Raw genomic sequence first — 60,000 nt, forward strand, 5'->3', positions numbered from 1 at the left:
GAGTGAAAGTACAAATACTACTGGTCAAACATTACTCCATTACAAGTAAAAGTTGTAAAGACAGATTTTTACTTAAGTAAATGTACAGAAGTACTTGTTTTTAAAAGTACTTAAGTATCAAAAGTAAATGTCAACACATTGTTTTATTATTGTTGCATTGTTGTATGCAATACTTACAGTATCTTTTGTAGCAACCTAGTGAATATACTGACCAGTTTGTAGTATCTGTGGAATTAAGAGCTTTTAGAATGTTACAAAACCTATTGAAATTAAACAACTGAATTGACAAAAAAGACGGGTATAATCATTTTCATTTTTAATGTAACACTCCTACCACCCCCCAACAAAAAGTACAGGTACATCTCAAAAAATTAGAATATCATGAAAAAGGTCAATATTTTTTATCACTCAGTTCAGAAAGTGAAACCCGTATATTATATAGATTCATCACACAGAGTGAAATATTTCAAGCCTTTATTTCTTGAAATTGTGATGATTACGGCTTACAGATAAGGAAAACCCAAAATTCTGTGTCTCAGAAAATTAGAATATTACATAAGATCAATAAAAAAGGATCTTTCAAAGAGAAATGTCAGACTTCTGAAAAGTATGTTCGTTTCTATGCACTCAATACTTGGTTGCGCCTCCTTTTGCATCAATGCGGCGTGGCATGGAGGCAATCAGCCTGTGGCACTGCTCAGGTGTAATGGAAGCCCGGGTTGCTTTGATAGCAGCCTTCAGGTCATCTGCATTGTTGGGTCTGGTGTCTCTCATCTTCCTCTTGACAATACCCCATAGATTCTCTATGGGGTTCAGGTCAGGTGAGTTTGCTGGCCAATCAAGCACAGTAACACCATGGTCATTGAACCAGCTTATGGTACCTTTAGCAGTGTGGGCAGGTGCCAAGTCCTGCTGGAAAATGAAATCAGCATCTCCATAAAGCTTGTCAGCAGAAGGAAGCATGAAGTGCTCTAAGATTTCCTGGTAAAACAGAAAACACAGTGGACCAACACCAGCAGATGACATGGCAGCCCAAATCATCACTGACTGTGGACACTTCACACTGGACTTCAAGCAACATGGATTCTGTGCCTCTCCACTCTTCCTCCAGACTCTGGGACCTTGATTTCCAAATGAAATGCAAAACTTACTTTCATCTGAAAAGAGGACTTTGGACCACTGAGCAACAGTCCAGTTCTTTTTCTCCACAGCCCAGGTAAGATGCTTCTGACGTTGTCTCTGGTTCAGGAGTGGCTTGACACGAGGAATGCGACATTTGAAGGCCATGTCTAGGATTCGTCTGAAGCTCCCCCAAATTCTTGAATGGATTTTGCCTGACAATCCTCTCAAAGCTGCGGTTATCCCTTTTGCTGGTGCACCTTCTCCTACCACACTTTTTCCTTCCACTCAACTTTCTATGAATATGCTTGGATACAGCACTCTGTGAACAACCAGCTTCTTTAGCAATGACCTTTTGTGGCGTACCGTCCTTGTGGAGGGTGTCATTGACTGTCTTCTGGACAACTGTCAAGTCTTACTGACCCAGACTGAGAGACCATTTAAAAGCTCAGGAAACCTTTGCAGGTGTTTTGAGGTAATTAGCTGATTAGGGTGTGACACCATGACTTTCCAGTATTGAACTTTTTCACATTATTCTAATTTTCTGAGACACAGAATTTTGGGTTTTCCTTATCTGTAAGCCATAATCATCACAATTTCAAGAAATAAAGGCTTGTAATATTTCACTCTATGTGTAATGAATCTATATAATATATGGGTTTCACTTTCTGAACTGAGCGACAAAAAATATTGACCTTTTTCATTATATTCTAAATTTTGAGATGTACCTGTACACATCTATGTGTATCCACTCATGCACATTTCAATCAAATGGTCTGTAAATGAAGACTGGTCAGAAAAAAAAATCTAACCTGCTTTAAAACCCAGCTACACAACTGTAGCTGTACAATCACCCAACAGCAACACTGCTTTAACAAAGAGTTATATATATTTCCACAATTCATTTACACCGTTTTAATATGCATTAACACTATTGTCCAGGCTCCTCCCTCCTGTGTGCAATGCGTTGTGGGCAATATTACCCGTTAGAGTGTGCATTGTTCTGCACTTTGAATTTCTAGCAGAAGTAGTAGACCATCCAGGAATTTTTGGAATACTCTTTTCAGTATACTATGATTTGGGGCATACTAATTCTATTTTTGAATACTATTTAGGACACATAGTATGAGAATTTGGACACAGCATACGTTTTTGTGTGTTAACTAACATCATTACCAATGCGTTGGTGGTGTATAATATACAAAGCATATATTCGTCCATTTTGTCAGCAATTGAGCAATTGAGTTAAAAAAATTATGGAAAACCACTGAACTTTACAACACGTGACGCTACAAGAGTGAAAAAAAATCATCCTATGATTAATGTAACTACTTTCTACTCAATGACCTTGACAGAAATGTAGTGGAGTAAAAGTAGAGTATTTGTCTTTCAAATGTAGTGAAGTTAAAGTAAAAAGTATCCTTGGACTTAATGCTATGGATTGACCTACAGGCTTGAGCCCCTTTAAGTTGTCGTGCCAGAAGCCTATCCGGCCTATCCCCCATTTCAAAACATCTCTGTCTCATTCTCAAAAATAATTTGTTTATTTGACCACCAAGAATACAGTTATACTCATATTTAAGTTTCACTATCTTATTGTAATCTTCAGGTGATTTTGATACCTGGAATGCCAATGCAAGAACATGCCCTGCATCTCTAAAAGTCGTTTCTCTCTTTCCTTCTTGGCATTAGATTCGTAAGATATAATGTGCTCTCGCATGACCACCTTTAAAGTCTCCCAAAGTACAGAATCTGACACCTCCCCATTATCATTAAACTCTAAAAATTCTTTTAACTTGGTGGTAATATAGCCTACAAATTTACTGTCAGCGAGCAGAAATGGATTGAAACGCCAGGAATAAGACTGCCTTGGGAGAGAGAGATCGATAGACATAGTGAGGGGACTGTGATCAGAGATTAATATGCTATAATATTTGGTTTTAATAACACGAGAAATTAACTGAGAGTCATCTATAAAGTAATCTATTCTACTGTAAGATTTGTGAACGTGTGAATAATAGGAATAATCCCTGTCAACAGGGTGCTGAACTCTCCAAATATCCACCAGATTTCTGCCCTTGAGCAAATTGTTTAAGATCAGTACTGATGCAATTCCTGGTGGGGGGCGTTTGGATAATCTATCTAAATAAGGGTCTAAGTAACAATTCAAGTCACCCCCGATTATTATATTAGAATTATTCCCATCAGGAAGTAAATCAAAAACTTTCTTATAAAAATTAGGGTCATCAGTATTTGGACCGTAGACATTCAGAAAAGTCAATGGCAAAGAGTTTATGGACCCAGAAACTATAATATATCTGCCGTGGGGGTCTGTGGCCATAGAAGAAAAATGGAATGGAATATTTTTCCGAAAGAGCATGGCCACACCCCAAGCATGAGAAGTGAATGGTGCTTGATAAACATGTGATATCCAGCTACACCTTAACTTACATTGCTCGGTTGCTTTAACATGAGTCTCCTGTAGAAATATCACATCCAGTGATAAGGATTTAAGATGTCTGAATACCTATTCTCTTTTTATAGCATTTCCTAGACCCTTAACATTCCAAAAGACCAATGTCACATTTCTTCCTGCAGTTAACATTCTACCAGACGACCTCTGCACCACCATAAGACAAAAGAGAAGTCATTAGAATTTAGCACACACCTTTGGCAAGTAATTGCAGCAACAGTACATTGTAGAAACTGAACCAAAAAAAAAAAAAAGTACAAGTAAACAAAAGAAACATAATAAAAACAGCAAACAAGTCTGATACAACAAGAACAACAACCCACCCTCCACTGTGCCTTCCCAAACCAGACACAAAGTTCCCAGTTCCATCTGAAGAAGAGCTGCCGGGCAGTTCTCAAAAAATCAACTACTCAAGGGGAAAGAACCCTCCCCGAGGTCTCAAATATATGTACATAAGTCATGAAACCGCTGTATCATTTTCATTAAGTCTCATTACGTTGTACATTGATAACTCCTGCACATAAGAGTCGGAGACTAGCTAGGTTTACACTACAGTGGCGCAGGAAAATATAATTCAAGCATAAATCTAGTCCCGTGAATTCTCACCACACCTTTCCATGAACCGTGCTGCGTCCATCGGATCCTCGAAAACTGTAGGTGCCCTTGCTGCCTGATGTTGAATTTGCAGCCTAGCCGGGTATCGCCCAGTAAACTTGTTTCCTTTTTTGCGCAGGTTTTGCATCACATTCCGAAAGGCGTTCCGCTGAGACATCACCTCGCTAGTATAGTCCGGAAAAATCAGGACCCTTTTCCTCTTGTAGTCCAACAGTTGCAATCTCCTACGGCGCAGAATCAGCTCCTTCTCTTGAAAATGATGGATATGCGTTATGATTGTGCACGGCTTTTCGCCCACGGCTGGTTTTGGCTGAAGAGAACGATGCGCTCGATCCACTTTAACCGGATGAGGGAAATGCTCTTCCTCAAGCAATTGGGGAATCAGCCTTGAAACAAATTCACTGGGTTTACCCTCCTCTTCCTCTTCTTGTATCCTCACGATCTTAATATTGTGTCTTCTAGACCAAGCCTCTAGATCCAGGACTTTAGCATGGAGATGACTGTTTTGTTTAGACAGCTCTGAATACTTAGTTTCCAACTTCTGTATCCTTGCCTCAAAGTCACTGGTCGTCAACTCTTGATTGGCCATCCAGGCTTGTAGTTCAGCCTGAGAAGTCACAAGCTTCTGAAAGTTGAGTTCACATCAAAGTGGGCGTTCACTCCCTGTAAAATTGAGTTGGACATCTCCCTACATATTTCCCGACGCACAGCAAGAGCAGTGTCTGGAAATTTCTTAGCATTGCTAGGTGGGCTATTAGCTTTAGCTCCAGTGACTTGATCATCGGCATTTTTAACTTTGTTAGGGGCACTCGGCTTCGGCATTATCGGGTCTTAGTGAGAATTTATGCCAAATGAAACGAGTAGACACACTTTAAAAGCGAGGAACCAAATAAAACACGGTAAAATAACAACTTTATCGAGACCACGGAGAAGAGCGCAAGCCAAACATGTCTATACCTCACACATGCTCCCTGAAGTGAGGTTTAAAAGTAATCAATACCAGCTTTGGAGAGATAAGATCATGACAAATGTTAATATCCACTGTTCTAATGTTGTAATAGTTAGTAGTATGAGCTAGCAACATAGCCTAATCCTTATAACACTACCTGATGATGGAACTCATGACGGTAGCAGCAGAAAGAATTCAGATGTCAATAGAAGTCACATTTAAATTATATCTATGTACATCTATCCAACTTTCCATAACCTCTAAAACATTAACAAGCCTGCAAAATGGCAAAATGAACAGTAACATGGTCTGTGCTACACTGAGAGATGAATATACTTCCTCAGGGATCACACTTTTCTGGTCCATTTCAGAATAGATACCAACATTCAAAAAGTTTCAGATTTAAGTCTATCACAACAAAACAATTTAGAATTATATTTAGACATTGCATTTGTGGATTCCTAATTTGTCCCAAATGTAATCAAACAGGATTCCAAGAACTTTGACGTACATCGATTATCATACCATACCGACAGCTCATCTCCGGCTTTGAGAGTTTGACAGCAGCAGTAGATAATACTTCCTCAACATTAAAAAGTCACCTGATTCTTTCTGTATCACTGCACGCAAAATTCACGAACCAAAGAGACCAGAGTGAAAAGTAATAAACTGCATTTGCTCTCATTTCTCAGTGCTTACATCTACACCATATTACTTATATCTTCTCTTATTACATTAATCATATTTGTTTGGCTTTCTCTTTGTCTCGCATTTTGTTGCATGCCAGGCTAAGATTAGAGCTCAACCTCACTAATGCCCACACCCACATTCCAAAATGTTTCTGAGAAATGTCTCCTTTCTCAGAAGAGTGCCGGATGTGATAGCAGCAATAGGAGAGCAAATCTGTAGAAAATGGTGGAATAATTCCGTCAATAATCCTGTAATAGTGCTGAAATACTGCTGTATTAAAGCTGTAATAATAATGTCAATAAGGGTGTAATAACAGTGTAATTTATAACATTAACGTTATTTGTAGCAGTAATAACAAACAATGAATTTTACAAAGATTGCGAAGGCAACAATAGTTGTTGTATGCTAGTGCACCCTACTTTATATCTGTTTCTGTGTGTGTATGTTCATTACACACACACTCATTTAACTTCTCTCCAAAGTAAAATGGTCCTGTGACTGGCTCCACGTAATATTTGAGCAACTACTGTTGTTTTCATAAAAACCACATACAGTTAGCTAAGATTCATTCACTTTATCCACTTTATTCTTGCTAGTGTTACAGTGAGTAACATGTTTTTGGTAGAAAGCTCACTCAGACCCAGAGAGAATATGCACAATTCCACAAAGACATAAACCTGAGCTCAGGATCGAATCTGAGCGCTAAGCGCTGTTATAGTACAAATATCTACTGTCATTTCATTAGTCTTATTTGTTTTGCTTTCTCTTTGTCTCGCATATTGATGCATGCCAGGCTAAGATCACAGCTTAACCTCACTAATGCCCACACCCACATTCCAAAATGTTGTGAAAAGTTTCCAAGAAATGTTATAACAGTCAATAATCCTATAATAGTGCTGAAATACTATGTGATGTATTAATGTTGTAATAATGATGACAATAAGCGTGTAATAATTATCTTATTTACCATATAGTAATGCTCTATTAATTGTCTTATAATGCTGTAGAAATGATCAATAATGACATAAGAATGTTATAACACATGACTCAAAGACAGACTGAGAAACATTTGATGATGTCCTAGAGGAGCAGCGCATGAATTGATGCTAGGGCTGCAACTGTAATAACACAATTTCTCCTTTGGTTAGTTTGACCTGTATGAGCTGAATGGGTTCTATGGGGTGGATTTCTGCGATGTAAATTCAACAAACACCACATATACTGTATATTTACTATATTAGCAAAAGAATGTGCTTGATGATCAAACTATTATAAGAACCTGCTTTACTCTTCTGGGAAAGCTTTAACAACATTTTAGAATTTGGGTGTGGGCATTGCTGAGTTTAAGCACTGTTGTCACACCTAGTGCTCATCAAAATGAAAGTGAAGCAAATAAGACAAATGTAAGGAGAATAGATATAAGAAATATAGTGTAGCCGTAAGTACTGTAAAAAGAGTAGATGTCTTTTGTTACTTTCACCCTGGTCTCTTTGATTCAAGCTAAATCCATATTAATGTGGAAAAACTTAGAAAATGCATATTTATCTCTATGCTTTGGCTATCCATCCACACCAAAATGGCACGTTTCTCTACTGATTTAGAAAAAATAAAACGCTCTCCCATGTGAATCAATGTTCCATAGTGTTGTTAAATATTAAAGCCACTTTCTACAACGTTCAGATTGTTAATGTTCACATCATTCTTAATGTTCACTTGCATTGACATTGCAACATCAGTTCATCAGAAAGTAAATAAATGCCTGATGGTAATGATGCAGGCCAAAGCTTCTTAGGTTTTTAGACTTAGAAGAGTATGAACAAGCAATTTATGTAAAATGTTTGAAAACGCCAGCGTAGACAGAAAGCATTTTAAAGCAAAAATCTACCCGGTTATTGTGAACAAAGCCTCAGGTGTGTAGTAAAGAACAGAACAGAATCAGGTGATATTTCAGTATTGAGGAAGTATTCTCCACTTCTGCTGTCAACCTCTCACAGCAAAAGATGAACTGTTGGTATGGTAATAAGTGATGAAAGATCTTGGAATTGTAGTTTAACTACATCACAGATAACATGGGATCCACAAATGCATTTACATTTACATTCATGACATTTGGAGGACACCATTATTTATAGCCACTTATAGAAGTGCTTTGAAGACCCTATCAAAAAACCTCATGCTGATACTGATCATACTGGTTTATGAGTTCAGGGGCTAAGAGTAACATCAGTCTAAAAACATGGTGGAGATGGATAGTACAATGTTTAAAACACACGCACACTAATAAACAAAGTGTTCATTTCACTACTTGGTGAAGAGCTAGGTCTTCAGTCATTGTTTGATGAAGACATTATGTGCAAATGTCATTCAAATTCATATCTCTTAATACAGAATTAAAATGAAAATGTAGTATGACTGGTCAGCGTTTTCTTCTGATCTTATGTTGTTAGCAACTAAAAGTAAAACTTGACACTGTTGTGTGATAAATACATAAATAAATATGGAGGAAGCATTCTCTAATGCTGCTAGAGATGATTACTGCAGCTGGAGATGAGCCATTGGTGGTGGTTGTTGTTGTTTGGTATGACGTGATGTACGTCAAAGTTCTTGGAATCCAGTTTCACTTCATGGGGAATAAAAAGGAACGGACAACTGTAGACGGCATTTCTTAAAGATACTTAAGAAATATAATATCTATATAATATATTTTAGAAGAGGGCTGGGACAGAAGAAGTACAGGGAAATGTCTATTCCAGATAACCCTGAAGGAGAGAAAGAAATTTCTGAAGACACTATGAAAATCAGTAGTAGTAGTACTGTAGTACTGATGGACTTGGATACAGAAACACCAATGCATATCCCATTGGCTTCGTGTCCCAGCCCTCAAGAAAGGGGAGTGGGATTTATGGTGAGATTCCATTCTTTACTTTTCAGACAGCATGTGTGTGTGTGTGTGTGTGTGTGTGCAAGTTCATGGTATAACAAGAGTAAATGTGTGATAAGGACAGAATTGAAATTGAAAGTTAAAACAATCAAGTAAAGATAGCGAGAAACAGGAGGGGAGAGAGAAGGAGAGAAGGAATGAAGGGGGCTTAAGAAACAATTTTTCAGCTAAGCTGTAAAAGAAATGTTTTGTTCTGTTTCTTTTTTTAATCAGAATTCTATGAAACGGTGTTCCACTTCTTTCCCACCAGAGGGCGGTCCAACATCACCGTAAGCTCAACAATGTCATATATATATATATATAACATTATTGTTATTACATAAGAATAAACAACAATCCTGCCTACATCTAACTGTCTAACTTTAATTATTTCTTTTCGCATGTTTATCTTAGTATCTCAAAGTAATTGCAAATGAATCTAAATTCATTCTGTGTGTGTGTGTGTGTGTGTGTGTCTGTTTGTGATGATGATTTTGTGATTGTTCCTCAGTAAAAAAGAAAAAAACAGCAATGAAAGTTGTGAGATAAAGTGAGTATTATAATGATAAAAATCCAAATTACATAGAATAACCAAAATATTATAAATGATATTGATGATTATTTCAATATATTACATGAGGCTCTAGTTCTGATCTGTCTGTCTATTTATTAAGAATAAAACCTTTTGTTTTCTTACAGAACTGCTCCATCAACAAACCCAGAAAGGACAGAAGGCCAGAAGAATAAAGTTGAATGGAATTTCATCAATGTAAATAATTATACAGACTGTATTAAGATGTCTGATAAAGAGGTTTTAGATCATATTAAACAGAATATTAAGAAAACATCAAATTATCAAAAAAAAAAATTTAAAAAATTGTTTTTGCAAATGCTCAAAAAAGAAAAAAGAAAAAAAAGCCTTTTTATGGGAAAAAAATATAGGCAACGAGCATTTGCTATTTTAAAATTGAATAATAAGTCAAATAATAAAGAAAAAACAGAAGTAATACCTCCGTTTTATCCAAAGAGAAAAAGACATAGTGAGGACTTCATTATTGAAGAAATTAAAGAAAGGAATGATATTTCTGAAGTTTGGATATACACAACGAATAGTCCTTGTTTAGGTAGAAAACCTAATCCTCCCTGTATGTCTAAATTAATTAATTTTGCAAAAAGTCATCTGATTAAAATCTATATTGGCTTCTCAAATTATTATATCTTTAACAAAAACATGTATCGTTTTATTCAAAATCAGGAAGATGATGAAACGAGAAACTGGAATTCTGACCATAAATTTCAGGTTCAGTTCAATGTAAGAGAATTCAAATATAATTGTGAAGAAAATAAGAAAATAAAAGACAATAACTTAATTACAGCAGCCTATAATATTATAATGAACATTCTTTCTAAATATTCAGGCTTAGAAAAGACGTATAAAGATTGGCATCAGACAGGATCAGAAACATTAGCAGAGCTTGAGTCCACACTGAGAGAAGAGATGAAGAAAAGGAGAGAGATGAAAATAAAAGACAATTGCCTGACTGCAACCTGTAAAATTATAATGAATATACCTTCTAAATATTTAGGATTAGAAAAGATGTATAAAGATTGGCATCAGACAGGATCAGAAATATTAGCAGAGCTTGAGTCCAAACTGAGAGAAGAGATGAAGGAAAGGAGAGAGATGATGGAGAGCTCTGATGAAGAGTTCAGCGAGATTACAGATGAGTGTAAGAAATGGTGGACTCTAAGCATAGATGAAAATCTCAACAGACATGTAGTTCCATCCATTTTAGAGAAAATCCATGACTTTTGTCCTAATCTGGAGTTTTTCCAGGTTGATTTGGAGGATTGCTTGAATTTGGCTAATGAGGAATAATTGGAATACAATTGGAATAAATCTCCCTAATGCTAACTTGTCCCTTTGTGATTTATTGTTTCTTTAATATTTCCTGTTTCTAGTTCTTAACACACACACACACACACACACACACAAGTTATATATATATATATATATATAAACACACACACAGTTTTGGTAGCATAAACCAAAGTTTCCAAAGTTCCAGAATCATGAATCATGACTTTGATAGAGAAAAAAAGAGTGCTTTCTTTTGAGCTATGATAAATATTCTTCAAACTCTGTTTTTAATTTTTTATCACAGGTAGGAATACGTTTGCTTCACCAGTCTGAATAAAAAGAATGCATTTGATAAGTCCAACAATAGATGGTGTAATTTTAAAAAGTCATTTGAGGCACAAGCTTCGACCGATATTAAAATCATATAATTACATTGTCCTAAAATTCCTTTATGACATTGCCACTGAAAATAATACAAGAAGGATGCTTAAACAGGGAAATGACATTTAATTGTGTAATCTCAGAGACCTTAAATGTACTTGAATTTCAATCTAAATTCATTCATCAGAAAAGATCTCTGCAGCTATGTATGAATCATAAATGCACACAACTGTACAATAAATCTAGGTTAGAAATCAATCATGTTCATGGAACTGACTGCATGTTTTCCACTCTGAACATTAGTTAACTAATTTATATCAGTAATTTTTGTAACAGATTAAATGACCTTAAAAGGCAAGAGAAAAGAAAACTGTGTGATAGTTAATGTGCATGGGGAGTTATAGTTAATGGGGAAATCCGAGTTCTCAGGATTTTCAATATGCCAACAGACCAAAGCAGGAGTTTTTTGGATTCCACAAGGGAAAGTCTTTAGAAGCCAGCCATATTGTCTGTCCCAGGTGAATTGTGGGGTTCCAGGGCTCATTGCCAGACCCAGTGACACTGGTGTATTATTTTGCTGGGACCCCCACCTCCTACTACTGTTCAGCAAACATGGGAGGTGTGAAGTGTGAAACTGGCATTCAAACAGCAAAATGCCCTAAAATGAGTGCATCAGTGTACTTCACAGAGCGGCAAGAGGGCGGAGTCTGTGCTACAAGTTCATATTTCCAAAGTAATAAGATCCTAGAATTTAGTGTTACACTCAGGACTGTTGTGAAACCACTGACAAAATGAAAGTATATTTTGCTTTCAATTTAAAATGAAAACCAAAATTAAAAGTTCATTGGAATAACATTTAGACATTATATTTTGGTGCACCTTCTGTCCCAGATGTAGTCGAACAGGATGCCAAGGATGCCATCTTTGACACAACATCTTACAACATCAGGAGGATTTGACACACCTCTTACAACATGTTGGAAAATGGTTCCTGAGAAATGAAACTCCTCTTTTGTTTTAGGAACTAAAAGCGAAACTTAATAAATCATTGCCATTGTATGAGAAATGCCACACACATGTTGAGACTCCACACACATTACCTGCACCTGACTATAAAAGTGACCATTATTATTATTATTATTATTATTATTATTATTATTATTATTATTATTATTATTATTATTATTATTATGGCCACTGTTACAAATATTAAAAATACTAGTAATTTTGTCAATGTATTTTAATTTTTATTTTAATTTGTATTATTTTTGTTATTATTTATCTGTTCAACTATTTTCTACTGAGTCAAAGGGAACCTGAATTTCAGAAGAATCAAGTATTGTAATAATTATCAATTTTTATTATAGTGAAGAATTCATGGAAGCAGATGGTATAGAATTCAAATGTGGTTTATTCACAAATAGTGCAAACAGTCCAAAACGGCAGGCAAAAATCACAATGAAAAAAACAGGCAGAAGATGTGTGTGTGTGTGTGTTATTTGAAAGTATAATTATTTTTTGTTGCTGTGTTGTGTGATCATGCTGTAGTTCTGCTCCAGCTACGTATCCAGGTAGAATAAAACCTTTCATTTTCTTACAGGAATGCATCAAATGAGAAGGAGGAAGAAAATAACTGACATCTGAATTAGTGTCAGTTTCTTCCTCCATAATTTAGATAATCCTTTTTAGAATATATTTCGGATCTTTTGGAACTACACACTCTCTTATGTACCACTCTCTATGGTACTGCCTGTTATTGCAGTGCAATTCATTCAGTTGGTGTATCGTTTTAGCTTAACGCTGTTGTGAGATATGCAGTTGCTGTATATGGATTATATGCCGTATATGGAGTTCTTAACCATCCTGGTACATCCAGCATCCAGCAGCCAGTTTATGGTAGGTAATACAGCAAGGTCATAACAAGTGCAAACCTTGTAAAGGCCTATGTAAAGGGTTAATGGGGCCACTTGGTTTTCAACAGTAAAAATCACAAATTGTACCTGTTCTCAAAAGGGAAAACCAGCAACTATCAAGAATGCATGATTATATGGTGTCATGGCTGTGCAGTCACAAAATGTCGATATAATGACAGTCAATGGGGCAAATACATCCAGGAACAGTAAATGATTCAGAAAAATGTAAAATCTGATGCTGCACAAAAACTAACAATGCATCAGAGTCAATGTTGTTACTAATCTTTGACATTTCCAAGACATTTTATATTGAAAATCAGTCATTTTTTACCCCAAATCAGTGACATCACTTATGAAATTTACAATTAAAGAGTTAAAATCCTGGATTATTGAAAAATATTTAGTAGTTTTGATCAGGACTGAAGTTGATTAACAGATTTAAGTGAAACAAAGTTGAAAAAAAATATTTATCTGATATATTTTTACAGCAGATTAATTTAGTGGATGTTTTCATCCAGAACATAAAATAAGGGTAGTGAATTGACCTATTGAAATATGTGTATTATTGACCATTTAATCATATTTCCAAATGTTATGTCAAATTAAGGTTCGTCACCAAAGATCATTCCATTTACTGAAATACACTGAAAGTTATGGCCAAATTAGGAGTGAAAATTATACTTCATCACTAAACTATTATTAACCCTGTACTGCACAGCGTTGCCCCCAGGCAACAAAAACTTTTCTTAAGCCCTAAAAAACAAAAACATACAGCAAAACATACCTTCATTTCTACAGAAACAAGATGTTAAAAATATGGAATGTGTTTGTTAAATTAGGTTGATTTCAAATTAAAATATGTTTAAATATGGGCTGAATCTGATAATTAATGTGCTATATCCAATAAAAATGATTATAGGCTGTAAATGTTTCAGTGTTTGTGGTTGTTTTGTGGTTTTGTGTTTGTTTATGTTGTGTTTATTTGTGTCTGATATTGCCCCGGTTTATTTTTTGTCGCTGCAACTTGTACTTTACTGAAGGCTTCACAGAAATTTAAGTGCTTTGGAGATGGTTGCAAACATATTTTGTAGATATCTATCGTTTAATGCCCATTAAAGCCTGAGTTCATTTAAGGAAATGTTAGGTGAAATGCTCTATTATCTTTTAAAGTACTAGTTGAGGTTGTTTCCCACCCGGTGAATTGAGAAGAATCACAATCAGTGGCGGCTCTTAACTGACAATCTGCTGAGTGCTAATGAGACTCGTTGAGAATGCTCCAATCACACGAGGCCAAATATATAAAAACAAAATTGATTCGCTAACAAAACTGGGCAGGTTCAAGGACAATTTGAAACAAGCCAATCAGAGCTCAGCCTCAAGTCATGTGCTTTTCAAAATTTCACGGACCAACACACACTCGTTTGTCCGGTGTCCCGCACACACACATGAGGATGAGAGGTTTGGGTATGGTCGCTAACTCTGGACTGAGATTGCTGTGTAGAGTGATTAACGGTGGGGGTAACGTCAGTTTGGCAGGCCTTTTTAGTGGTGGACAAAACTTGGAGCCGTATTAAGGGTCGTTGAAACCAACTATAGGTGTATGGGTACCTCAAGGAGGGGAGAGTTGGGCCCTCAGTCAGAGGTCAGAAGAGATAGAGCTGTGAGTACGTGAGAGAACGCGATTAAAACTGCAGGCTAGTGCAAATGTAAAGGAAAATAAAGCAATAAATTAAACCAAAGCAATTAAAGATGGAGCAGAGGCCCCGAGGCTCAACCATGCTGTCTTCAGAGATCAGAGTGAACTGCTAAATGGAAAAAGCTAGAAAGTGCCACTGATAAGAGCACAGATGTCCATTATTTTTATATGACTGATCTCGAAAGTCCAATTGTAATGGAATGTGTGAGAGTTATAAATTAAGAGATAATGGTGTGCAGAACCCGAAATTCCAAGAAAAAGATAGGTGGGATTTTCTCAGTAAAGAGGGTTTGGTTTGAATATTACGAAAAGATAAGAGAAAAGAATAAAAGGTTATGTTTTGTGATGATTATTTCAGAGGTTGTTGGGATGTTCATTCATGAGTAGCTCAATTCTTGTAACCAGCGCTGATTACAAATAAAACCTTGTATCTGCATTCATCCAGTCTGCATGATTCGTCTTCTTTAGTTAGAGTCCTGTTTAACTGAGCTGTCGGGTCAATGTGGAGTTTGGAGTCAGATTTTAGCAAACCTTATTCAGTGGACCTTATTCACTTAGTAATTAAACATAAAAAGATGTTGACAGTAAAATCTAGGCAAACCAACTGTAATGCATTATGTGTTGTACTGTATTTTTTACAGTAAAATTCTGGCAACCACAGCTGCCAGTAATTTACTGTAAATTTGAACTTTACAGTAAAATACCATAATATGATACATGGTTGTGTTGTGGTTTTTATCTGAGAAAGACTGTAATTAGGTTTACAGTATATTTGTTATTTTACAGTAGTTTCCCGTAAACAGGTTTACATTCTGTCTGTTTTTTAACAGTCATTTGTTGTAAATAAAGAACCGTTCTCAACTGTGAAATTTACGGTTGCTAATAAAGCATACCGTAAAATGGTGAACAGTGTCACCATACAATTTACGGTAAAATTCTGGCAGCTGGGTTGCCAAAAATCTACAGATTTTTTTTTTTTTACAGTGTAGGACTGTTTGTTTATATGTCTGTTCTTTTCTTATGTTGTTTCTTATATAAAGCTGCTTTGAGACAATGCTCTTTGTTAAAAGTGCTATACAAATAAAACTGAATTGAAAATTGAACTTGCTGAAGCCAAAAGACCCAAAGAATTAGGATTTGGATGCAGAAAACATCAATATAGCAAGTGTGGGTAGGAGTAGGTCCTAAATGTTGTAACTGTGGAGATAAGCATAGATATAAGCATATAAGGATCCATACACATGAGGTTTATTAAAAGAAAAAAGTCAGAATAGTTAAAACACAAACCTGAAATGTGGTCAAGTGTGTAGTCAAAAAAAGGCAGAGACGCAAAAACATACTGTTAGATCAGAATTAACATCTAAACCATAGAGGCGACGCAAAGGGATTTCTTACATAAATAAAAACAAGGCGAGGCAAAACGATCCTAAACTAAATTTTATTCTGAAAGTCACAAGGATGCAATCAAACTGTACAGCTTTACAAAAATACAGATATAGATATATAACACTGTAGAATATTAATGAGGAAATCCAACATCTAGTTCAACAAGACACTCAGATCTGTACATTTTCTAACATGATAACATATGCAGTGAGGTGGCTAACAGGTGAGTAAGCCATGCTATTGAAGGTCAACAGGGCTGGAAAGTGATGAATTCCAAAGAGTCTTGTTTCTGTAATCCCACAGTTTTTGCTCAAAATTGTGCGTTATCAAATTAAAGCTTAGAATAGGTGTAGGTTTAACATTTATGTGTTGTAACTGTGCTTATTTCCTTCAAGTGTACTTGTAACATTGTTCAAAGTTATCCATGTCGATGGTGATGGTGTGTGTGTGTGTGTGTGTGTGTGTGGTCAGTGGAGGACTGGGACAATAATTCAGGCCTGGAATTTGACTCCATCCCTTTGCTGCTGCCGTCACCGCCACCCTATTCATTTAATCCACAAGACTGCTAATCTTAGGCTACCCCTATTAGAACAGGTAGAATACCAGACGAATTATAAATGAATAAACAGGCCTAAATGAACCCTCAACAACTCACTAGAAATACACCATCTATACTACCACAACACAGACAGAAATATAATTGGCTTACATTAAAAAAAAAAGGGATAATACGAGATACACATTCAAATGTTGAAATATATATTTCATGTATTTCCAGTGATCAAGTACAGTATATCAAAAATATCAGAAACACAAACACAAACTTAACAAATGCTATGACAGTGTAAGTAACAGATAACAATGTTCACTCAATGGCATAAGAACAGACCAGTAAGAGTAAACAGTAAGTAATTACACCACTTACACTAGTACTATCTATTCTATCTACTTTTTATTCTTTTTATTTCTTATAAAAACATGCTGCATGTACTGCGTTAGAAATCGGTCTGTGGGGAGATCACTTGACGTTTTCATGAACCAAGTCGCACATTAGTAAAGCTCCGCACATGTAGCCCTTTTTTACTGTTGTTCGTCTTCTTTTTGTACATTGGGGTAGTTTTTTTCTGTTCGCCATTGGTTTGTAGATGTCACACAATCGGAAACTCGCTTATCCTTCACCGTCATCCTCGCCAACTAAGAAGAAATCTAAACCAGCAATCGCGGCAGGCCGAGCGGATATGGAGGACAACATGGCGGCCACTATAAAGCGGTTTGAGGATATTCTAAAAACTGAATTAGCAGCAATGCACACTGAATTTGTCTCTCACATGACTATAATCCAGAATATGTGCTCTAAAGTTGAGTTTTTAACCAGGGAACAGAGGGAACAAAAGAGAGTAATCAACGAACACACTAGCCGTCTGGATGCCCTCGAGCAACAATTGACTGATCTTCAAGACCGCAGCAGACGTAATAATCTCCGGCTACTGGGATTACCTGAAGGGGCAGAAAAAGATGACCCAATTGGCTTTCTGAGGCGGTCACTGCCGATCTGGATCCCATCACTTGCGGGTAAAGATATCGAGATCAAACGTGCACACCGTGTTTACTCCAGAGCTTCAACTGATCATTCTGAACCGCGAGTGTATCTCCTCAAGCTGTTACGCTATAACGACAGGAATTTGATTTTAAATGAAGCAAGACATCACGGCCCCGTAACAACGAGTGACGGCGCGATGCTGAGCTTCTTCCCCGACTTCTCTCCTGTGACGGCAAAGAAGCGGAGCTCCTTCGGTACAATACGGAGGGAATTGAAAGAGGCAGGCCTGCAGACCTTTCTTCAGTATCCAGCTACGCTGAGGATCGTCATGAAACACGGCGAGACCAAATTAATGCATTCCCCGGATGAAGCGCGTCAATTCCTAAGCTCGATCCCCGGTCCTCACTCTCCTAGGATGGACGTGGCACAAAGGCTAGATAATACTGAGTGACTCCACTCCTAATTTGCTCATCCTGATCTCAATACGACAATCTTCTACTGGCTGTTTCTCCATGTAAGGAAATTTGGTATCACTAATGTACAGTTTCCAATATACACGACTTAACTATTTATGGTCACTTCCTCATTATGAAGAGTATATACACTTTATTTAAAACTTCTTATTTTTGTTTTTGTACCCCACTTTTTTACTCGGGCGAATTTGAGGTTATTCTGTTTTCTCATAATAGGGTTAATGGCGGTGTTTTAGAGTTTCATACGGGCTGTCATGTTACTGTCACTGATTGAGACAAGGGAAGGTGGCAGCCTGGGGTTTGTTTCCACCCCAGTTTGTAAAAGTTCTATGGGGTGGGTTTACGGTGGGTTGTTGGGTTTTTCAGTAAGGGAGGGTTGGGTTAAAGGTAGACTTATAAGAATTCATTTGCAGTGGTATTACTTTGTCCCATTGGTTCGGTTCACTTATTTGTTTGATAGTTATGACTGAAATGAAGATACTGAGTTGTACTGTTAATGGTTTAAATGGCCCCCATAAGGAAGATTGACATTGCTTTAATCCAGGAAGCTCATTTGCAGAAGGATGATGTTCACAGATGCAATAATAAATACTACGAGGTGGTTTCTTTTGCTGCGACTGACAATAAATCTAAAGGTGTTTTGATAATCGTTAGAAGACATTTGAATATTTCCAGACATTTCTTCTAGACAGAAGTGGTGATAATGCTGGAAGAATAGCTTATATGAAGTCCATGGTTGGGAATAGGAAGTTAGCATTTCTCTCAGTTTACGCACCATGTAGCCCAGATCCAACTTTCTTCTCCGAATTATCTACCTATTTCACTGATCTAGCAGACTTTGAGGTAGTAATGGGTGCAGTTATGAATGCTGTAATGTCCAATGACCTTGATAGATCCGGTGACAATTTTTCTTACTCCCAGATTTTTCTTACACACTGAACACCTTAACCAATGCATAACCTCTTTTTCACTAGTAGATCTATGGCGATTATTCAACCCCTCCCAAAAAACATATACTTTTTTCTCAGCTAGACACAAATCATATTCACGGATTGACTACATTTTTGCTTCCTCTTCCTTAACTTCAATGATATGTGAAGTTGACATCTCTCCTCTATCGCTCTCGGACCATAGCACTAATTTCTTGAAACTTTCAATTATCCAGCGTCCTTCACGAGCACCCAGATGGCGCTTTAATACCAATCTATTAAAAGATGAGTCTTTTTGTGATCAATTCAGAAGTAAACTACGTGAATTTATCGCCATCAATAAAGGCTCGGTAGACGACCCACGGATATTGTGGGAGGCGACAAAGGGCTTTATCAGGAATTTTTCAATTTCATATGCTTCCCATTGCCAGAAAATTCATCGAAAGAAAATTTTTGACCTGGAATCCAATCTCCGATCATTAGAACAGACAAACCAGCACACTTTTTCGGAGTGTACGGCAGTTAAAATTGAAACTATTAGGAAAGAACTTAATTTATTATATAGAGGCAGAGCCAAATTTCTTATTCAAAGATCCAGACAAAATTATTACTTTCAAGGTAGCAGACCTAGCCATTTACTAGCTCTAAGACTACGTAATAGTGAAAAATTTGCTAATATTACAGCGGTGAAATCTCATACCGATGAGGTTCTGACTGACCAGAAGAGCATAAATAACACTTTTCGCTCTTTTTATTGTGAACTATACAGCTCCAACTCTAAATGTGAACCCACATCCTACACTTCCTTTTTATCTTCTCTTAATCTTCCACATCTGTCAGATTCAGATTCAGAGTTTTTAGCTAGACCTTTATCACTTATTGAACTAGAGTCTTCGATCAAAGTTATGAGCAAAGGGAAATCCCCAGGCCTAGATAGCATACCAGTTGAGTTTTATTTGACCTTCCGGTCCGATTTGGGGCCACTTATGTTACTTATGATGCAATATTCGATAGATCAAGGATCCTTTCCACAAAACATGAATATGGCCATTATATCTCTTCTGTTAAAAAAAGATAAAGAATCTACTTTATGTTCTAGTTACCACCCACTCTCTCTATTAGGTACAGATGTTAAAATTTATGCAAAGGTTTTATCCTGCCACTTAGAAGGCTTTATGTCTAAACTTGTCAATTGTGACCAAACAGGGTTTATTAAATCTCGCTCTGCTTCAGACAATCTGCGTAGACTTCTTCACATAACCTCCTCATCCGAACAGTCGATTTCTCCCTCTGCTATTCTCTCTTTAGATGCAATGAAAGCTTTTGATCATTTGGAGTGGAACTATTTATGGGCAGTGCTAGATCACTTAGGATTTAGCTCTAACTTTATAAACATGATTAAAATTCTTTATGTTAATCCCTCAGCCACCATTCTTACTGGCCAGATAAGTTCACAATCATTCCTAATTGGAAGAGGCGCCCGTCAGGGCTGCCCTCTTTCACCTCTACTGTTTGCCTTGTCTCTAGAACCTCTTGCTCAAGCTGTGCGTCAGTCAGAACTTATACTTCCTATATTGGTTAGGAACACTCCACATCATATATCTTTATTTGCAGATGACATATTGCTATTTTTAGACAATCCAGTTCTATCAGTCCCCCACGTTTTAAATTTATTTAATCAGTTCAGTAATCTATCAGGGTACAAAATTAATTGGACAAAGTCATGTCTGCTTCCTCTCAATTCTCGGGTTGGACCTGCAGCATTCTCTGGTTCTATTCCGGTGGTGCATTCCTTTACATACTTAGGTGTAGATATCTATCCGTCCCTGCGAGATATTGTCTCAAAAAATTTGAATAACAACCTGACTAGAATCACCTCAGATCTCGCAAATTGGACGCATCTTCCTACTTCTTTCCATGCAAGGATATCTGTTATTAAAATGAACATCCTTCCTCGTGTAAATTTTTATTCCTCCATGATTCCTTTACCCCCACCTGCTGGCTATTGGAAAAAACTTAACTCAGTAGTCTCCCACTATATTTGGAATGGTAAACGCCCCAGAATCAAATTATCCACTCTACAGCGCAGCAGATCAGATGGGGGCTGGTCCTTTCCAAATTTTAAATTATACGCTGACTCCTTCACTCTCCATGCACTCTCAGCCTGGTTTAAGCCAAATGTGTCAACTTCATGGTGGACTATTGAAGAATCTCTTGTTCTCCCTCACAATATAGAGCATTTGGTTTTTGCTGGTGTCTCTCTTAGACAATGTAAACTACGCTTTGGCCCCATCATAACACATTTTATCTCCACTTGAAGAACGGTGACCAGGAAGATAGACCCAAACGTGAAGTGGCATCGCCATTCACCTTTGTTTCATAATAATAATTTCTTATCAGGTAAAAACCCATTTTACTGTCCACAATGGATTAAATGCAAAGTGAATTCCTTTGGTGACATTTTTGATGACAAAGGTTTGAAATCGTTTCAAGATATTAAGGCCCTCTTTAATCTACCAGGAACCTCCTTTTTCATGTACCTTTGCATTAGGTCAGCGCTTCGCGCATATGGAGTTCCCTGGGATGCACAATTACCTGTACATCCTTTGCGGAAAGTTTTTCTCTCCACTGATAATTCTGTTATTTCTGCCTCAGTTATTTACTCTTTTCTCCTCCAAACTCATCCAAACCATTACCCATAACAACCATCTGGTTTAAGGATATCAGTTATGATACACAAACTTTATCCTCTGATCAAATTTGGATAACAATCACATCATCCTCAAAAAACCCCAATCATCAGATGACCCACTGGAAATTACTACATAGACTCTATTTGTCCCCTGTAAAACTCTTTTATATGCATGTGTTATCCTCCCCAAATTGCAATTTATGTCCACAGAGGGCACTTGGTACCTATTTACATTTTTTTTGGGAATGTTCTACACTTTCTCTCTTCTGGTCTCAGCTTGCTCATGACATATATTTTTTAGTAGAAAAGGATGTGGTTTTGACTCCAGACCTTTTTTTCTTAAATAACTTTTCTGACCTGGCTCTGTCTCCACAACAAAGATACTTACTTTTAGCTGCTTTTACTGCTGCTAAGAAAATGTTAGTCAGTCGCTGGGCTCCTCCCCATTTAATGTCCAGACGTATATGGGGCCTATCTCTGCTTGACATTGTCTCTATGGAACTATCAACAGCCCGCATTCATGGAGCAAAGACAAAAACTCTGAAGATCTGGAGGGCTATTTTGGAAACTGTTAAATCCTTTGTTTCCTCTCTTTGATGTATAATTTTCTTTGTATTTATGTATATATTATTATTATTTCTACTACTGTTCATTTATTTTTCTTTTCTTTCTATCTTTGTGATTAAGCATTATAGTTTGTACCTTTTTCCACTGCAATCTCTTACGCTTTCTTAGTACAGTTTGAGTCTACCGGGAGGGTGGGGTTTATGGCTACAGACTAAATTGATGTGTTGTTTTTTGTGTTATACTGAACTATTTTCCTTAATAAAACAATTGTTCACAAAAAAGAAATCGGTCTGTAATTTGATCATTCATTAGGGTCTAGTTTCGGTTTCTTAAGAAGAGGCTTAATAACAGCCAACTTGAGAGGTTTAGGGACGTGATCTAAATATAGCCAGGTATTAATAACGAATTAATAATGTTGAGAAGAGGCTCTCCAGTTGTATGTATCATGTCTTTCAGCAATCTAACTGGAATTGGATCTAACAAACACGTTGTTGATTTAGCCGTGGTCATAAGTTTATCTAGCTCTTCCTGTCCTATACCTGTAAAGCATTGTAGCTCTAGATGTGGAGCTTTAGGCGGGACTGGATCACAGGATGGTGTCAAAGGTTCAACATCCAATATTTTGTTTCTGATACTATCAATTTTTTCGGTGAAGAAATTCATAAAGTCCTCACTACTAAACTGTGATGGAGTACTCTTTTCAGATATCTGATGTTTTGCTACTCTAGCCACTGTACTAAATAAGAATCTGGAATTGTTTTGGGACCTGTCCAGGGTGTACCCCTGCCTTTCACCCTATGTGCGCTGGGATAGGCTCCAACAGGTTTATTGGTTTATTTCTATCAGTTTGCTCAGATGCTCAGCCCTAGCAGCTTTCAGAGTCAGTCTATAGCTGGACACACTGTCTTTATACGCAATTCTAAAAACTTCTAATGTAGTTTTTCTCCACTCTCGGTCGAGGTTACGAGTTGCTCTCTTGATGGCGTGAGAATGACTATTACACCATGGTGCAGGTGTTTTATCTCCTTTTGTAGTCGGATGGGGGCAACAGTGTCTAGTGTGCTGATGAAAATAGGGCCTATGCTGTTACTTACTTCATCTAGATCATCTGCATTTAGGGGTTTAGTAAAAAGTTGAGACAGATCTAGCAGATTACTTGTGAATCTGTCTTTAGTGGTCGGAATAATGGTTCTACGAAATCGATAACGTGGAGAGACATTGCTAATATGTTCTACAGGTAGAGTGTACACTAAAAGCTGATGGTCTGTGATATCATCACTTTGAGGTAGAATATTTATATCAGTGACATCTGCTCCATGTGATATAACTAAATCTAGTATATGATTAAAACGATGAGTTGGTCTAGTAATGTTTTGTTTGACCCCAAAGGAATTTAGCAAATCCATAAATGCGAGTCCCAAAGCATCATTATTGTCGTCTACATGAATATTAAAATCTCCAACAATCAACAATTTATCAGAATTAATCAATGGGTCTGAGAGTAGATGTGCAAACTCTTTTAGAAAATCAACGTCTATACACGGTGGCCACAGCAAGATATAGCAGGGATTTTTTAAGTATTTTTTGTGAGTGCCACTTTAAGGACAAGCACTTCGAATTAGTTAAACCTGGGACAATGGAGCAGTCCCATGGTCATTGAGGGGGCAGTACAGTGGCTCGTTCTTTGCTAAAAAAACTGCCCTGTGATTGTCATAGACCCCAGGAATGAGTGTAGGCTGGTTGAGGGCTGGGCTCTCCACAGAATGGTTAAGCATGGACGGGTGGTGTGAACATTGAGGCAGTGATTCAAGCAATATGGGAACCATTGAGTCAGTTCTTTGTCCCAACAAGAGAACATAGGGTTGTGTACCTGGAGCCATGGAAAACCTAAGATAACTGGGTTGGTGGGTGAGGAGGTGAAATAAAAGGAGAGTTTCTCCATGTGGAAGAGTCCCACTTGAATGGTGACAGGGATGGTATGACAGGTGATGTAGCCCTCTCCGATGGGTTGGTTGTCGACTGCCGTGATGTGGAGAGGGGTGGTGCAGGGTGATGTAGGTAGCTGCAATTCTTCCACGAGTTGATGATCGATAAGATTGACAGCGGCTCCGGAGACAGCTAGGGCTACAAAACAACAGGTAACAACAACAGTTACACTACACAAACGAGAGATCCAGCCCACCTTAGAGCCTTGATGTGAGGGTTTCTCAGGACAGGCAGCACATTGGTGATCAGTTTTACCGCAGCAGAAGCATAGTTGGAGTTGGGTACAGCGCTGGCGTTCTTCTAGAGAGACATGGGCATAAAATAGGTAATGTGAACATTTCCTGTTTATAATTACAAAATAAATATTATATTAATATGACTTGAGCATAAACCCTTTCTATCAGTATGCTGGTGTTCTAGTGCACCAGTGGAATGGAAATGGACATGCTGCATATTTTCCTTCAGTATAAACTAACATTTTCTGGTTGTGAAAATCAGTCTGATATAAAACGAGTGAGGACATTCAGTGGGCTTTTAGTGTGAGACGAGTGTGTTTATATTATATTGCCACTAGTAGGCTATGTAAGAACAGAAATTCTTATGAACCACTAAAAACTCTTAAAGTCCTGAGTGTCTACATTCATATGAGCTTCATATTAACCACCAGGTTGGAGTGTGACATGACAAAGACATTCAACCCCTGATTTTATAGCCAAGATCATTATAGGCATGATTGTGACACTCAGGGAGCTAGTGACCAGAAGAGGAGATGGACTTTGGGTCAGGAAGCTGATCTACACGGCCTGTGTTAAGCATGAAATGCATTAAATGAAATGAACATCAGGGTAAAGGAACACAAGTGGAAGTTATATACAGGTATAACATGTAATTACATATATACGAAACTTTTTTGATTTTTAATAATGTAAAAATCTTATTCTTAGTAAATGTTTCCTGACCTAATGAACTAATCGAGTTTTTTTTTTTTTTTAATCGAGACTCCAATTCTCTTTTATTAGTTAAACACTTTAAACAGAGTTAAAAATAAGTCGTTTAACCTCTACAGTGGTTTTTTTTTTCAGATAGCAAAGTGCAGTAATCCATTCAGATGATAAGATTTGAAATGGGTCAGGTCGAGCACGAAGAGGATGTCAGCATTTATTTCTTTACATTCACAGGTTTTTTTTTTTGGGTTTTTTTAGAATACTAAGAATTTTCATGTGTAAACACTCGTACAAACAATTTACACATGAATCCAGTCATCTCCAACTTGATAAATGAGGCTCAATACACATTAAAAAAACAACAAACATGATTCGGTGTCTTCCATAGAAAAACGAAATAAATAACTGAAACATGATACAATTATTATTTAAAATTGCAGAATTATTAAATTCAATTTTCTATTCATGAAAACATGAAACTAAGTAGAGAGAAAGAAAGAAAGAAAGAAAGAAAGAAAGAAAGAAAGAAAGAAAGAAAGAAAGAAAGAAAGAGGATTTGAGCAAACAAAAACAGAATTAATTTTTAAAATGTATGTTTATTTTCTATATATAATAAATGTCTCATGAGTCTAATTATAATGTTAATAGTAAACATACATATTATAAGTTTATTATAAGAAACTAAAGATTTCTATTTGAGTATTGAGTTTTAAATGGTAGTTTTCTAGATGAATGTTTTATCCACTCTGGCATTAATATCTGCTCAGTAGAGTGGTGTAGAATGATGATGTAGAAATGAACACTAAATGAATGCTAGGAGTGATTATGCTCTTGATTCTGTTCTTGGGATGTTTTTCTCTACAGTTTTCTGTGGACAATCTTCATATGAAGCATCGGGTCAGTCACTTTGTGCTTGATGAGACACGGTATAACCAATTCTAGTGTTTAAGGGGGGGGTGAGCTGGAACTGGAGGGGGGGTTGAGATGGAGGGGGGGTGATGGGGGGGATGAGCTGGAACTGGAGGGGGGGTTGAGATGGAGGGGGGGGGCGATGGGGGGTGAGTTGGAACCGAAATCAGAATCAAATCATACGTCATTAAGAACAGACGCCTCGGTTGTCATGGCAAAGATTAAACACAACATCGACTAACAGCGACGAAGCAAGACGCAAGTTTGAGTGCGAAAACCAAAAGATCATTTTATTTAAAAAAACCGCGAGAAAGCGATAATTTTGTTAAAAAACAGCAACAAATAGATCATTTTGTCACAAAACCAGCGACAAGAGATCATTTTGTTAAAAAAACAGCGACAAATAGATCATTTTGTTAAAAAAACAGCGACAAATAGATCATTTTGTTAAAAAAACAGCGACAAATAGATCATTTTGTTAAAAAAAACAGCGACAAATAGATCATTTTGTTAAAAAAACAGCGACAAATAGATCATTTTGTCAGAAAACCGGCGAGCAAGAGAAACTTCAACTTCTGCTTGTGTAAAAAGGTATTTTAACAACAACTGGTCTTTTAAATAAAACAGAACATTAGCGTTTTCTTAATGTTCTTGACTGTTTTCAGGAAATTAACTTCACCCCTTTTAATATTCATAAATAACGAGACTCGCTTACGGAAAGCTAATTGTCGTTACTTTGTTAGCTCATTAGCTCCGTTAACACTCCTGTAGTTCATGTACGTTTATAAATGAGTGTAATGTTAGCACTCGGTAATGTTAGCCTAGCTAAACCCTGTGGAGATTTATAAGTCAGTATAATGAGTTATAAACCGTTTTATGATTAAAAATGGTAATGCGCTGTCTAAGAGACGATGCTTGTCACCACAACTGTGCCGTGAGAAAACTTTATTTACTTACTGCTTTTGCTTCAGCTATCGCTTTAGATCGCTAATCCTCCGTGAGGCTCACGGGCGAGTCGGTTCATTGAATCGATTCTTTTATGAACTAATTGAAGGAGTCGACTCCATCGTGAACTACACGTCACTTTTGCACAAACACTTGAATAAATAGTGTAGAAAAAATAGTTAATTGAACTGTGCACTTTTTTCCGGCAGATGCCGGAAATGACCAGTCCTATGGAAGGTCAGGACAGAAGTGCTGGCTTCATGAGTGGTAATGTTTTTTTATTATTATTATTATCATTATTAAAAACTATTACATGGGTAAAATATGAATTTATTATGTATAGGGCTGAACTTTTTCTGATTCGGGACAGGGCCTGAGGTGTTATTAATTACATGTTGGGTCTGTTTTTTTTTTTTCAGCTGGAGTGTTTTATCCAACCTTACATCCTCTGTATGAAGGTCATCATCTTCTGCAGAAAAGGGAGCGCAAACTGGTAATGAATCAAATAAAGTTCTGCTAGAATAGCAGACATCTGGCTGGTTTTATTACAGTCATTCTGTGCTCACGAATCAAGCATTTATCCTAATTCCTTACAGATTATAATCACGGACCCAGATGACTGCGATCGAGACATGATGGCCGAGCTCTATGGAGTAAAAATGTCGGCTTTACTGACGACACCTCCTAAAAGGCCTGAATGCAGCATCGCTGTGAAGGATCCTGTACCCCCGAGAACCACACCCCCAAAGGAGGCGGAGCCGAACACTGCCCCTGCTTCAGAGGTGAATACTGAGCTGGACAATTTCACAGTGTACTACAAAAATACTACTACACAGGAAGAAAGAAACAAATCCAGCTGATTTAGTGGTGTTGTGTGTAATATTACTTTATTTCAGTTTAGATACATTATGATGAACATTACATTGATCCAGTGTGTGTTTTCCCTCAGACCCGATCACAGAAAAAGACCAGGGAACCGGTCAGATTCTTCATTCCCCTGACGGAAGAAGAAAAAGAGGAGGCCAAGAAAGCCAACATCGTTTTTGGTGCTTTGTTGTCCGACCACCTGACACTTACAGGGGGTGACATTGTGGAGGCTCCTGTCCATCTACAAGCCACATCCCCAAAGGAGGCGGAGCCGAACATTGCCCCTGCTTCAGAGGTGAATACTGAGCTGGACAATTTCACAGTGTACTCCAGCTGATTTAGTGGTGTTGTGTGTAATATTACTTTATTTCAGTTTAGATACATTATGATGAACATTACATTGATCCAGTGTGTGTTTTCCCTCAGACCCGATCACAGAAAAAGACCAGGGAACCGGTCAGATTCTTCATGACAGAAGAAGAAAAAGAGGAGGCAAAGAAAGCCAACATCGTTTTTGGTGATGTCTTGTCTGACCACCTGGAACTTACAGGGGGTGACATTGTGGAGGCTCCTGTCCATCTACAAGCCACATCCCCAAAGGAGGGGGAGCCGAACATTGCCCCTGCTTCAGAGGTGAATACTGAGCTGGACAATTTCACAGTGTACTCCAGCTGATTTAGTGGTGTTGTGTGTAATATTACTTTATTTCAGTTTAGATACATTATGATGAACATTACATTGATCCAGTGTGTGTTTTCCCTCAGACCCGATCACAGAAAAAGACCAGGGAACCGGTCAGATTCTTCATGACAGAAGAAGAAAAAGAGGAGGCAAAGAAAGCCAACATCATTTTTGGTGATGTCTTGTCTGACCACCTGGAACTTACAGGGGGTGACATTGTGGAGGCTCCTGCCCCTCTACAAACCACACCCCCAAAGGAGGTGGAGCCGAACACTGCCGCTGCTTCAGAGGTGAATACTGAGCTGGACAATTTCACAGTGTACTCCAGCTGATTTAGTGGTGTTGTGTGTTATATTATTTCAGTTTAGATACATTATGATGAACATTACATTGATCCAGTGTGTGTTTTCCCTCAGACCCGATCACAGAAAAAGACCAGGGAACCGGTCAGATTCTTCATTCCCCTGACGGAAGAAGAAAAAGAGGAGGCAAAGAAAGCAAACATCGTTTTTGGTGATGTCTTGTCTGACCACCTGGAACTTACAGGGGGTGACATTGTGGAGGCTCCTGCCCCTGTACAAACCACACCCCCAAAGGAGGCGGAGCCAAACACTGCCCCTGCTTCAGAGGTGAATACTGAGCTGGACAATTTCACAGTGTACTCCAGCTGTTTTAGTGGTGTTGTGTGTAATATTACTTTATTTCAGTTTAGATACATTATGATGAACATTACATTGATCCAGTGTGTGTTTTCCCTCAGACCCGATCACAGAAAAAGTCCAGGGAGCCGGTCAGATTCTCCATGACAGAAGAAGAAAAAGAGAAGGCAAAGAAAGCCAACATCATTTTTGGTGATGTCTTGTCTGACCACCTGGAACTTACAGGGGGTGACATTGTGGAGGCTCCTGCCCCTCTACAAACCACACCCCCAAAGGAGGCGGAGCCGAACAACACTCTTGAGCTTGCTCCTGTTGAGGTCCAGCCCTCAGAGCTTCATCCCGCTGCCACTCCTAGTAACCAAAAAGAGAGGAAGAAGTACGATCGGGAATTCCTGCTGCGTTTACGGTTCGTCAGTGCCAGCATGCGCAGACCCGAGGGTTTTCCAGACATCCCCGGCGTCGTTCTAGACAAGGTAAACATGACCGTTAGTGACATGACGCTCTGTAGGAGCACAGTGATTTACTCAGTATGAAGTGTCAGGCTAATATATCACTTTTTATTGCCCTGGAGCACGTCGAGGACCTGTAAGTCTCACAAAAGGAACTTCAAAACACCAGATAGTTTTATTAATTGTAACATTAAAGTCTTGAGTATCTGAGAGTTGATCAGTCTTTTATTTGGTGCATTAATTAAAAGTATAAGCCAAGCAGTTGACGAAGTCACAGCCTTTCAGTTTTAAATAAACCTTTCAATTGTTTTTGTCGTCTCTCAGCAGTGTGATCTTAAAAAGCCAAACAAGATCATCACCCGCGTGTCTCTGAACGATGACGTGCAACTGGACAAGGCTGAGAAAGCCTGGAAGCCGGCGGCGAAGAAGTCCCGCAGCAACAAGGATGACCAGGAAATGGTCAAGACCCAGGAGCTCTTCAAGAGAGTGCGCAGTATCTTGAATAAACTGACGCCGGAGATGTTCCAGCAGCTCATGAAACGGTTCATGGAGCTGACCATCGACACGGAGGAGAGACTTAAAGGCGTCGTGGACCTCATCTTCGAAAAAGCCATTTCTGAACCCAACTTCTCAGTCACTTATGCCAACATGTGCCGCTGCTTTGTGGGGGTGAGTCGCCACACCCAGCCTCTCGGTCCACATTTATCGGTCATGTCAAAACCTACACTTTATTCTACACATACACAAGAGCTGTTCATCTATCTATCTATACATACACAAGAGCTGTTCATCTATCTATCTATACATACACAAGAGCTATTCATCTATCTATCTATACATACACAAGAGCTGTTCATCTATCTATCTGTCTATACACATACACAAGAGCTGTTCATCTATCTATCTATACACATACACAAGAGCTGTTCATCTATCTGTCTATACACATACACAAGAGCTGTTCATCTATCTATCTATACACATACACAAGAGCTGTTCATCTATCTGTCTATACACATACACAAGAGCTGTTCATCTATCTATCTATACACATACACAAGAGCTATTCATCTATCTATCTATACACATACACAAGAGCTGTTCATCTATCTATCTATACACATACACAAGAGCTGTTCATCTATCTATCTATACATACACAAGAGCTGTTCATCTATCTATCTATACACATACACAAGAGCTGTTCATCTATCTATCTATACACATACACAAGAGCTATTCATCTATCTATCTATACACATACACAAGAGCTGTTCATCTATCTATCTATACACATACACAAGAGCTGTTCATCTATCTATCTATACACATACACAAGAGCTGTTCATCTATCTATCTATACACATACACAAGAGCTGTTCATCTATCTATCTGTACACATACACAAGAGCTGTTCATCTATCTATCTATACATACACAAGAGCTGTTCATCTATCTGTCTATACACATACACAAGAGCTGTTCATCTATCTATCTATACATACACAAGAGCTGTTCATCTATCTATCTATACACATACACAAGAGCTATTCATCTATCTATCTATACACATACACAAGAGCTGTTCATCTATCTATCTATACACATACACAAGAGCTGTTCATCTATCTATCTATACACATACACAAGAGCTGTTCATCTATCTATCTATACACATACACAAGAGCTGTTCATCTATCTATCTATACACATACACAAGAGCTGTTCATCTATCTATCTATACATACACAAGAGCTGTTCATCTATCTATCTGTACACATACACAAGAGCTGTTCATCTATCTGTCTATACACATACACAAGAGCTGTTCATCTATCTATCTATACATACACAAGAGCTGTTCATCTATCTATCTATACATACACAAGAGCTGTTCATCTATCTATCTGTACACATACACAAGAGCTGTTCATCTATCTGTCTATACACATATACAAGAGCTGTTCATCTATCTATCTGTACACATACACAAGAGCTGTTCATCTATCTATCTGTACACATACACAAGAGCTGTTCATCTATCTATCTGTACACATACACAAGAGCTGTTCATCTATCTATCTATACACATACACAAGAGCTGTTCATCTATCTATCTATACACATACACAAGAGCTGTTCATCTATCTATCTATACACATACACAAGAGCTGTTCATCTATCTATCTATACACATACACAAGAGCTGTTCATGTCTTCCAGAAATTTCTACCCATATGGGGAAAACAGCAAAACTAAAGCTACATGCAAAAGGGCTGTGTTGATTTTTATGCAGGTTACTTGATAGGATGCTGTCATCGATATACCGAAGTGTCTTTTGGCTTAAAATGACATTTACGTTTGGTGACAGTAAAAAAGCACATAATCGTCTGGTTTTTAAATCATCTTTTTTTCTCCTTTGTCCAGCTGAAAGTGCCCACCTCTGACAACTCTGGAGCCACTGTGAGTTTCCACAGACTGCTGCTGAATCGCTGCCAGAAAGAGTTTGAGAAGGACAAAGGCGATGACGAGATCTTTCAGCAGAAGCAGAAGGAGCTGGATGCTGCCACAGAGGTGCTGCACACACACCATCTCTCTATCTCACACACTCGCGCACGTCTTTTAACTACGCAATGTGGATTTATAGGAACTCTTCAGATCTTTTATATGTAAAGCATGTTTAAGACCATGGAGAAAATAAGCTGTGTATGTAAATCTTACACTGATAATGTCGTAACCAGCGTGACCACCGTGACTAAGCGCTGATGTTTTCCTGCAGGAGGAAGTTGAGCAGCGGCTAAATGAAGCCCGCCGCCGTTCCCTCGGCAACATCAAATTCATCGGAGAGCTGTTTAAGCTGAAGATGGTGAAGGAGCAGATCATGCACGTCTGCATCGTCAAGCTGCTGAAGAACCATGAGGAGAGCCTCGAGGTTCTCTGCAGACTCCTGTCCACCATCGGCAAGAACCTGGACCTCGAGGAGTCAAAGGTAACTAGTGCTCACACACACACACACACACACACACACAAACCCTGCTGAATTCTCTTTAGTCAGGTTAACTTCAGCACTGCTGCAGTGTGTTAATTGTGTGTGTGTGTGTGTGTGTGTGTGTGTGTGTGTTTTATAGCCCTGTATGGATCAGTACTTCCAACAAATGGAGCAGATAGTAAAGGAGAGAAAAACATCTTCAAGGATCCGCTTCATGCTGCAGGACGTGTTGGACCTGAGAAAAGTACATTTCATTTTCTTTATTTGACTTTAGACATTTTAAAAGAGACTCTCTCTCACTTCATCACTTTACCTTTAATTGTCCTACTTTTTTAAGCACTTTTGTTGTTCAAACACATTTATTTTGTTGATCATGCTCAGAGCAGCACTTTCCCCACTTGCCATATTTTTAACCTGGTGTTTTGAAGAGCTTTTTCTTTAGTGTTTCTATAAAAGATTAGGGCTGTTTTGTGTTGTGTCATAAGAAAGGGTGTAATAATTCACGTTATACTGGGTGTAAAAACATGGTGTAAACAGTAGAGGAGGCACTGAATCCGCATGCAGGATCGTTATCAGACCAGATCCAAGCCAGATAATGGTGGATCAGATATCCGAGTGAGCCAGAAGGATTTGAGTTTGTTCACATTCTTCTGCCTCTGATCCTCCTGCTCTTTTCCGTGTGTACAGAATAACTGGGTTCCCCGGCGAGGTGACCAGGGCCCTAAAACCATTGACCAGATCCATAAAGATGCAGAACTGGAGGAACAAAGAGAGCTGATTAAAGTGCAGCAGCTGCTTCAGTCCAAGAAAAACTCGTGTCAAGAAAGACGAGGCAAAATGAATCACCCTCAGGACGAGGGCTGGAACGCGGTACCCAACAGGACCATGAAGCAGCCCATCGACACGCCCCGCCTCACCGAGGTACTGAACACCTGAGTGCAAAACAACAAAACCATCAATTTATGATGAGTTTGTTTGAGAAATTGAAATGAACGTAATGCTCATAGACCATAAAGTGGGTTAAGGTCAGTTTGGTGTGTGTGTGTGTGTGTGTGTGTGTGTGTATTTATTTCTTTATTTATTTTATTGTCACAGCCTGATGCAGGACAGTCGGCCATGTGCACCCTGAACCGATTCTCAGTCCTTCATCAGTCAGGACCTTCATCCACATCCTGCTCATCCTCATTGGACTCTAAGTGCAGAGTTCCCCAGGACCAGGGGCTGGACAGAAAAGGTATCTGCAAACCGGCCCTGAGTGAGGAGGAGGTGGAGAAGAAAACCACCGCCATCATCGAGGAGTACCTGCACATCAACGACCTGAAGGTGAAAATGACTGCAAGTGAAATTCTGTACTGCAGTCGCTTTAAAGCCAGAAGTGTTATGTTCAAACTCTTTCTCTCTCTGTCCTGTAGGAGGCAGTGCAGTGTGTAGAGGAGCTGAACAGTGCGTCTGTGCTCTTCGTCTTCGTACGTAACGCCGTGGAGTTGACGCTCGAACGCAGCACCGTCGCCCGAGAGCGCCTGGGCCTTCTGCTGCATGAATTGATCAGCACCAGGATTTTACCTCCTGAGCAGTACTTCAGAGGGTGAGTGTTCCTCAGAGCAGCAGGAGAACGCTGTTGGTTCCACAGACATTAATCACAAACCCCTGCTATTTTACATTACTGATAAATGTCCCAATAGACTTTGTCTGTTTTTTTTTTATATCATCATGATACGTGTCCTTATATTCTTCACTCTCGTCACCCTGCTCGGATTATGACCTCAGTTTTGTGCAACGTGTCCGGGCCACTATATGCGATATACGAATGTGTTTGACCGTTGCGTGCGCATCTTTTGCAGCCCCTCGCGCGTCTTATGTTAAAATGATTTCAACTTTTCCAAGCAGTGCAGCTCATCAATGTCACAACATGTAGGTTATTGTCCTTCTGCAATGCAGAACTATGGCACAAAAAATAAATACTTTATCGATCGAGTTATTTGTCTTTTGAGAGGCAAACTTTTATTTAGAGGCTAAAAATCTTATGGTGGACTCTTTGAACCGTCTATAAAATTGTGTGTGTGTCTTTTCAGGCTTCGGGAGATTCTGGAGGTGGCTGATGACATGGCCATCGACATTCCTCACATCTGGCAGTATCTGACAGAGATCATCACACCCATGCTGCATGATGGAGGAATCCCCATGGGGCCGCTCTTCAGGTACACTTCTTACTGTAACGGTGTTTATCGAGCAGCAAAACCTTCATTTCACAGCGTGATAGGGATAAGCACATTCTGGAAATAGGAACCCGATTTAGGTGAAAAAAGATACAATAATACACGAATTTCAGTCTGTGTTTTGAAAAACGGGGCGGTTACAGTTCGTACATCACGACTAATCATAGCTCTGTTAGAGAAGGAAGCAGCGCGTACGTGAGACCTGCGTGAGTTTAAACTGCTCACATAAGTTACACTGAAGAAGCGTTCACTAGACGCCACATCAGACACAAAACCTAGATGTCCTCAGAAACCCCTCACTGTTCCCAAATATTGAATAATCTTCAAAATCCAGAAGAGTGCAACTGGAAGCAGAGCTTTCAGAAGGTTTGGAGGTTAAGATTCAGGCAGTAATAACACTGTATACTGGTTTAGGGTTGTGCAGAAGTCTGTGATTTGATGAACTGTTCTTCTGTCAGAGACACAGTCACATGCTGCTGTACTGCTTCCACTATTTCTAACAGATAATGTAATATTTGTAGGTAATTAACATAAACTCTCACTGTGTGTGTGTGTAGAGAGCTGACGAAGCCATTGCTGCCAATAGGAAAAGCTGCTGTGCTGCTGGTTCACATCCTCAACCGACTGGTACGTGTCTCTCTCTCTCTCTCTCTCTCTCTCTCTCTCTCTCTTTCTCTCTCTCTCTCTCTCTCTGTTTGAGATCTGAAATATCTGAGCAGTTACTACCTCATATGAAATGATCAGTTCTGCTACTGCCCTGGTTACTGCTGACTCTACACTCTAAAGTAACATGTGAGGCGTCTAGAACGTCAATGTAAATGTTTATAATTTTTCCTCCTTTTATTTTTAGGGTCACAATAAAGCTGGTGCTTTGTGGATTGATGCTGAACTCAACTGGAAGGACTTCCTACCTGAGGATGAGGATGTCAACAAGTTTGTGGCAGAGCAGGTAACAAGACTGCTTTTATATACCTCTGTGTGTGTGTGTGTGTGTGTGTTATTCCCCACACACAGCTGAACACTGCACTCAGCACGGTGTAACTCTCACGAAGAAAGAAATTCGACTCCTCTGCAGCAAGTCAAATTCTGTGTGTGTTGGTTTGCTTTGTTTTGTCGGTCTTAAAAAGAGAAAATAATCTCTGTACAAATTGTATTTAACTTGTGTCTATAATTACCTACTGATTTTTATTTAGAGCTTCCCTCAGACAATGGTCTGTTTTTACACTGAACCCCCAAAATAATAAATAGTTTCTTCATCCAACCAAAATTTCCATCTGATTCCGAATGCTCTTTGTTTGTAGAAAGTGGAGTTTACGTTGGGGAGGAGCCCAGAAAGAAGGAGCTAAAGAAAGAAGGAGAAGCTGGAAAAGCTGAGAAAGAAGGAGCTGAGAGCCAAGGAGCTGAGCAATAATATTTAATCAGTTATCTGACAATAAAAGAATCATTGAAAGAAACATTAGTGACATTGTGTGTAGAAATGTATGGCCATGGGCTTGTTTTTGCTCCATAGACTTGATTTAGAAGTTGAATCACTCATAAAACCTGTCATGTGATAACAGTTCTTAGTATGTGAAGAGATAAACTTCATTTCCCACAATGCACTATGGCCTACAAGCATGGCTGCACCAGACTCCAACATCCACTACAACACAGCCTCCTTCATTTTGATCATTTTCACCTAAGGACTTTCACATCATCTTTTCAAGGCACTCCCCTCCTGCAGAAGACTGTGGTCCATCAAGACAAAACCTCATGGCATAAAAACTTTCTTTTTTGATCAGCAACTGGCCTCATCAACAACATGCAGGACGCACCATGGTCTCTGCCTCCTTGGACGCACAAACCCCCTTTGTTTTGTTTGTACATGTCACATTAACACACTCGACTCAGACAGCCATACTGCACCTGCACCTTATTTTACCTTCCTACCTCAAACTGAGTTTTGCATTGGTCCACTAATGTACAGTGAATGTCCACTTAATGTTTCTATCTGCACTGACCGTAGCACTGCTAATTTATTGCTTGCACTGGTTCACTTTTTATACAATATAATACTGCCCTGTTACACACTTCATTTCTTCTTGCTAAAGATTTGCTTAGACTTTTCTTGATATTTTTTATATTTAGATTTTTATTGTTGTGCACCAATACACCAAGGCAAATTCCTTGTACATGTAAAACCAACAGGACTTGACAATAAAGCTGATTCTGATTCACATGTTTTTCTAAAGGGACAAGCACATAGGCTGCTGCTATGACAATGAATGACTATTGGGACATGGACATGATTGTGCCCCATCATTGACTACACTGCAATCTTTGGGCACATGCTGTACTGGGGATTTCTATCACACTTGCTTTTTTGTGCAGCTTAACATGAACACTGATGCTTGCCTACAAAGCCAAGAATGGACCAGCACCATCTTACCTCAAAGATCTTATTACTCCTCGCACTGCACCTCGCTCCCTCTGATCCACTAGCACTGCCTGACTGGTCCCACCATCTCTCAGGGTAAAAGGTAGGTATTCATCTAGACTCTTCTCTCTTCTGGCACCGAGGTGGTGGAATGAACTTCAACCTAGATGTTTGTACAGCAGAGTCTCTGACTATCTTCAAACGACGGCTTAAGACCTACCTTTTCCTGAAGCACTTAAACTAGCTCTTATCTTTCCCTGTTTATGTATTTTTATATGTTTTATAATTTTAAGCTAATGGTATCCTAAGTCTGTAACCTATTGAACCAGTGTTAATGTTTTCAATGATAGAGACTTAAAACACTTTCGTATGTCGCTCTGGATAAGAGCGTCTGGCAAATGCCAGAAATGTAAATGTAAATGTATCGATTGCTTTACCACAGGAACACTGTTGAAGAGATTCTTCACATTTTAGCATCAGGGATGTCTTGACATCATGCTGACTGAATTGACCTTGAATCAGCAGTGGATATGAAATATTTTCTCAGTATATGCTATTTGACATTGTATGGAACATTATACATATATATACACTACCAGTCAAAAGTTTGGACACATCTTCTAATCCCATGGTCTTTCCTGATGTTTATTTCTTTCTACATTGTAAAACAATGCTGAAGGCGGCCGAAATACACAATAATGCCCTTTGAACAGTTGATATTGAGATATGTCTGCTACTGATGCTCTGTAAAGCCTTCATAACGGCTCTAATCTGAGGTGCTGTTAATTGGTGATTTCTGAGGCTGGTCACTCTAAATGAACTTCTCCTCTGCAGCAGAGGTCAGTTTTGGTCTTGCTTTACTGGGATGGTCTTCATGTGAGCCAGTTTCATCATGGTGCTTGATGGGTTTTGCAAATGCACTTGACAATACTGTTCTTGCAAGAACTATTCCAGAACATCTGACCTTCGTGTCTTAAAATAACAACTGACTGATTTTGGTTGTCATTACATATGGATTACTTAAGTCCATGTGTGTTATTTCATAGTTATGAAATCTTCGGTATTGTTCCAGAATGTAGAAAATAAATCCCTAAACAAAAAAACATTGAATTAAAAGGTGTGTCCAAACTTTTGACTGGTAGTGTATGTGTGTTTATATATATTATTGTATATATATGTATGTATGTATCTATAACCTTTTACGGTATTTCCTCAATGTTAAAATAGCAGAGTCCAAGTCTAAATTTATTTTTAATAGCAAGCTAAAAAGTTTACATCCCCTTTGATTAACCCTCTAGGTATTTGACTTTAATATGTAAAGTTGGGTGTCTGATCCTTTAAGAAACATCATCAACACTTAATGCTTGATGAATGACACCAGGTATGTTAAATTAGCATGAATTTTATAGATCTCCAGGAGCAGTCTCAAGCAACAATGGGATCAGGGAAACAGCTGTCAGAAGATCTAAAAATTAAATTGGTAAACTTTCATAAAGCTGGAGAGTTAATTTACAAGTCGGTCTTAAAATCCTGTAGAGTGAACTAGGCTTAAGACTCACACTAAAGCCGAGTTCACACTACAGGATTTTAAGCACGATTTGCAAATTAACGAGCCCAATATCAGATTTTAAAGCCAAGCCTTCCACCATCAGTCAAAAAGCTAAAAATGAAAAGGCAGTGGATCCTTCAACAAGACAATGATCCAAAACACAAAGCAAAGTCAACTCAGGAATGGTTTAAAAAGAATAAGGTGAATGTTTTGCCATGGCCTTCCCAGTCTCCAGACTTGAATATAATAGAAAACCTGTGGATAGATTTGAAGAAGGCCGTGCAGGACACACAGCCAAGCAATCTGGTAGACTTGGAACAAATATGCCAGGAGGAATGGGCTAAAATTACACCTGAGAGGATACAAAAGCTGCTCAGAGGTTACCCAAAGAGGTTGGAGGAAGTTATAAAGGCAAAGGGAGGACATACAAAGTATTAGAAAAAATTTCATAAAGGAGGATACAAACTTTTGGACTGATATAATTTCCATTATGTCACTGTCACTTTCTTTTTATACACTCTTTGACCATTTTTGTTACTTTTGATAATTAAGGAACTTGATGAAAAGGCTCAAGAACTTTCGCACTGTTAGATTTGATCCCCGACACAAATGAACAATAAGATTAGGACATGGGAAGATGATTGTAGTGAGAGGCCAAGATGCGAAGATGTGACCAAAAGCCATAAAGGTTGTCATTTCAAAACTATATAAGAAACTGGTTCACTACAGTGAAGGCAGATCATCTGTGTTTTGGCATCCTAAACCCTTTTCTTTCATTTTTTTATTTTAATTAGCAAGACGTTCTACAAAAAGTATGGTCTCATAGCAGTGTTTTGGGTGGCAGCAGTGACTCGTGACCGTAGCCTTTGGTTGGCAGACAGCTAGAGAAATTTTAGAGTAATTCTAGAATTAGCCCTTGAAAGTCAACAACAGAATCCTCTAGGGTACAGTCTAACAGCTCATTTTGAATGATTCAGCTCGAGGTAGTATTATTAACCAGGTTTGCCAGGTTTGAGGAAAAAAAACCCAGCCAAACTATATTTATTCAGAGAAATATGGTGGAAACTCCAAAACTTGCTGAGTGGAAATGCTTCTCACTTCTTGAGATGATGGTTTAATTTCTGGCAATGATCCAGTTAATAGCAATCCAGCAAACACACACAGACAAAACACATCAAACATTACAGAGAAAACAATCCTTAATAATCCAATAAAACACCAATAATGACAGATGTACAATAAAAAGCTCATCCAAGGTGTGTGTGTGTGTGTGTGTGTGTGTGTGTGTGTGTTCGTGTGCTCGAGCCCCGAATGAATAGCCCTAGCGACGCCCCTGGTTTGGAGCACATGATCGACTCATTATTCCATTTTTATTAATGAAGTGTTGTGGAAGATATAAATGTGTCAAAGCAGATCTGCAGATAGATGGAGACTACGAAAAGGAGGTCATCTGTAACAAAGACAAAGCGAGTTACAGCATGAGTTTATAAAGGTCGACTACAAATTGTAGATAAAACCTGTACTGCATTATGAACGACTTCTGCCCCTTCCAATATGGCGGACTCATTGACGTGTCGGTGTCCATATCAATATCCGGTACAAAACACGATACTGTTTAAAAATATAGAATTGACATGTTTTTTTAATTAAAATTATTTCATTAAAATTATTTTAACACTCGCGCCTCGTTATAATTAATAACGAATAATTTAATTATTAATTATTATTTTATTTAATACCTAAATAAATACACGAAACATACGTCACCATGTAGTTGATTTTTAAAATGCGTGACGTAACCAGGAGGCGTTCTAGAGGTATTTAAAATTAAACACGGCAACAAACAACAACAATTTGGACTGCTAGTGGACTCTCGCTGCTTCAAATCCACGATTACTCTACCAAGAAGATGAACTTCAGTAAGTTTCTTCCCAGCGCGAGCACTTTCCGGGGTGTGGCCTGCGCCGGCGGTCTGCTCGCGCTCGCCTCTGCGGGATACTGGGCTTATCACAGGCTGAAGAGGAGAAGCGGTCTGCCCGCTGCCGATCCTCAACCTGCTCCAGGTAAGAAGAGAAGAGCTCACTTAGCACTTAGCTTGTGTCTTTATAATCAGCTTACAGTTTACAGAGTCACAGTATATGTGTGTGTGTGTGTGTGTGTGTGTGTGTGAGTGAAATGAAAGACTTTAATACACAGCTACAGCGGATAAACAGGATAAACCCCGGTGTGTAGTTTAGCTAACAGAGCTAGCTATAAAGCGCTTAGCCGAGCTAACGTTAGCCCGCGATGCTACATGGCTCTTAAGAAGAGGATTTTAGGTCTAAAAGTGATGATGTGAGGAATAAAAGACTTGGAGTTGTGCTTTTAGATGAAATGAATGAAGGACAGGGTGATGTCCAGAAGCCCGACATGAAGCGGAGTTACTGTTAGCTTTCCTCTTCTTCCTCTCAAACCACAGAGATTTATTCTCTATTTTCAGTCTTTATTCAAAACTTTCATCAATTATCTTTAACACTTTAAAGTTACAGTTAATGTTGCAGAAACAAGTGAGATCTTGTTGTCACACACACACACACACACACACACAGACACACACACACACACACACAGACACACACACACACACACACACACACACACACACACACACACACACACACACACACCCTCTGCAGGGACATGAATAAATAGTGATTTGGTTAAATGTGTACAATTGATTACAGGAGCTGTTGCTGATGTGGAGGAAGTGGAGGATGTCCAGGTATGTGTCAGTAATAAAGCACTAGAGTTAAAACACTTCATACTACAATGAAAATTCTATTAGCTGTTCATTTCTAACAGAGTGTGTGTGTTTATGAAGGTCACTGAGCCGATCCAGCAGCTCCCTCCCACTGAACTCCTCCCTCAGACGTCAGCTGTCGTCCTGGTAATTTCATATTTCCTCCTTTTCTCAGTCTAGTTTTTACTGTAATGAAATTGTTCCATGTGTTTGTATGAAACTGCTTTGATGAGAGTCACACTGGAATGTTTGTGCTGTAGTTTTCACGCCACAGTGGTGCCGGTGACCTGCACAGCGCTCGGAGTAACGTCCGGTTTCTCACCTCCCACATCTACGGCTCCCAGTTTCAGGTGTTTTATTAAAGTCAGCGCAGCAGCAGAGACACGAATGTACGCTCTTGTTTGTATGTCGTAGTCACACTCTGTGTTGTGTTTCTGTCTCTAGTCGGTGGAAGTGCGGAGGTATTTCATCCAGCCGTGGAGGTTTACCGTCACCGAGACCTCCTGCGTTCCTTTGGTAATAGCAGTCTTCTTTCTGTTTATAAAGCATTCATTATGAATAGATGAGCGTTTGAGTGACATGCAGTTGTCGTGGTTGTTATTAACAGGGATCCTCGAACTCCACCGCATGTGAGGAGTCTTTCACCAGCGTACAGGTAAGAGCTGAATTGTTGCAGCACCACAAAGCTTTAGTAAGTACAGCGACTGAGTTTCTCCTTTTTTCCTCATAAGCGAGTCTCTGGGAGCGTGAAAGAGCCGGAGTCCTGCCTTGGCGTGGAGACAGTCACCTCTGTGCCTCACGAGGACGGCGAGGTAAATTCATTCCTCTGTCCACTACATTGTGGAGTTCACTTCTGGGGTTTGTTCATGTGCACTGTCAATGTTTGTGTTTTATTCACAGCAAACCTTTAATCAGGGGAGATGCTCTCACCTACCTGTGAGTGTGGAGGATCAGGTGGACACGTCCCATCTGGAGGAAGAGGAAAGATCCTTCACTCCTCATGCTGACTTGGATATTGAGTCAGATTTTGAGGTAATCCAGTGTCTCAGACCGGATTTGTATCTACATCAGTGGGATTCTGGATAAATGTACTGTGTGCTGTTTAATGATCTCATGCTGTTTTCTGTCTGCAGGAAAGTGTGGATGATCTTTCTCCTGAGGAGAGCGAGGTACCCTTCATCAGGTAGGGTCATCTTCACCTTTTGACGTTGTCTCATGTCAGTGTAACAAAAATCGGCTCATCGTCAGCTCGTGTTTTGTTTTAGCGCACACCTCTGGCTCGATGGAGTTACAGACGTTGCTCTGAAGCTGCCTGCCATTCGCGAGGCGTTCTCTGTGAGTCAACCTTTCTTTACTCGTCTAGTCTCTCTGAAGACGTGTTGTTCCTACACGGTAGATTCCACTCTGGCTTGACTCGTGTTGTGTGTTATCTCTGGTGTTCAGGGAATGTTGGACTGCATGCTCGTGCAGAACCTCCTGTACTTGTCAGGGAAGAAGATTCTCATGCGTCTGGCAGCAGCCAACAAAAAGGTGAGTGCTGATTTCCCCCGGTTCTGTCTCGTACACACCCGGCGTTAGCCCAGGTGACACAGCAGTGACGAGGTGTCTCCTTTTCCGGACAGGACGTGGACGGTGTTAAGCGGGCCTACGACTCCGTGATCCGTTTCGTGAGAAAGCCGTCCAACTGGGAGTGGATCGAGGCGGAGTTGCTCCAGGCTCAGGTAAGCTGGGAAATAAGCGTTTACAATTCCACCTGGCTAAATGGAAAGGATTAGAGATGGAGTCTTTAAGGTGTAAATGGAACTGCTTTTTCTAACGTTTCTCTCCTGTACAGCTGCACCATTTCAGCTTCCTCGATGTGTTCTTCGAGCTCGTCTTGTTCAGGTGCTTTATACACAGCTCGCCGCCTCCAGCTGTAAGAGTCTCATAAACACTATAGAACTGCCAGCAAAACTTGGGAGAAGGTTCTATCACGTAACATCATGTTTCTCGTTTTTCTTCTTTAAAGTCGGATGGAGGATTATTGCAGCCTCTGTTTTTAGCCATCAGCCAGTGGGACGTGGAGGTCAGGGAGCCTGAGGCAGAGCGACTCTTTTTAAGGCTTTCTGTAAGTCAGGAACTTTTTCTAATGCCATGATACACGTTCTAAAGAATCTGCTTTAAATTCTCTGATCAATCTCATCAATGTCATGCTGGATGTGTGTGTGTGTGTGTGTGTGTGTGTGTGTGTGTACAGAATATACTGACAGTTCTGCTTGAGGACCTTTTCCATCAGCCTCTGGAGCTTTACGGAGATCCAGCAGCTTTAGCCTCCGCAGTGTTGAAGATCGTGAAGCAGCGTGTCCAGGAAATGATGAAGACCATAGAGAGAGTCTGAGCAACATTCACACCCCTCTAACACACACACACACACACACACACCTCTATCCCTTTTGTCTTAAAGAGTGATCAGGACACAAATCTATTATTTGCTATTGGATCCTCATCAGTAGATTAATCTGTGTGTTTTGCTCATTGGTAACATAGAACTGTTTTTATTCTCCATTTAGTTTAATCCTAGATGATTATTAACTTATTCATAACTAACCAAAGTTTAATAAACTACTCCATGTCCTGGTCACACTTTAAACACTCTTCTTTCTCTTGACATGTTGCTTGAGCTCTCTGTAGGTAAGTAAATAGTTATTTCAGTGTTTGTTGTTATTGTGAACTGATTAATAACCTCTTTCACTTTTCTTCATTCCTGAGCAGCTGTAGAAACATCGCTGGAGTTCACAGACATTTCTATTGACCTTTTATTCTCCATTGACCTTTTATTATATATTTAAGCTTTATTCTACATTTTATTAGATATTTAAGCTTTTTTTCTACATTTTATTAGATATTTAAGCTTTTTTTCTACATTTTATTAAATATTTAAGATTTATTCTACATTTTACATTTTATATATTAGATATTTAAGCTTTTTTTCTACATTTTATTAGATATTTAAGCTTTTTTTCTACATTTTATTAGATATTTAAGCTTTTTTTCTACATTTTATTAGATATTTAAGCTTTTTTCTACATTTTATTAGATATTTAAGCTTTTTTCTACATTTTATTAGATATTTAAGCTTTTTTCTACATTTTATTAGATATTTAAGCTTTTTTCTACATTTTATTAGATATTTAAGCTTTTTTTCTACATTTTATTAGATATTTAAGCTTTTTTCTACATTTTATTACATATTTAAGCTTTTTTCTACATTTTATTAGATATTTAAGCTTTTTTCTACATTTTATTAGATATTTAAGCTTTTTTCTACATTTTATTAGATATTTAAGATTTATTAGATATTTATGAAGTTTATGTTTAATGTTTATCATTGTTTTGTATTATTTTATATAGATGATAATAAAAATATATTGGCTCACATTTGAGATTTCATGGTGATCATTCCCTCTTTTCAGATTCTTCTGTTCTATGTTGTTAAATATCTAATGTTCATCATGGTATAGAGGAGGACTGGGTGTGTTTTTATCTGATGAAATGAAATGTAAAAGATCCTCCTATAAAAGGTTTACACCATGGTTTCTTTTTAAGCTCAGACTAAATGACAAGTTGCTGTATGGCCACAAAATCTAGCAGAGACTACTTTTATTTTTATTTTACAATTTGTAGTTTTATGTGTAAAGTATTCCATACATAAATAATCTTACTTAACTCTTATAATCTGCATTTCTAATCTAATTCTGCATTTGTGTTTCTATCAACAAAACTGATTCATACAGAGGAGAGACACAGTGGCTTAGTGTTTAGTACATTTATCTCTGGGGTTAGTGATTCAATTCCTGCCTCTGTCCTGTGTGTCTGTGTGTCTGTGTGTGTGTGTGTGTGTGTGTGTGTGTCTGTTTTCCTCCTGGTATTCTGATTACCTCTTCCAGTCCAGTGATGTGTGGTAGGTTGATTGGCATCTCTAAATTGTCCAGTGTGTGAGTGTTCCCTGTGTTGGGCTGGCACCCTGGTTAGGGTGTCCCCTGGTCCCCTTGGATAGGATCAGGCTCTCATTGACCCTGTGTAGGATAAACAGTTCAGAAAATGGATGGAAGGAAGATTCATACAAAGTAAAGAGTTTTATATACACCAACCAGCCATAACATTATGACCACTATCAGGTGAGGTGAATAACACTGATGATCTCCTCATCATGGCACCTGTTAGTGGGTGGGATATATTATGCAGCAAGTCAACATTTTGTCCTCAAAGTTGATGTGTTAGAAGCAGGAAAAATGAACAAGCGTAAGGATTTAAGCAAGTTTGACAAAGGGCCAAATTGTGATGTCTAGACGACTGGATCAGAGCATCTCCAAAACTGCAGCTCTTGTGGGGTGTTCCCGGTCTGCAGTGGTCATTATCTATTAAAAGTGGTCCAAGGAAGGAACAGTGGTGAACTGGAGACAGGGTCGTGGGTGGCCAAGGCTCATTGATGCACGTGGGGAGTGAAGGCTGGCCCGTGTGATCCGATCCAACAGACAAGCTACTGTTGCTCAAATTGCTGAAGAAGTTAATGCTGGTTCTGATAGAAAGGGGTCAGAATACACAGTGCATCACAGTTTGTTGCATATGGAGCCGCAGACCAGTCAGGGTGCCCATGCTGACCCCTGTGCACTGCTGAAAGCACCACCAATAGGCACCTGAGCATCAGAACTGGACCATGGAGCAGTGGAAGAAGGTGACCTGGTCTGATGAATCACGTTTTCTTTTACATCACGTGGATGGCCTGGTGCATGTACATTGCTTACCTCGGGAACACATGGTACCAGGATGCACTATGGGAATAAGGCAAGCTGGTGGAGACAGTGTCATGCTTTGGGCAAAGTTCTGCTGGGAAACCTTGGGTCCTGCCATCCATGTGGATGTTACTTTGACACGTACCACCTACCTAAGCATTGTTACAGACCATGTACACCCTTTCATGGAAACGGTATTCCCTGATGGCTGTGGTCTCTTTCAGCAGGATAATGCGCCGTGTCACAAAGCAGAAATGGTTCAGGAATGGTTTGATGAGTACAACTACGAGTTTGAGGTGTTGACTGGCCTCCAAAATCCCCAGATCTCAATCCAATGGAGCATCTGTGGGATGTGCTGGACAAACAAGTCCGATCCATGGAGGCCCCACCTCACAACTTATAGGACTTAAAGGATCTGCTGCTAACATCTTGGTGCCAGATACCACAGCACACCTTCAGGGGTCTAGTGGAGTCCATGCCTCGATGGGTCAGGGTTTTGGCAGTAAAAGGGGGACCAACACAATATTAGGCAGGTGGTCATAATGTTATGGCTGATCAGTGTATGTTTACATATTTATTTGCACTTGTTCATTTGCACATTTTCTACTCTGCACTCCTGGTAGATGCTAAACAGCATTTCGTTGCTATGTCCCTGTACTTTGTAATGACAATAAAGTTGTACACTAACTGTAATAGCAGAGCCGGTTAGTGTTAGTGCTTTAGAGTATTACATAATGCTGTGATTTGGGACACAACTCAACAGAGAGCGATGGGCGGGGAAATGTGCAGCATGTCAGAATAGAGAAAAAGTAACATTTAAAAATATTAGCACACAAAATCTATCTTCAATGTTTTTAATATGTAAAATAATTGAGTAAAAAAAAGGAGTTTGTTTGTTTATTGTGAAAGTAGGGTAACGACTGCTAGTTTGGGAATCCCTGGATTAATGCAACACTGAAGGGACAAACACTAAACTACACAACCACCAGTAGGAGGCGCTGAAGTGACGTGTTAGAGGCAGTAACAAATATAAGTTACACGATATTGATGAAAGTTTTCATCTTTCAACATCTGCCTTTACATGCACATGAACTTTAATGACATTTAATATGGAGTTGATCCGCCCTTTACAGCTATAACAGTTTCAACTCTTCTTGGAAGGCTTTCCACAAGGTTTAGGAGAGTGTTTATGGGAATTTTTGACCATTCCTCTAGAATCAAGTTCCTCCACACCAGACTCACTCATCCATGTCTTTATGGACCTTGCTTTGTGCACTGGTGTACAGTCATGTTGGAACAGGAAGCGGTCATCCCCAAACTGTTCTCACAAACTTGGGAGCATGAAATTGTCCAAAATGTCTTGGTATGCTGAAGCATTAAGAGTTCCTTTCACTGGAACTAAGGGGCCGAGCCCAACCCCTGAAAAACAACCCCACACCATAATCCCCCCTCCACCAAACTTTACACTTGGCACAGTGCAGTCAGGCAAGTACCGTTCTCCTGATAACCGCCAAACCCAGACTTGTCCATCGGATTGCCAGACAGAGAAGCGTGATTGGTCACGCCAGAGAATACGTCTCCACTGATCTAGAGTCCAGTGGCAGCATGCTTTACACAACTGCATCCAACGCTTAGCATTACACTTGGTGTAACAAACTTTATTTTAAACAAACTTTATTTTAAAGATTCCATGCAGATAGAGTCTTACATAATGTTGATAAATATCACAGTACAAAATACATCAAACTATAGTATTGGGTTTATTGATGCACTCCTGAGGAAAGGCATTACACTTCATTGACTTGTACAAATATGAGAAAATAACCCACAAATATCTCAGTGCAAAATACCACAAACTCTGAATATTAGATTTGATTTGTTTTGATGTTTTAGATTTGTTGGAGCCTTACAGAGCAAAAGAATTAAATATCTTAATAACTTTATTGTCTGTAAACTATACATACACTGTGGATATTTATGGATATAATAATAATAATATGTTTAATTATTGATATAATAACGCTGTAGGATCTGAGGGAGAGTGGTGCAGTGCAGGGAGTGAGAAAAGCTTTGAGGTAAGAGGCTGCTGGTCCATTTTTGTCTTTGTAAGCAAGCATCAGTGTTTTAAATGTGATGCATCCAGCTACTGGAAACTGCAATGAGTGTAGCAGTGTGGTGTAGAGGATGAAAACAAATCACGCAGCTGCATTTTGGATCATTTGCAGAGGCTGAATTGCGCTCAAAGGTAGTTTTGGAGCCAGATGGTGCTCAGAGTTAGAGTAGTCCAGTCTTGAAATGACAAGAGACTGAACAAGCACATGAGCAGCCTATGTGGACAAAAATGGCAGAATCTTTCTGATACTATAAAGAAAAACACCATCATGAGCAATGTGTGAGGAAAAGGACAGTTATTATCTATGGTTACCCCAAGGTTGTGAGCAGTGGTCACCAGGGAGTTTCCAGGAAGATTGCAAGATCCTTACCTAGGCATGAACAACAGTTCAAAAGATATGTCTTCCAGACATGCTGAGATCCGAGCAGAAGCCATGGTATCTGAGGGAGGGAAGGAGAAGATAAGATGAGTGTCATCAGAGTAGCAGTGGTAAAAGAACCCATGTAAGGATATATCTTCTCTAAGAGAGTCAGTTCCCTGTGCTGCTCTGGTGCCGCTCAGTTCCTCTTCAGACAGTCAACTGTCTAGTCACATAAACTGGGGTCTGCTCACCAGATTGTGAGGATGTTGCTCAATGTGTGGCCATGACTCTGTAATGTGAGGGAATAATATTGTATATTGTATATAAGCGCTCTCTTATTTGGGCTCCTGAGAGATCTGACTGATTGGGCTTGTATAGAAAATTACATCCCCGGGTTAGCTCTCACTCAGAGCTCTTTCTCCTGCAGGTTAATTACAGAGCCGTGTTCCAATCGGCAAAGTGATTCCCCTCCAAGTGAACTGTACAGGGAGCAGGATGCACACTTTAACATGCACTGAGACTCGGGCCCGAGACATCAGCAATCCATTGCTCTTCCTGTAATAGCCCGGATGTTAAGACCTGAATTTTTCCACCTGAATTTGGAGGCTCGTATTTTTTCCACCTGAATTTTAACACCTGAATTTTTCCCAGCTGAATTTGTGAGGTTGAAAAATAATGAAGATTGTATTTTTTTGTAAATACAAAGCAGAAAAATTCAAATTTCTTTTTTGTGACAAGTTTTTATTCAGTTCATGTGATTCAATATGCTATTTTGCTTTCAAGAATTTTGGCACTATTATACTTCCATAAGCAGCGCTTTGTCCCTGCAAGTAGTGGTAAATGCAGTAACCTGCACCTGCAGAGACAGCGAGCCGCCCCGCAGCACAGCCGATCTCACGGAGAGACCAGCTCCTCAGACCCGGGAGAAATCTTTGAAAATCCATTGGGTTTCTTCTTTTCCTGTCGCTGTCTATAGTCTTGGGTTTGATCTCCTGTCGCTTTCTGTGGTCTTGTTACCTGATGTTGATCTGTAGCCAAGCACCAACTCAATGTTGTGTATGATAAAGGGTGAATTTCTGAGAGGAGACACAAATTGACTCAAAGGGGATGTGAAGCATTGGAGTAAGGAACTGATAAAGAAACACACTGTAATAGAAATGTAGTTTAATCTGCATTGTTTTGGGGAAGATACTTTTGAGCACTGAGATAAGTGACCAGTGCGAGTAACAGTGAAGCTGTGATAGCGTAAGTAACTCTTATAAATGCAGAATATAAATACTGAGTTTTTCTGCACTGTTATAGGAAGATTACAGTAATATAACTTGTGTAAATGCATCTTGTTTTGATAGGGAGGTTTTCCTGCTTTACAAAACATACACAGTGCTATTAAAAAAGGGTTTCTGCTTCTTATTATGAGATGTTTTTAAATATGCCGCATTGTCTGTTCATCTTCTTTGACACAGGGACATGGAGGGAGACGTTTGTGTTTCCGGAGGATGAGCTCAGCTACAACAGAGAGCTCCGTGACTATGAGCATAATGACAACTGGCCTATGATCGGTCTCTCCTGTATGAATCCCACCATCTGTGAGGAGCCCATCCCCACCTATGAGAGGTCCCTTTTCTGCATGGACCCCACCACCTGTGAGGAGCCCATCACCACCTATGAGAGCCCTCTCTCCTGTATGGATCCCACCACCTGTGAGGAGCCCATCCCCACCTATGAGAGGCCTCTCTCCTGTATGGATCCCACCACCTGTGAGGAGCCCATCCCCACCTATGAGAAGCCTCTCTCCTGTATGGATCCGACCACCTATGAGGAGCCCATCCCCACCTATGAGAGGCCTCTCTCCTGTATGGATCCCACCACCTGTGAGGAGCCCATCCCCACCTATGAGAGGCCTCTCTCCTGTATGGATCCAACCACCTATGAGGAGCCCATCCCCACCTATGAGAGGCCTCTCTCCTGTATGGATCCGACCACCTATGAGGAGCCCATCCCCACCTATGAGAGCCCTCTCTCCTGTATGGATCTGACCACCTGTATGGATTCCACCACCTGTGGGGAGGCAATCCACACTTATGAGAGCCCTCTCTCCTGTATTGGTCCCACCACCTGTATGGATCCCCACAGGTGGTGGGATGAGAGGCCTATGAGAGGCCTCTCTCCTGTATGGAGGAGACCATCCCCTTGCATCACCTCATATCCATGATGTATGGTAAGTACACTATATTGCCAAAAGTATTCGCTCACCTGCCTTGACTCGCATATGAACTTAAGTGACATCCCATTCCTAATCCATAGGGTTCAATATGACGTTGGTCCACCCTTTGCAGCTATAACAGCTTCAACTCTTCTGGGAAGGCTGTCCACAAGGTTTAGGAGTGTGTTTATGGGAATTTTTGACCATTCTTCCAGAAGCGCATTTGTGAGGTCACACACTGATGTTGGACAAGAAGGCCTGGCTCTCAGTCTCCGCTCTAATTCATCCCAAAGGTGTTCTATCGGGTTGAGGTCAGGACTCTGTGCAGGCCAGTCAAGTTCATCCACACCAGACTCTGTCATCCATGTCTTTATGGACCTTGCTTTGTGCACTGGTGCACAGTCATGTTGGAGGAAGGGGCCAGCTCCAAACTGTTCCCACAAAGTTGGGAGCATGGAATTGTCCAAAATGTCTTGGTATGCTGAAGCATTCAGAGTTCCTTTCACTGGAACTTAGGGGCCAAGCCCAGCTCCTGAAAAACAACCCCACACCATAATCCCCCCTCCACCAAACTTTACACTTGGCACAATGCAGTCAGACAAGTACCGTTCTCCTGGCAACCGCCAAACCCAGACTCGTCCATCAGATTGCCAGATGGAGAAGCGTGATTCGTCACTCCAGAGAACGCGTCTCCACTGCTCTAGAGTCCAGTGGCGGCGTGCTTTACACCACTGCATCTGACGCTTTGCATTGCACTTGGTGATGTATGACTTGGATGCAGCTGCTCGGCCATGGAAACCCATTCCATGAAGCTCTCTGCGCACTGTTCTTGAGCTAATCTGAAGGCCACATGAAGTTTGGAGGTCTTTAGCGATTGACTCTGCAGAAAGTTGGCGACCTCTTCGCACTATGCGCCTCAGCATCCGCTGACCCCGCTCCGTCAGTTGACGTGGCCTACCACTTCGTGGCTGAGTTGCTGTCGTTCCCAAACACTTCCACATTCTTATAATACAGCTGACAGTTGACTGTGGAATATTTTGGAGTGAGGAAATTTCACGACTGGATTTGTTGCACAGGTGGCATCCTATCACAGTTCCACGCTGGAATTCACTGAGCTCCTGAGAGCGACCCATTCTTTCACAAATGTTTGTAAAAACAGTCTGCATGCCTAGGTGCTTGATTTTATACACCTGTGGCCATGGAAGTGATTGGAACACCTGATTCTGATTATGTGGATGGGTGAGCGAATACTTTTGGCAATATAGTGTATCTGTGGTAAGTATTTCACCCCTAGATTTCAACATTAGTCTTTTAGTTAGACTTTTAGTTATGGCATCTAGTTAAAAATGTGAGTCTGTTGTTTCTTTTGCATTTTGCATTTGCATTTAGTTTGTGTTAAATATATAGGATTTTTATAATATTAATGTTGTTTATTTATGTCATGTGTATTATCCTAATTTATATTAATAAATAATTATAATTGTATTGTTGTAGAATCATGCATTGTTGTAAATATGTAAATATTACATTTTTAAGATTTAGATTTTAATATTAAGTTATACAAATGTAGTGTTGTGTTATAAAATGTTAAACTATTATATAAAATATTAATATCTGTAATAAGTGTACAGTTTGTCATTGCTTGTACATTGTACATTATTTTTTGGTTCAATACACACCTGTCTCGAGTGTCTTTTTTTATAACACATCATAAACATTTCTCATTTGTTTCTCATATAATTACACAGTAAACAGAGTACAGTATTGCTGTATTACATATCAGGATTTTTCTAAAACAACAGACATGTTACTGTGTGAAATGCTGTCAGAGAGAGAGAGAGAGAGAGAGAGAGTGTGTGTGTGTGTGTGTGTGTACTGAGATGAAATCACTGAAAGCTAAATAAAATCAGAAGGTTGTGAGTTCCAATCCCAGATCCACCAGGCTGCCACTGCTGGGCCCCTGAGCAAGGCCCTCAACCCTCAATTACTCAGTTGTATAAAATAAGATAAAATGTAAGTCTCTCTAGATAAGGGCATCTGCTAAATGCCAGAAACGTAAATGTAAATGTCTGATATCTGCCTCTTGTCTCCTCAGTTCTGGTCAAACCTATGAGAGTGTCACACTTATTCAAAACACATGTCACTAAGACCTGTTACAAACATATTCTGTCTAATTTAACTCTGAATGAAATAAAACCTCATAAACCTTCTGATATTAATTATACTATTTTCCTTCCACCATCATCGTCCTGACTCCTGACTCCTGACCAGTGTGCCTGCACACCAGGGGATAGTGGATAGTAAAACTGCTTTATCTTCTTCATATCTGTCTGGACTTGTTTAATTTTGGACTGCAGTTGTTGTGTCTGTTATCCAGTGAGACAGTGCTGTTAAAGATTTAATATAATTTGGTACAAATTACAAATCGACTTAAAACAGCATTTACTTGTACTAAAGATTTTAGGAACACTTCTATTTTTGCCCTCCTTAGAGAATTATTGGAAAGTAACAGTTCTTTTACATCCCTTTATATATATATATATATATATATATATATATATATATATATATACATACATACATACAGTATATATATATTCATTGTGAGAGAAGTTCACACTCTGTAGCCACTGCAGAATATGGTTCCTGTATTTATGTCTGGTGTAAATGGAGTACACAGATATATATTTTTCACAGACCAGTAGTGTCTCAGGTGTCTGATGCGACTGATTTATAATTCAGTGATTCATCAGAAATTTGTTATCAAATCATTTCACTGTCAGTCCACTTTATATTATAAAATCTGTGTAAGAGGCAGATCAAAAGTCCATAGAATAAAGGTACCACACTGTATGTTCCTGTAGCTGTAGTGTATAGTTTTAATGCAGTTTACCCCTAAAGCGTAACTTTAAAAATGAAAATGCTGCTCCTTAATGTTCACTTTGTGCTTTAAAAGATTTCCTACACTCGTCATGTTACTAGGTGAAAGATACATAATGATAGCAATTATTTTAAAAAGGTACTTTTTCTGAATGTAGTTTTTTTTTTTCAGTTCCTTTAGTTCAGACTAGAGGTGAATAATAAAGTGTAAAGAGTGTTACCAAATTACTAAATATAAACACACACACACACACACAGAGTATGTGAACTAATTCTAGATATTTGTACTCAGATTGTCTTATTCTGTGGCTTAATCTTGTGGATTTTAAGCATTTATTTTTAGAATTCTGCAAGAATGATCTTCAAATATAATAATAAAGCAACTTTAAGCTTTGATAAAAAAAATGTCTAGAAATAGGATTAATGGTCGTATCCATACTGACTGCAATATCACATTATCACAATATCTTATTATCTGCAATATGTTCAAGTTCCCTAGCACCTTTTCTGTACTTAGAATACATTTTGTATATATATAGAATATTTCATTTCATTTATTTTTCAATTATATTTTATATCTCATTTATATTTTTGAATACATTCTGTACTTCTGTATATTTGTATATATAGATAATTTCATTTATTTTTCATTTACATCTTACACTATATTGCCAAAAGTATTCGCTCACCTGCCTTGACTCGCATATGAATTTAAGTGACATCCCATTCCTAATCCATAGGGTTCAATATGACGTCGGTCCACCCTTTGCAGCTATAACAGCTTCAACTCTTCTGGGAAGGCTGTCCACAAGGTTTAGGAGTGTGTTTATGGGAATTTTTGACCATTCTTCCAGAAGCGCATTTGTGAGGTCACACACTGATGTTGGACGAGAAGGCCTGGCTCTCAGTCTCCGCTCTAATTCATCCCAAAGGTGTTCTATCGGGTTGAGGTCAGGACTCTGTGCAGGCCAGTCAAGTTCATCCACACCAGACTCTGTCATCCATGTCTTTATGGACCTTGCTTTGTGCACTGGTGCACAGTCATGTTGGAAGAGGAAGGGGCCAGCTCCAAACTGTTCCCACAAAGTTGGGAGCATGGAATTGTCCAAAATGTCTTGGTATGCTGAAGCATTCAGAGTTCCTTTCACTGGAACAAAGGGGCCAAGCCCAGCTCCTGAAAAACAACCCAACACCATAATCCCCCCTCCACCAAACTTTACACTTGGCACAATGCAGTCAGACAAGTACCGTTCTCCTGGCAACCGCCAAACCCAGACTCGTCCATCAGATTGCCAGATGGAGAAGCGTGATTCGTCACTCCAGAGAACGTGTCTCCACTGCTCTAGAGTCCAGTGGCGGCGTGCTTTACACCACTGCATCCGACGCTTTGCATTGCACTTGGTGATGTATGGCTTGGATGCAACTGCTCGGCCATGGAAACCCATTCCATGAAGCTCTCTGCGCACTGTTCTTGAGCTAATCTGAAGGCCACATGAAGTTTGGAGGTCTGTAGCGATTGACTCTGCAGAAAGTTGGCGACCTCTTCGCACTATGTGCCTCAGCATCCGCTGACCCCGCTCCGTCAGTTGACGTGGCCTACCACTTCGTGGCTGAGTTGCTGTCGTTCCCAAACACTTCCACGTTCTTATAATACAGCTGACAGTTGACTGTGGAATATTTAGGAGCGAGGAAATTTCACGACTGGATTTGTTGCACAGGTGGCATTCTATCACAGTTCCACGCTGGAATTCACTGAACTCCTGAGAGCGACCCATTCTTTCACAAATGTTTGTAAAAACAGTCTGCATGCCTAGGTGCTTGAATTTATACACCTGTGGCCATGGAAGTGATTGGAACACCTGTTTCTGATTATTTGGATGGGTGAGCGAATACTTTTGGTAATATAGTGTATCTTATCTTATCTTATCTTATCTTATCTTATCTTATCTTATCTTATCTTATCTTATCTTATCTTATCTTATCTTATCTTATCTTATCTTATCTTATCTTATCTTTATAACTGTTCTATAAAAACCCCAGAATGAGTTAAGATATTTTCACTTGTGCAGAGGTCCAGTGTTGTCATGTAAACTAAAACCTATGGTTACAATCTTACACATGATTTGAAATATATTAAAAGAACTATAAGGGTATAAATAAAAAGAGTCGATCAGAGGGACATATTCATCGTGTAATGTTTTCTAAATATGATACTGAAAAACTACAAGTTTTGTAAACAAGTGTTTATTGTTGATTATGTACTTATAACATGTTTATGACTATACAATGAGTTCATTATGAACTGTGGATCACTTTTCATCGCTTTGACATAAAAAGCACTGAATAAAACCTCAGCATTCAAAAATCATGAATTCTTTTCTCCCATAAACCCAACCTTCAACAAAACTCTGTAACTACTGCTCACAGGTTTATATACTGTTTTTAAAACTAATCTTGATATGTTTATATGTTTTTCCCTCATTTCCAGTTTTCCATCCTGTTCCTGAGTGATGTTCTTCATAGGTTGCCTCTGGGTTCTTCGGTTCTCTCCATCTCCCAACACCAGGACATTTTCAGCATGTTCTCCTCGACTCTGCAGGACACAGCACTTACTGGAGATGAACATGGACCTGAATCACAAGAAAGTGGAACACTGCACTGAAAAGTGATGACCTGATTCAAATCAGCACAATTCAACACAAATAAATTATTAGCATCATAATTATTTGCAAAAGTAAATAAACTAAAAGACATTGCTGATGTGTATTTAATACACTACAGTGTTCCTGTGTGACTGAATCATGAATCATTACAAACAATTCCGGACATCAGCTTCTATTTAAACAGCGCTATCTTTAGTTCTAAAGTATGTTTTTGGACTTCCTGCAAAAATATCAATGAAATATAACCTAGCATTCCTGATTCATTCCTCTACCAGACGCTGCAGTAGATTCTGTGTAACAAAGCAGTAATAACCCTGTGTTATAAAGATATATTGCAATGAAGGTGTTTTTCAGCTCGTTGTGTTATAAAAGATGACAAGACAGTCTACAGGAAGCAGTGCTGGACTGAGATAGTGATGGACCTCAGACATCTGAACATCTCTCTCTTCTCTCTGTTGTGGTCTGGGAAGCACTTCTGCTCCCTGAAGGCCAACACAGAGAGAATGATGAGGAGCTTCTTCCCACAGGATGTTCAGTTCTGGTCCTCAACCGTGACAATAGTACACACAACCTCAGCCTGGATTTACAGAGCATACATCACACAAACATCTGCACACATCTGCACTGTATTCAAAATAACATCATACTGTTTCTGCCACCAGTCTCTGTATTGCTTCTATTATATTTTTATATTTTCTCCTCATATTTTTTTTCCTTTCCTACCTGTATAGAAGTAAAGTCTGAATTATTTAAATTCTATTTATTTTTTATTTATTTATTTATTTTTATATCACAGACATTCAAAAAATCATTTGACAGTCCACTGTCCTGTGTATGGTTGTGTATATGAACAATAAAAGATGGATTTGAATTTGATCTGTAACCTTCTGTGTTGCAGCTTGGAAAAAGTCCACTCAATAATAAGAATATTAATATACAATAATGAATTATATTTTTTGTTGTTTTTTGTGCCTGTGAGTTTGTAGGACGATTCTGAAGTTGGAGGAGAAAATGAAATGGGAGTTTTTTGACATACCCTAACTGTCTTGAACCGGAATACACAGTACACACAGAGCTAGACAAGATGAGCATTTGACGTTCATTTTGGAAGTTTTCATCTGTCAGGCTAGCGCATTTCAGCTTCCATTTACCATGGATTTGATTGGACTTTAGAAAATTAATTCCTTTTTTTCTTAGCTGACCATTTCTCAATATGATAACATATTTGTAGTTTACAGTAAAAAAAAAAAAAAGTGCAAATAAACATTAATAAACTGTTAATGTTTTTGACAGTAATTTACTGTTATTATACAAAACAATGATCATGACTCAGAATGAATGCTGTAATTTTTTTTCCTTCTCATTCTTGATTTCTGTCATTTATGTTTTATGATTCCTGTGGCTTTGGTTTTCTGTTAACTCTTCTATCCATTAGCTACCCCCATTTTAAAGAGACCGCAGGGGGAGGGAGCGGGGGACGTTGAATTGATATGTTTGGATATTAGTTATGCTGCTATAGGAAAATAATCAGAATTACACTACAGTGTGAAGTCGGTTAATCCTTACTTAATGGAGACGAATACTTTGAATACAGCTTCACACTTACAGAAGCTGGTGAAGGAACCATTATTATCAGGGCACACAGTGTCCCAAAACTCCATCACACATATGGGTTTCTCCTTGTTGTTTATTGTCACGCCTGAAAATCCATATTTAATACTTACCATATTTGTATATTTCTTTTCTTACATTTACATTTATGACATTTGTCTTATGACCTTATCCAGAGTGACATACAACAGTGCTTTGAAGTCTCTATCAGTGAATACATCAACACTGGTTCACTTAGGATACCATCAGCCTAAAACTCAGCCTAAAGCTATAGCACAATTATTTTTCTTGAGCTCTGTTCTACTGAGTCAAAGTCACTCAATGTCCTTGAGGAACTAATGGAGGAGTGGAGGTAGAAATTCAGTGATTGTTGAACTCACACTCCTCATTAGTGTATGACTTATTTGAATGTGAGTCACGGTAACATTTCATCATAGTACATACAGATGTCTGTCATTTTCATTTGTAAAATAAATGAATATAATAAAAAAGATGAGATTTTGAGTTTCATTCACAAACCCACATACGGTACCCCTGAGTTACTTCCTGCTATTACTTATCAAGTAGCAGCTAGCAGCTATAAATAATTATTCCCTCAACAGCCTGAAGACTCTCCTATGTGTGAAAGTAAAAAGCTACACCTTTTAGTTACAACAGAAAACACTTCCACTATGTTCCTTCAATAAATATTAAATCGTACACCGTGCATGTATAACTTAATCTCTTTATCAAAGACTTTAAGTATGGAGTATGGGATTAAAATGTACATTGGCTTCACTAAGTTTTATATATTTATTTAAAACATTGCTGATTTTATCAATAACAGCAAACAATTACAAGATTCTTGGAAGAGAATAATTGAATATTATAATTTGGGTCTTCAAAATCAATTTCAATTTGAATTCAATATTTTAGAAAAATGTAAATCATGCATGGAAGATATTCTTCCTGATAAATGTCGTGTAGATTATAAAAATATAGATGAACATCTTCATGAATGCAAAGAGTCGGTTCAGACAGGAAGAACTTATGAAGAGTGGAAACAGACAGGAAGAGAAACAGCAGAAACACTCATGTTAAGCCTTAAAGGTATCAAGGAGATAAGAGAGAGCGTAGATAATGATTTTTTTGAAAAGTTTAAATTGCTGTTTAATGATTTGTGGGACAGAAACTTAGATGAAATATTCAGTGATATTATCAGCAAAAAGGTGGTTCTACTCTATTTAGAAGGCATGGAGAGAATTGAACATTTCCCTAAGTTTTTCCAAATTAACCCTTATAACTAAACACAGATAGAATTTTTATTTTTTTCATGGGGGAGTAGGTGATCCTTACTTTTCACCTGCTGTACTGCATCTCTCTTGTGGCTGCATTACACTCACAGATCTGGCATAGCAGGAAACCACCCTCATCTCTCTCATCATCAAATTCCACTTGGCCAGGCCAGACCAACCTTCATGTCAAAAGGAGAATATGACTATGACTGTGGCTCAGTAGGAAAAGGAACTCTGCAGTAGATTATTGCAACTTTTACTTTGGGAATACCTTTCTTCTTTAAATTGTGGATTACCACACAGAAGGACTTTCTGGTGAACTTTGTGGATTCGTTCACCTTGGGGACTGAGAAACAGGTGAGGATGATCCAATGACAATAAAGGTTCAAATATATTGCTTAAATGGGCTGTCTCTGTTGGGGTGTGTTGGGTTGTTGTGTGGTTTTTGTTGTATACCCTGTTAAGAACCCAGATCTTGTGTGTAACCAGTGCCTTTCCGAGTTGTTACAAAAATCCTCCACATCTTGCTC

The 60,000-nt window shown here is 39.0% G+C and overlaps 2 protein-coding genes and 1 pseudogene across 2 annotated transcripts; all 3 read left to right on the forward strand.

The window, feature by feature from the left end:
• The first annotated feature begins 8,523 nt into the window (after nucleotides 1–8,523).
• LOC131363880 (uncharacterized) lies at nucleotides 8,524–10,666 on the forward strand. Its single transcript, XM_058406837.1, has 4 exons — nucleotides 8,524–8,751; nucleotides 9,001–9,056; nucleotides 9,278–9,316; nucleotides 9,466–10,666. The coding sequence occupies exons 1-4, from the start codon at nucleotides 8,587–8,589 to the stop codon at nucleotides 10,643–10,645; spliced, it is 1,440 nt and encodes a 479-aa protein (XP_058262820.1). The 5' UTR covers nucleotides 8,524–8,586; the 3' UTR covers nucleotides 10,646–10,666.
• A 16,531-nt stretch (nucleotides 10,667–27,197) lies between these two features.
• On the forward strand, nucleotides 27,198–36,267 carry LOC131363657 (eukaryotic translation initiation factor 4 gamma 3-like; annotated as a pseudogene).
• A 4,284-nt stretch (nucleotides 36,268–40,551) lies between these two features.
• On the forward strand, nucleotides 40,552–44,421 carry LOC131363318 (uncharacterized). Its single transcript, XM_058405717.1, has 15 exons — nucleotides 40,552–40,877; nucleotides 41,538–41,575; nucleotides 41,675–41,740; nucleotides 41,854–41,943; nucleotides 42,038–42,109; nucleotides 42,201–42,248; nucleotides 42,325–42,405; nucleotides 42,494–42,625; nucleotides 42,727–42,776; nucleotides 42,859–42,928; nucleotides 43,037–43,123; nucleotides 43,216–43,314; nucleotides 43,428–43,508; nucleotides 43,602–43,700; nucleotides 43,830–44,421. The coding sequence occupies exons 1-15, from the start codon at nucleotides 40,724–40,726 to the stop codon at nucleotides 43,968–43,970; spliced, it is 1,308 nt and encodes a 435-aa protein (XP_058261700.1). The 5' UTR covers nucleotides 40,552–40,723; the 3' UTR covers nucleotides 43,971–44,421.
• The last annotated feature ends 15,579 nt before the right edge of the window (nucleotides 44,422–60,000 follow it).

The sequence above is a fragment of the Hemibagrus wyckioides genome, linkage group LG13 (assembly GCF_019097595.1).
Source record: "Hemibagrus wyckioides isolate EC202008001 linkage group LG13, SWU_Hwy_1.0, whole genome shotgun sequence".
NCBI classification, from domain to species: Eukaryota; Metazoa; Chordata; class Actinopteri; order Siluriformes; family Bagridae; genus Hemibagrus; species Hemibagrus wyckioides.

Coding starts and splice junctions, on each gene's coding strand:
- LOC131363880 (XM_058406837.1), top strand. CDS start 8,587: ATGTCTATTCCAGATAACCCTGAAGGAGAGAAAGAAATTTCTGAAGAC. Junction 8,752..9,000: donor AAAGGGGAGTGGGATTTATG/GTGAGATTCCAT, acceptor TTTTTTAATCAG/AATTCTATGAAACGGTGTTC. Junction 9,057..9,277: donor GAGGGCGGTCCAACATCACC/GTAAGCTCAACA, acceptor ATTGTTCCTCAG/TAAAAAAGAAAAAAACAGCA.
- LOC131363318 (XM_058405717.1), top strand. CDS start 40,724: ATGAACTTCAGTAAGTTTCTTCCCAGCGCGAGCACTTTCCGGGGTGTG. Junction 41,944..42,037: donor TCTACGGCTCCCAGTTTCAG/GTGTTTTATTAA, acceptor TTCTGTCTCTAG/TCGGTGGAAGTGCGGAGGTA. Junction 42,929..43,036: donor CCATTCGCGAGGCGTTCTCT/GTGAGTCAACCT, acceptor TCTGGTGTTCAG/GGAATGTTGGACTGCATGCT.